Below are 72,089 nucleotides of genomic sequence, written 5' to 3' on the forward strand. Positions count from 1 at the left end.
TAAGCTGCAAAATCGGAACTCAATCAAAGACGACCGAGTAACTGTCAAAAATATGAGAAGTTTTGCACTCATTCTGAGTTGAATTATCGATTTTATTATTAACCTGATGTGAATGTCAAGTAAACGCATTGTATTGGGGTCATGGTATAGTGGGAATTTTATAGTAAGGGCGCATAGCTTTTTTGGCGCCAAAAATAACCGTTTTTGAAAGCATCAGGTTTTGTGTGCATTCCTAGGCATCAAAAATCGATATAAACTAATGAAAACTCAGCATTTTCCAAAGTTTCATGGAAATCAACCAAGTTTCAAGAAAGTTATGGACAAATTTGTCAAATATACAAAAATAGTTATGGGAACCAGGCCTTAACCGCCGACCAGTTGGCTCAGTTGGTAGAGCACCAGGCTCCTGCGGGAGGTTGCAGGTTCAAACCCCGGCCAACACTCAGGGTCTTTAAAATTAATTGAGGAGAAAAGTGCAGCCTTTGTAATGACATCTGCAAATGGTTAGACTTAGTAGTCTTCTCGGATAAGGACAATAAATCGTAGGTCCCGTCCCACAACCCCTGTTCATGATTACTTTGTGGGACGTTTAAGAACCCACACACTGTTCACAGGAGTAGGGGACTTAATTCCAGGTGTTGTGGTCTGGCCTACTATCTTTCACACTCATGCTTGGGTTGAGTGGGTGGGTGAGATCTAATATGCTGATGCCGATGGTTACATCCAATGTCACCCCATTGAATTGTAAACCGCCATGAGAATTGGTGACATGTGCGGTATATAAGAATTTCATTCATTTCACTCATTAATCTATTTGAGTCTGCCCACTTAAGAGGGAATGTCTACTAAGACCGAGCGAAATCATAAAAAAGTGGCACATGATGAAAAAATCAAAACTCTGCATATTCCGTCCAGAGATACTCCATACTAGTTTAGAAAACGTGGTGGGATTTTTTTCCTGAAATATATTTTTTAAACTGGAAAAAATAGAAAAAACAGTGACGGCCCCTCGTGGTTTGAAAAACACCCGAAATAAACATGGTTCACAACTTCTCGTAAACTTCGTTCTGTTCAATTCGCATCAAAGAAAACCCAGTTTTCTTCTTGAAAATTTGCTTTTGAAGTGTTTATTAAGTATCTGAGTCCAAAAATACTCCAGTGGATGAATTTTCCTGGTCATGAGGAGCCACAAAAAATCTCAAAAATTCGCTCCCTCCAAATTCTGAATTTGGCGCACTTTTTTAATAGAAAATTTCGCGATCCGGGTAAACACTTAAACCCTTCAAATTTAGAATTATAGATTGAGGAAGTATCGCTCTAAAACCAGGTTTCAAAAATAGCTTCGGGCTTTTTACCAGCGCCGAGCATTAGCGGTCTCAAAATCACGAAAATCGCAATATCAACGTGTAAACAAACTGCACATGACTGCAACCAAACTAAGAGAAACTATCGAAATTTCATGTAGTTTACCTCGGCATTCGGCTTTAAACCACCAGTGAAAGGTCATGTTTCGCTAACTGCAATAAGGCATTGTCTAAATAAGGTATTTGGTTGTGTTTGTATCCTTTCATTATTATATAGCCATCTTGATGTGTGAAGTCAACAAGATAAATTATCATCGCTTATAGAGCGACAATAAACTCAAATGACTTACCATTGGACCACTTCTTTTCGACTTGAAGATCGTTTAAAATGGAGCTGAGTTTGATTTTCTTTGAATTTCGAAACGATTTTTTTTTGTTTCGAGCTGTCGTTTCGAGATCCGTTCGCAGGATTTACTTGAAGCGAAAGCGCTCGTGGATAAAATCGACTGTTGATGGCATAAGTCACGCAATAAAATGTCACGCTTTTTTAATTCACGTGACGTTAGGTTTGACTATTTTGGGGGAAAAACACACGGGAAACGTGTGTCCTGACATGCTGAAAACAAAAAACAAATTAAAAACAATGAAATCTTCACCAAAGTGTCGACAGGACCGATGATTTATAGCCGAATGTTTTTATCATCTATCACCAAAAGGACTGAGCCACAAAGCAAGCCTTGCTAAAGTATGATACTCTGCATTCTAACGAGGTGAAACCTTGGGGAACACTTTTCTTGTTAGAACCACTAAGTATTAACGCCTTGGTTTTCGCCTTCGTGCAAAAGTCACTACGGTCTCATCCCTGACTGTTCTCTTGAGGATGGGACAAAACAATGTTATCAGCCAGAAAAAATCACTCCTCACTGCTGACATGCGCATCCTTGACGAAGAGAATGCAGTTTGTCGATGTATGGCTTTTTCCATCGAATTGTTACAGCTGAGAGGTCAATGCCAAAGGAAATACAAATTTCCTAATGGTAAATGAAAAATAGGGGTGGGGCGGGGGTGGGGTGAGCGCATGCTCATTTTCCCGAACAGCGGCGCGTTATCGTCTTTTGGTTCATCATCCACCAGTGCTTTCTTCGAGGCAACGTGCAAGAAGAAACCTGCTGTTAAGGTTGCTAGCGACTTCAGCACACATCAATCATTGATCTTGAACTGGATCATTTGTAACAGCAATACATTGTAATAAATTAAATAATGTTTTGTTTCACGATGTAGTCACTCAAGTTGTATATCGCGACGTTTCGACTGCTTACTGCTAGTCTTCATCAGGCAATGAGGTCGACCGGATCACACTTCAGTATTTATGTCACGAAGGTCTGATCCTGCAAGTGTCGCATACAGGGTCTGCTTTACTTCCGGTTTGCTGTCAAATAGGACTTCTGAACTACAACCGAGTCCTTCGTAACGCACTTGACTTGAGTATACATACCACATCTAGTCTGTTGCTCTCTTACTGACTATGCTGACCACCGGTAACAGCGTGGTTTGTCCCGCAAGCTTCTCCGCACAGTCGACTGAAGCTCTGTCAAAGGACTTCTCGTCTCGCGCTCTAGGGAGTGCTGGTGTCGGCCACATGACAACCGCACCTCTGCACCGGCCAATTTCCCACTGAGATGGGATAGGTTAGACTTTCTCAAAGTCCGTTTTCGAGGGAGTCCAGGCAGGCGCTCGGCTCCCGACTCCGTCGCCTTGTTGGTCACTCTTTCGGTGCATAAGAAGACGACTTGTGGCAAGTCTATAATGGTCTACACAGAAATGTAGCGGAAGAAAGAATCACACGCGCCCTAAGATAAGCTCAACTTCGGAGTAAACATCACTTATTCGAACACTGCTAGTATTGTCCCGAAACGTGTTTGTCCTGTGAAATTTCACGAGGTATGCATTAAAGGGCCTTAGCCAGCCACGCCTTTGTTTTTGTTTATATGCGAGAGTTTGGCTATTATATTTCTACTCGGAGCATGTCGAAATGAACGAAATCACTGTGAAACTACTAAAGATAATGAAACATACTTTCAGGAACACAAAGCAATAAGATTTAGCTTCACCATGCAATATCAATAATTTTGATGGCATCGAAAATGGCGGAGGCTGACTTAGCCTCCCACGCAGTCGTTTTTAGGGGACTCGTATTACCTCCTCCCCACAAACGTTTGTGGGGAAGAGGTAATACGAGTCCCCTAAAAACGACTGCACGTGAGGCTAAGGCTGACTAGGGTCCTTTAAGTTTGTTGTTGTCTTAACGGTTTTGCACTAGAGTTGCACCAAAGAAAGATTTGAACGGTTTACTAAAACACTTTTTTTCTGTTTGACCACCTTGTCAGATAATTGAAGCATCCGCAAATCTCACAAGCTGATTTCACCCGGTCACAACCGAGTGACAACCGAAATGGCCGTTAGGATAATTGAAATTATCAGAAAATTCTTTAAACGCAGCGTAAATACAAAAATCTACGAGTGTTTTATAATATAGAAATTTTGTATATTTGGTAATTGTTCCAGCAGCATCATTGTGTGTCCATCAGGTGCGTGACGATTTTTCAATCAGAACAACGGCGATGTTTAAAAGAACACAACAGATCATTGTAACTAAAATAAACGCATTAAAAAAAAAGTGCTACAGATCAGAGAAAATTAACGATTAAACAGAAAACTGAACTTTTTAAAAGATCTTGTTAACGAAGAATTGATGCACCCAACCCTTTTTCAGGTACTGTTATCATCTGTGATCACGGAACTCTTTATCTCAGTCTGTATATCTTTTATCTTGTTTATAGCTGTTATTTATGTTGACAAACCGACACATGCGAAAAGAACGAACGTCTTTCTGGCTGAGAAACTAAAAAAGTTCTCGTTAAGTCACAATTTTCTTATATCACCTTATACCGGTATCTGTTCAATTTCCTCTTGTTAAAACATCATTCAAGTAATTATCTTTGTTGAATAAACCATGACGCACACGCCATAACCGTCGTGAAATAAACAACCTGAATCGAACATCACTGTTCACGGAAAAATTCAAAAGCCGCGTTAATGCGTGAACAGTCACGTTTGCATGTTCAAATAACTTTAAAGGAACTAGTTTCAGACGCCCTGATGTTTGGATTTTTTTTTTTTTTTTCGATTTTGGCCACTATGTAAGAAACACCAATCACTCCGAAGGAAGCCGTTGCGTGACCGAAACAAGTACAGTCAAAAACAATCGAAGACGGAAGATTATAAAGTCCAGCGCTTTCTGAGATGACTGTGGAGAACTTTAAAATTAGATATTTCTGTTAATATTTTCTTTGAGCCGACAGGGTTTTGTTACCGTCAAAGTATTTTTGCCCCTTCAATTGGCATTTGCCAAGTGACGTGAATGTGATAGCAGAAGTCATTAGTCACTGAAGGAGATCAATTATCAACCCTTCGAGCTATGATGGCTTTGTATGGTACATTAAGCCAAGAAACCGATACTTAGATTACATCTTATTCAAGGTGAGCTAAATATGAGCTTTCTGTTGTTTGGTCCATCGTAATATTGAGGGAAACAAGAAAAAAATTACAAAAGTCTTCGGTGATTTTGACAGAAACATGTTTATCGCTCACAGCTGTTGACAGATAATGTCGCAATTATCGGGATTTTGAGAGCGTTAGTTCTCAGCGCTGATAGAAAGCCCGAAACTAATTTTTAAACCTGGTTTTAGAACAGCATTTCGTCAATCAAGAATTCTAAATTTCAAGTGATTCGATGTTTTACCGGGTAGGGAAACTCTCTCCTGAAAAAGTGCGCCAAATTGAGAATTTCGACTGAGCCAATTTTAGTAACTTTCGGTACCTTCCCCATGACCTTAAAAACTAAAGCAGAGATCTATTATTGGCCTCAAACGATTCGTAAACACTTCAACTGCACATTTCCAAGCATGAAATGAGGTTTTTTATCAATGCGAATTAAACAGAGTGAAGTTGAAAGAAGGTATGGGACACGTCTATTTTGGGTGCTTTTATAGACACTTGGGCCCGAACAGATTTTATTCAATTTTTCTGGGTTTAAAAAAGAATTCCGAGAAATCAAAACCACCACGTTACTAGAACTACCATAGGGTATCCTTAGTCAATTTGTGAAGGACTTTCATTTTTTATCATGTGCCACCCCTTGCTCGGTGTTAGTAGACATTCCCTCTTAAGGATCTTTGCAAGTACGTTTGTCGCCAGGTCTCCCCCTCCTCTGCACGACAGTGGCCGCTGTGTCTTAAAGGACCAGCACCCCTCACTTTGATACTGTCACTCCTTCCACTTGTATGTCCAGCTTCATGTATCCAAGGTATGGTGCCTGGCAGTCTTCCTTAAATCCTCTCCTTATCCTTGCCTGGTGTTGTGTAGTATAGTCACTGAATGTCTTCAGTTTGTTGGGACCTCTTTTCCTTTCTTTTATATTATTGCCACCTTCTGTGCTAATGCCGTAAATGTTTGTTTGTAATGTTGTTTAGTCTTTTCTGAATCCCTAATCACAGTTCCCAGTTTCTGTTCAGTTTTCAATCTCTTTGCCTGCTCTGCCTCAAGATCCTGTTCAGCGTTTCTTGTGTCTCCTTGAAGTTGTTGGTTTTCTTCAACTAATTTGGTGGTTACAAGCTCGTGGTAAAAAAATATTGAAAAAATTAGGTTTTTAATTTTCATGGAGCTGAAAGGGGAAGCGAGGGACCTCCCTCTTCTCAATTTCTTGTAGCCAAAGTGCAAAAGGGAAATATTTTTTGTGAAGACATTTGTGATCCTGCAGAACATTATAACAATATTCTCTTTTATCCCAGCTAGGATAGTCTCGACATTCTTATCATAAGCTTTCTCGACACAAGGTGTAGAGAACTGTATGTAAATAAAATCAAAATAAATATATTAAAACACAGAACCCTTAAACGATGTTTAAAAAGAAGGATTTCTCCATGCATCAGCCTTCTTCAGACAATCCACAGTAGCTTCGGGAAGGTACTTGTCTAGCTTTGATAAGCCTTTGATCACCCCTCTGGTGAGCCAGATAGCGTCCTTGAAATGGTTAACAGCCTCTGGATCCTAAAGAAAATGACACCTGACCTTTTCAATGGTACGAACAGAGGTCGTTTTCAGTTTAAAAAATGAGAAATACCAAAGAACGAATAGAGGCTTGACTGCAACTTTACAGGTTTTCAATCCTTTTTTCTTTTTTGTGAATTTTTACCTTCAGGAATAACGTCCTCATCACTTTCGCCAAGGAAGAAAGGAATTGCCTGTTTATGTGATTTGGATATGGCATGCTCATATACCTGTCTAATATCAGTGTAGCAGCCTTTGATTTCAGTTTGGCACAAGTGAAGTTATGTTCTTGGGCCAACTTTTGAAAAGGGATACAAATCTCATACTGACATTTGGAGTTTGTCACTGAGCCCGCAGAAAATTGTCAACCTTCTGATATCAGTGCAACAAAAGCTACAGCCTTGGGACCAACAGAAACTGGGAAGAAAGTTGCTACCAAAAAGCTGTGTCCGACAAGGATTGTTAACCGAGCCAATAGCATTGCAAAGGACAATGTTTTGTTTGAATGAAGATTTTGGGAACTGAAGATCAAAATGGCTGTGATGGTCTGCATACCACTTGGATAGGTAAGCAGATCTAAAAGCTTTCACATTTTTCCAGTACCCCAAAACTGTTGATGTGTTGGAATATGTTCCATCCAACTCTTGTCAGGGAAAAGATGCACACTTTAAGTCATCAACTATTAGATCTTCTGTATTAGTTTAATGATTTAGGTAAAAGCGCATTTGGAGAGGTTTATTAGAGAGGGGACCCAGTTGTGTAATTTTATGCATCACTGCTATATTCAAAGTTAGTTATTAGCAAAGTGGGAGAAGCATTTACCTTGCAATCCATGATAAACACCATATGTTCTCCGTTGTAGGGATTTCTTGTTGTAAAGTGACTGTCTGCAGATGATGGATATTTTTTGAGTCCAATTTTTGGACCCAAAATGTTTCTTGAGTCTACCAATTTATTGATCGTGGCCGACGCTACATATTTGTTATGAGTCCAATTTGTCGACCCAAAATGTTTACTGTTTTTGTGATAAGTAGAAGATGACAAATACTATTGACAGGAGATGCCCATTTTGCTGATGGATAACACTGATTGGAATCCGCGTTTCCCAGTCAAAACATTTCGATAATGTTTGACGTGACTTACAGTAAATGGTGTTAATTTCTCCCGAGCCGTCGGGTAAGTGTTTTGTTCGAGATGGAATTTTAATTACGCGGGATGCCCCTAGGGGGCATACCGTGTCTAAAAACGGGTCGATTTCTTTTTTTTTTTTTTCTTCCTCGTAGCTACAAATCGGTACATTAATTTATTCATTAAACTCACTCCTCTCCTACTCGGGGTGTATTGTTCTGATTGTCTTCAACAGAAGCAGCCCAATCAAAATCCATTCTGGTCGCTTACATCGCGAGGGAGGGGACCCACTCATCCCTACCTGTGTGACGTGAACGCATCATTTGATCTATTTATAAAAAACAGATTAAATTTGGCGCCATATTGTTAACATGTTTTGGACTCAAGTGTGCCGTTTTCAAACGAAAATTTCACCATTTTGAAGCGGCAAATCGAAAGAATAACTTCTAAGAAGCATTCGACATTTAAAACGGTGGAAATTGGTAAATTCCTGGCGAAGGAATCGTGCTTTGTTTGATATACTATTAGAAAGGTATTTTCTTGGGTGTGTTGTGAACTCGGGCAAACAGAGACGCACGAGGTCAAAGATTAAATTGAAAAATGTCTTAAAAATTTTCCTTTTCCTCGTATGTTGGGTATAGCTCGTAGTACATTGTTGTCAGACATCAACTCGACCCCAAACGTACATGTACCATGAGGTTACAAACACAACAGAAGATCTGAAAGAAAAAATAGAAGAGAAATAGACAGGATTCTCAACTTTGTAAATTGTCACCAGCAAGACCAAAAATAAGTAAAAAACACACTCAGGGCACAGGAGACCCACACAACCAGTCAACTTCAGTGTCTATGACATAAAATAACTATGAACTAATACAAGCCCCAAAAAGATAGGGGGGAGGGGGAATGGGGGATACTTAATTCACTTTCATACAGGGAGGCTTTTTTTTAAGCGACTTTCTCAATAGAAGAACACACCCAAATGAACTATCATGCAGAGGTGCATTAACATCTTGCCCAACTATTCAAAATCTTAATGAAACCCCTGATTTTACTATATATAGTCTCCCCGCCCCAATGGGCTAATATTATTATTGCCCCTGGATATTTAGCCTCCCTAGCTGTAAGTACTTCGCAACATCACAGTTCACGGAATGGATTGCGGCAGTAGATTGCGGCAATCAGTGGGTTGCGGCAGGTCATAAACTCCTATAGTTAATGGGCTCATGTTTTACAAACAAAACGTTTGTTACAAGAAGTTCTGAAGAAAAATACAAAAGCAAATGTGAACATAATTAACAAATTTGCTTCACAATCAGGGCACCCAACCCCTGGGGGGAGGGGGGGGGAAGTGAGTGGGTAATCCCTTATATTCTCAAGTGTATTAAGGCTTGACCAGGACATGAAAACGAGGCTATTTTGCTTTTCTCGCCTTTTCGCATGCAGCTTTTCGAATAACGAGATGAAACTTTACAAGAATGTAAAAGAGAGTAAAAGAAAATGCGTAGGTTGGTCTCGTTGCCATGGGAACTATCCTTCATCATTTATGTAACGTTATCTGTCATAAAAAGCGTGTTGGCTATTTTTGAAAACGGGGAACATTTAACTTGCTTTGCTGCTATCCAATTTGCTATAAAATTAAAGATATATAAATGAAATAAACAAAATCGCCTTTTAATGATGACTACACCACGTCGGAGTAAGTATTTTTTACCCGAAAGTAAGGCTATACATTCCTACAAGGATTTTGTGCTCGTTTTTGTTTTATTCCATGTGTGTTTGGGCTGTTGGCTCAGCTTAAAAGGCGACATTGCATAGAAAAATACACCTCGTTTTATAATGTGTGTGTTTCTTCGCAAATAGAGAAGCATAAATTCTCCCCAATTCAGAAAATGTTGTCGTATCGAGTGTTCTGACATTGTGCCGCCATTTTGTTTATGTTCACCGGCGGGAGACTGGCACCCAAGAGCAAAAATCCACTCTACCCTACTCTGAGGGAAAACAAACCATTGTTTTCTTGGCTCTAGTTATCCTCAACTGAATGTGCGTGGGCAAGAGTGTGTATTAGACAGACAAAGGAGATGTGCTCGACCTTGAAGAGGTTTCCCGGAAAAGGCACCGCAAAATTTGGTTCCAGAGTGCTAGCAGAAAGATTTAAATTCTATTCTGAACATTTCAAAGACTATTCACAGTTTACTCTCAGTCAATACGATTTTAACCGAGCCTGCAAAGTAATTGATGATAAGATTGCAAATTGGAGAAACAGAGGAGACAAGGGAACCTATTTATCAACGTTCTCAATGTCTAACTGGAATGAAGGCAAGCACATATCCAAGGAAATGAAAAAGGCACATTCATTATCGAATTGCAAACCTTGCTCCCTGTTAAACTCAAACCTACAAGCCACTTTCCCACTCAGCAAAATGTGCATGACAGCAAAGAAGGGTCCACTTAGTGAAATCAAAGGTGATGTCAAAAGGCACACAACTCAGCCTGTAATACTCACAACTCCAAAAGGTACAAAGATAACTAACAAACAACTCAAGATGGTTGGACAAGCAATTTATTCCACCTATGATGAAAACTGCAAAGAACATTTTGGAAAGCCTCTCAGTGAAATTCTAGTCCTTGTTCCTGAAGCAGGTCTGCAAAAAAAACTGTCACCTGTAAAAAAAAGGAAATTGAAACGAAATCAACAGAGGCAAACAAAAACTGAAATTGAAAACAAGATTAATGATAATGATACTCAGCAACACTTGAGCTCAAGACAATCATTCAGGTCTAGACAGTACCATCGATTGGCTCAGTCATTTGAAACAATAGCAGAAGCAACTGAAAGGGTCAGAACAACACCTCCCAAAATACAAGAAAGGGCTCATGTCCCTACAACAAAGAACATCACTGGAGACTTGGATCAGCTACTAACAGATGTTAAATCCTGGCCTGATGGTGCAATAAACTGGTCTGAGAAAGCAAGGATGTACCACATCAGAACAAAAGGCCAAGACTCAACACCAGCTAATGGAGTACAAATGATCAAGTCATATCTAGAGAGGAATGGAGTTGACACAACCTGCTTTGAAGCAACAGCCATTGTCAACCAAACTGACTCCCAAAGCAGAGGTATTGTAAATAACACTCAAGACTAAAATATGCAATGAATGATAATTAAAGGCAAACTTTACCTCAAGTATTGTAACTATGGCAAATTAAACAATTTACTCAGAGTGGGCTGTTAACAGTTCTTCAAATCAATATCATTCAGGAATGAAAATTACCCACATTTCATATGTATTGTGACAAAATTTCTGTAACTAAATATCCTTGAGGAGGAGACTGTCAAGTTCATCAGAATTTTATGACTTTTTAAGGTTTTCATTTTAATTTCACTCTTACAGTGACTTTGGAAACATTTTATACATTAAGGTAGCAGTCTGAAGTGAAACCACAGTCACAAAAAAAGGTGTAAACTTACAGTAATTCACATTACTGAAAAATAGGCCATTGTCACTGAAGTTGAGGCTAGGAATGATATAATTTCTCCTGTATCAAATTTATACTGTAATCCCTTATTAGCTAGCTATTGTTTAAACACAGTTGAGTGATTAGATAAATCTATACAAAATTAATATCATTTCTTTCAATTTTACAATTTGCAGGAGTTAGGGTGCGTCGAGCCATCAAAAAACAGAAGGGAGGTGCAGTTGCAGTTCCAGTGTCAAGGACCAATGCAAAGATCAGAGCAAGCATCAAGGAACAGATTGAAAACGGTTCATACAATGTTGGTATACCAGTAGTGCAAACAGAAATTTCAAAGCTGGCAATCAGTAATGAAGGCGAAGTTGTGCAAAAGAAAATTGATGTCCAGGCCAGAAAAATCCCCTTCCAGGATATCAGGAAAGAGACCTTGACCAGAAACAAAAGTTTACTGAAAATCAAGGATGATAGCTACTACAACCAGTTAACTAAAGAAGAGCTAACTGTAGAGCTTCAAAAAATCCATGAAGAAGTAAGTGATCACATTGACCAAATGAGAAACAAGCTGAAAGAATATCAGCGTCAAAGACATTGGCTTCTTTGGCATGATCACTCCACCATTGCAAATTATGGTCACATGCTCTTTTGCATAAGAGAACTTTACGATCCTGCCATTCATGTGACAAGAAAAGAAATATTGGAGAAGACAGGGAAAGATGTAGATGTACAAGCTACAGTAGAGGAGCCACAGCTGTACATTTTAGGCCAAAGCAGGTCAACAGTTGAGGACCAGATGAGATTTATCCCAACACGCCAAGAAGATCTCAGGGATTTCAAGAATCCTTCAATCACAGAAAGTGGAGTTGAAATATGGGATGTCATGCGGTTCATGAATGGGGATAACCCTGCCACTGAAATGGAAGATGGTACCCAGCATGGGGGGAACTATGGCTGTCCAGGCTGTGATGGAAACATCAATTCCAGCCATGACCTTGCATACAGCCTGCAAAGGAAGTACAAAACACTGGAAAACAAAAGGCAACTGGTTCTTTCTGGTCCTGCTGGAAAAAAGGGAAGCTTACACCCTTTTAAAGATATGAAAGTGGGTGAGCTCAAAGCTGAGCTACAGGAAAGAGGAAGTCCTGCTGAGGGTAAAAAAGATGAGTTGCAAAAGGAACTGTTCAGTATGCTTGGAGGAACAACAAGGCTTCCAGCCCTTCTACACAAAAGTGATCCTTCTGTTGAAGAACTCAACCTAAAGAAGTAAGAAGTGTTGTTCTTCGAGGCACTGCACTGTTCAATGAATCACATTAAGAATATCTTACAGGAGCTGCCACATCACATTACTGACATTGACACACTTATTAAACTAAAAGAAATTCTTTCCATCCAGTAAAGCAAAGATAAACTGAGGGGTGTAGATTACAGAAAGACCCTGATCTATGTAACTATTGCTCTTTACCCAGTCGCTAATTGCCAGATTAGATTGCTCCTTGTTACTCTCTGTGAAATGATTGAAATCTACTATGCACAAGATGAAGAAAGATCACCAAAGATGATTCTACGCCTGCATAACCTCTGCTGGAGAAATGCAATTCAATGCCGGAAAGTGTTGACCCCACCGCAGGCTATGACATACAGGAAACTGTTTGGACTGTACTTCCACAGCTGTGTCAATTGCTTCGAATAGCTTCCCACAGATCCACAAATGCAGAAATGTTTGAAAGACTGTTTGAGAAGTTGTCAGACATAACAATGAAAACTTGGAGCAAAAGGATTGAAGACCTACCAAGAAATGCAATCCTGCACTTACAAGCAGAGAAAAAAAATGCTGGCAGTGACTATATTCTCAAGGAGGAGAGAGAAATCAGTAAAATGGCAAAGTCACTTCCCAAATTAGACAACACAGTCATTCTCAAGACTGACCTAGAGAAGTATGCAGATGACTGGGCTGCTCACCTGAAGCTAATTGCTGACTTTCTAGAGCCAGGAGAGGGAGTATGGTGGAAAGAAATGGAAGACCACATTGAATTCCTTGATGGGCTAGAGGAAGCATGCTTTAGACAAGAGGGACCACAGCTGCACCACTTCCGTTCCACTTCCATCACTAAAGAGCAAGAGGTACTTGATGTCTGCTAGAAAAAATGCTTGGAAGATGAGGTGAACATTCCTGCCACAAAACTGAGAGGTGAGAATGGTCGATGGGAAAGACCCCCAACATGTTGCTTGGTTGACCAAATTGCAGATTCCAATCCTGATGAAGATGAATGTGATGAGTCTCAAATGGAAGTTTGTCTAGAACAAGACCCAGAGGAACTTTCACACTGTGATGATGAACCTGAGGATGATGATTATGAAAATGGAGAATTTAAAGGCCCAAACAACATGGAGATAGATCAAACAGAATCTGAACCACGCGAGGAAGCAGAATCAAATGTTGGTGGTGAACAACTTCATGCAGAGAGTGAAACAGAAATGAATGACGAAACACTACCACAGCAAACACAAGACAACAAAAGAAAGACAGCTGAGCAAGATCAATCTTCAAGTCAAGAACCACTAACAAAACATCAAAAATTAGATACAGTGGTATCCAAGACAGCAAAAGCTTTAGAGCAAGTTCTAGGTACTTGTGAAGAAGTCCAGAAATTTGATAAACTCAAACAGAATGTTGGCAAAAACCCCAAATCCAGATATCACATCGAACGCTTTGAGGCACATCTTGTTAAAGTACAAATTCTAACACTTAAGGCATACAAGAAATTGTTCAATGACATTCAGACCTGGAAAAAAAATTTCAAATCATCAAACCAAAGAGACTCCACAGAGGATGATATAAGGACAAACATTCTGATTGCCACAAAAAGAAAACAAGTGAAGACTGCTTCAGAGCTGCTCAAACTCTGGAAGATCACACTGCATCTTGTTTAACCATAATCATTACTAACAGTCAGCTCAAGATCTCAAATTGACAATTTTTAACAATAAATTGTGTAAACAACAATGTACAGGGGTTGTTAACATTTCATATGAAACAGCACTAAATGCAATACTGTAATTAATGGTTATAGTTTTGGTAAGAATAATATGGTAAGATACCAATCCTTAAATTAATGAAATGTACAAGGGGTAAACTTAATGTGATGTGTAAATAATATTATTTGTTGACTCTTACAGAAAAATACCCCCTTTAACATTATTTGAGAGTGCAACGAAGGAATAATGATAGTTCATACCTGGTATTTCAGCTGATGGACATTATATCCTGAAAAACCACTGATGCTGTAAAGAGTGACATTTAAAGCCTTAGTTTTAATGGACAATAAAAGTAACTTGTTTAAATTGTATTTTCACGGTTTATAACTTATTCCTAATTTCTGTTTTAAAATTACCAGTCATTTTAGGCACATTCATTTATGAATTAAGGGACTATCAACGAAAGAAAAATGAATATAACAAGGCAAATCAATTATCGATGAAAGAGCATGATCAACAATTATCTTCTCTAAACATAGCCTTTCGAAATCCAATATTTACCATATAAAAACCCTCAAGGAGAATCTACGCCTTCATCATAAATAAAAACTCTGCAGAGAACACCTAATAAATGAGCAAATCAGAATGCTTGGTAAAAAATCAGCACCTAAATATGATTCTTCTCTACGCTAAAAAAAAGGCCCTTAGTATAAATATGTATTTGATGAAACTCAAAGCGGTCGCCCGAAGTGCCTTCAACGCTTCACGACCGAACATCAGATCAGGCACGATAATTTACATTCACGAGAAGAACAGAAGAAAACGAAACCTACCTCTCGTTGAAAAGCCAGTAACCCAACATTTCTTCGCAAAAAAGCTGTAAAAAAAATTCGTATCGTCTCGCTGCTATACAAAGTTACACGTAAAACGGGATGCGACTGACAGCGAGGGGGTCGCCATCTTGGATTGCGAGTGTAAATCTGCACGCGTGAACCCGTGAGCGTCGTGGGGGGTATTTTGAGTCGACTGGTCAAGCCTTAAGTCACTTGAGTTGGCTATATAATATGCGCGGGGCAAAAGGGTATGGTTTTTCTGCTGTTTTGGTAATAAATAGGATATCGTTTTTAGCCATTTTGCTACCATTTTGGTAATAAATAAGGTATAGATTTTAGCACTCTAGTCCTTGGTTCAATGTTTTGTTTTAAAACAAGCTACTTCAGGTCATAAATAATGTAGGGAAAATCGCAGATTTTACTCATAAATAAGGTAAGGGTTTAGGGAAGAGGGGAACACACCCATACCCAATTTTTTTGGGAGTACCCCCCTGGGCATCAAGCAGATAGTTCCTGTAAATTATCTGTTCGGAAAGTTCTTAATACCCCTACATTTTTCCAAAGGGAGTTTTCACTGCTAACTTTCGTGAGATAAAAATGTTGTTTCTGGTCCCGAAAAAATGCAATGTAAGACTTTCGGAAAGGAAATAATACCGAAGGTTTTCGAGAAATATACAAAAATGCCCCCACTAATTTCGAAAATAGCATCACCGAACAGATAAAATTATTATAGCGCTGCCTAAAATGAACGATTCTCGTTTTATATAGGATATTACCCCACCCCAAGAGTATCTTGAGTGCTAGTAAAATTCCTTCTTGCGAGTTTCTAGTCTTGCTCCTATGCAATAATGCAGTTTCGATTCTCTTTGAATGTTATCAGTTGAAAGGCGTATCAAGAATTTTGATAATTATCAGGCCTCCAAGCCTACGATACAAACGATTAAAATCAAAACATCGTCACTTTATACGCCAGAAGTATCCACTTTTAGAACTTGCTGTGAGATTACCGGTAATTCGTGCTGTCATCGCTTTAGAACCCCTATGTTTTCGCTTTCCCTCCCTCATATGACCACACTCCCGCACAATTCTGTAGATTAGAGAATCTCCACAGATCGAGCTCGATTTTACAAACCAAGATTACGGAGATTGCGTACCGTTCGTGAATCCCAAGGAAAAATAGGAGTAATGTGAACAGACTACCCTGGCCTTTGTTTCCTAATTTGCACTATGCACTCTTACCTTTCAGTAAAAAAAACGTATATTTACACCCGATGCTCCCTCTTATCAGGGAGCATCCTCCTCGTGCTCTACTGGATCCCTGTAATTGATGCAGAGAAAATTCATTTCAGTAATTTGTATATCTCTTTTCGGTATCTCAGTCATGTCAATTACAAATTGTAAACAACATTTTTTAAAATTACAAAATGACTCACCCTTCTCTATCGCCCACTTCTTGAATGGGAAAGGCGAGTATCTCTTGCTCAGCAAAAAGCGTCTTGAGCAGCACTAATATAAGTGCTGCTGCAAGGAATATCATCTTTGCACAACGTGTTCTCTCGGGATTCTTCTGAAAATGTTTAACATTTGTCAACATCAATATTAAACGCGTTGTAATCCGCAGATATGTCTATCAAGTGCGCATTAAGCTACGGGTAAACTACACTTCACTTTTCTCTGTGTTCTAAATAAACGTTAACAAGAATCATCTGTTCCCGGCCTGCAATAATCTTTACAGATGTACGAAATACCAATTGGCTCATTTTGCTACCACTAAACTTACGTACATTGCTTGTTTTACTACTCCACTCAAGTACCGGCAAGTACCAGACCCCACACTCTGCGTTATGTCTTTCATGCGCGATGTATGCGATCCTATTTCGCGCATGGGTGTGTTGAAGTCAACTTTGATTGGCAAGTGGTCTTTGAACAATGAACTATTGTGACTCGAAGAAATTCTGGATGTGATGAACGCATGGAAGATTGTAATTGTCTTCAAAAAAAAACAAGAAAAGAATTTCTTCTCATCCAGCAAGATCCTAACAATACCGGATAGGTGCGCTGTGCAGTACAAACCAGCTTTGAACTCAAGCAGGTTACGCCTATGATGATTGTTTACAAATTGTTGCACCATTCCTGATGGAGGTAAGCATCGCATATCATTTCAGGACATTTGCTTGTCAAGTTGTTATTCCTCCAAAAAAAATCTGTGCCAGCAGCGTTATTACATTCCGTTTAAATGTGCAATTTTATCTGCGATTCTTTCTGTGCGCTTTATTGCAGTGAATTGTACTGTTTCTGTTGTAATTTCTGCATACATGAATTGATGCATTGCGCAAGGAGATCACTGGGGAAGATCCAGGGAAAACAGCTTAAAAGGTTTGTAAAATTGACTTGTTCGAAGAGCTTTTTGCTGCTTGAAATCTTTCTTTTCTACATGAGAACAGCAAAATCAGGAAAAGTAATTAATAACTGTCCATACAAACAACTCTCTCGTATTTTTGGTGTATGTTGCATTGTAATACGATCATTTCTACATACGTAGGCTCACAATTTGCTGCGCTATTTTCAACGTTTGAGAACGTCGCATGTTTGAGAACGTTTTACAAAGAAACCACTTAACTATCAATCTGTTACAAAAAATGTTTCACTTCATAGGCACTTTAGAGATTGTACATAGCGCTTGAATAGCCGGATTCTGTCACTGACATTATTTACACGCGTATTCTCAGACAAACATAACTTAATGAGATCAGTGCAAATACAAGAAAGAAACTAAACGCTTTCAGTTTTTCAGAAACGTTACTATCTACATATATCGGTTATCGAAAACTAAAAGGAATTAATTGTTCAATATATCTAAAACTACGGTACTTGGATTTGTAAAAAAGGCAACTATGGATCTGTGTCAATTTTTGGAGGGAAAGAAACGATAAAATTTACATTGCTTTGAAGTTATGAGTAATTGCAATAAATAAAGTTTGAAATATGAAAAAATGTACCGTTCTCGGATTCACGGCAACAGAATTATCAATTTTCAAAGTTAACAATTGTATGCGATCAAATCGTGCTCGTTAGTGGTAAACATGCAGCGAATCGAAAACTCTACCGGATGTCCCACGTTTACACTAATTTCATAAGTTGAAATGTTTCGAGCGAAAAGAAATTCTTAATTTCTACCTAAAATCTTAGTTGGCCTTTATTTTCATGCAAAAAACGTAATTTTTCTACAATCCAAACAAAAGATATGATTTTTTTAATGATTAGCTTACATCAGCATATTTTCACTCGAGCGCTAGACTCTCTAGCGGAACTCACATCAAATTAAACTCGCTTGCCTTTTTCTAGTTAACTAAGAAAGTTCCCTTAACACTTTTGGGTAATACATTTTTCTTTATCAAATGCTCCAATGCAGATTATGGTGATTTCAGTATTCAACACGATACACAAGTTCGTAGCTTTTAATCCTCTGCACTTTTTATAAGCACATGTGCGGGATTACTTCAAATGGGACAGGGACGCCCTCAAATTTACTCTAAAATTTTAGATTAGTGGCTTGCCTTTTTCGATGAAAAGAATCGTGTCAATTCAAGTAACTCGGAAAGTTCCCTCACCACTTTTCGCGCAACTGTTTTTCGTCCATCATATACTAGAATGGAGATTGCAGTATTTAAAACGTTCGTTTAAGTGCAGTATTTAAAACGATCGTAAGCTCCTCTGTTCTTTTGATAACCACGCAAAATTTAAGAGATCAGGACTGAAGCGTTCGCGATCGAGTAATGAGCGAGAGAAGTTTAGTTTCTACTTGGTATTTCGAGGGGAAAACACGGAATGCATACAACAAAAATCCTTTCCTCTTTGTGTAAATTTCCCTAAAAAGTATGATGTTGACAGATCTGTAAATACCTATACGCCAAATTTCAGAGATGGAAGCCACCATCCTCTTTTTCAAATAAAGCACACAAGCACACAAGCTGATAAAAAATGCGATGCAATGAATTACACTTTACAATGTTATGAAAATGTTATGAAATTACATAATAATGCATTGAGTTGTCCCTCCACCACAGAAGGGTTTTCATATTGACAACCACTCCTCTAAAAATTCCAGATCATTCTGATTTCTCTTTCCGTTGTTTTGCTTTATACAATTGAAATGTGTTTGGCTTAGGGAGATATTCCCATATACAAATTACAGAGGTGGTCATCGTACCTTTTATTGTGTACGAGCTGTCCAGCTTAGAGTGAATTTGTGACAAGAACTTTTATTAAAATGTCCAATAATTGGTTTCTTTGCAGGGGTATAATTTTTAAGCCAAGCCCACAAGTGAGATTGTGGTACCTTTTAGGTACAAACTTATATGGAAACATAATGTCAGTCCACTTGTTATCTACTGCCAAACCCCACACCCCTTAGAGATGCAAATATTTTTACCCAACAATTTTTAGCTCCTTCAAAACCTTTTTTATTCTAGTAAAATGCTCACTTGATATAAATTTCATCGCTCTTTTAATGAGATTCCGCAACTAATGGTACATACGTACTTTGCATAAGGTTAATTCTCACAGTAGTTTCTGTATTGTTAATCTATTGTCTGGTTATGACATTCAGCCAATGTGCTTAAGACTTCAAAAATTTTAATGCATAATAAATGAGTGCACAGAAGTTATAATTAAATTGTTATGAAGACAATCACCCTCGCTGGTTGTAATGCTATTAGAATATATACACATGTTACCTGACATCATTATGTAAATGCATTGTTAGTTGCATGAGTGAAAGCTCTCATTAATAATTAAAAGAAATTCTAGTGTCAGTTACTTTTGTATATTAAACAGGACTGGAAGCAGAAAGCAGAGTAATACAGAGAGGACTAAGGGGACATTGGATTGCTTGATATGATGGAGTATACGACATGCAGAAAGTCCTTCGCTATGAACAAATACTGTACAAAAAAACGTAAAAGGATGCAAAAAAATGTGTTTGTCAAGATTGCAACAAAACCTTTTACAACGAGTCTAAATTGAAAAGGCCACAAACAAAATTAAGCATATACAAGTGTGAAATGTGCAACAAGGTCTTTGCACAAAGACGCAATCTTGAAAGACTTAAAAAAACCACAAGTGAACTTTGCTGATAAGTTACCCTTTCTGATACTTGTACATGTTTTCGAATGATTTAACGTTATCCATTATTAAACTACATAAAGTTTGGATTTTCTTTGCTCGCTTTATTTCGAAGAGGCTCATAATGAGAAAGAAGCAATGATTCTTCAATTGCAATCCAAGCCAAACTGGTGCTTGCAAGGACTCCCATATTCCAAACTTCACCACTACACATTCCAACTGTCATGTAAACAGTATAACTGAAAAAAAAAAAAAGATGTTTGTACATATACCTAGGCTGTTAGGTGGTGTTATAAAAGTTTTACAGAGGTGAAACCAATCCTTGATTGGTTGCAGTTTTGGTACCTCTTAGGGAATTTAGCCTCGACAGATAAACAGCGGGAGGTGCTAGTGTACGTTTCACTTGCAAGGACTCCCATATTCCAAACTTCACCACTACACATTCTAACTGTCATGTAAACAGTATAACTGAAAAAAAATAAATGTTTATACATATGCCTAGGCTGTTAAGTGGTGTTATAAAAATTTTACAGAGGTGAAACCAATCCTTGATTGGTTGCAGTTTTGGTACCTCTTAGGGAATTTAGCCTCGACAGATAAACAGCGGGAGGTGCCAGTGTACGTTTAAAGGACTGCTATTAAAGAAACTATTCAACTGATTTTTATGCACTAGTCAATTGAAACACCCACCCCCCGGACCCGGGACAGATAGGGGGATAATAGGGGCATATAAGCACTTTTGATCAGAGATCTGTCCCCTGGGGGTGGTAGATAACATATGTTTTGCTTCTTTAAAGTGTCCCCACCTCGGGAAATCAGGGAGATTTGACTGTGCTTGACTCAGGTACTGAAGTTCTTCGCGAAGTGATTCGAATGCACATTGTCATTTTCGGACCATCCATATTGGCTGATTATTGGCGAAATGCTTCACAAAATTTGGTTTAAAGGCAATTCAAAAGAAAGAAGAAAATTTAGTCCAGCTCTATGCAAAACTCTGCATACAAACCCATGGTGCAGCCATGAGTACAAAAATGGCAATCGCCTACGCGGAGATTTTAAAAACGGAAATTTTAAAACCGCTCATTTGGAAACAATATATAGACGACATATTTTCCCTCTGGACTTTAAGGAGAGGAGATAATGCACTTCATTGAGCAAGCAAACAAACACTACCCCACAAATAAATTTACGGCTGAAATTTCAGAAACAGAAACATTTCTGGATACAAACATTTATAAAGGTGAAAGATTCAGAAACAATTCAGTTCTTGATGTGCGCACGCACTTCAAACCTACTGAAACATTTCAATATACGCACTTCTCTTCGTGCCACCCACCAGGGGTTAAAAAAGGCTTCATCAAAGGCGAAGCACTAAGACTTCTCAGAACAAACTCTTCTAGAAACATATTTGAAGGGTAAATTCAAAATCCTAAATCACGCCTACAGGAAAGAGGTTGTCCCGAGAACTTAACCTTAAAACAAATCCTCATGAAAGCCTAGTATTTAATAGAGCGACAATCATGGATATGGCTCAAAGAAATCTACAAAGACTTTCCCCTCATAATTATGTTACACTGAGAGGGCGGTCAGTCAAAGATATACCCGTGAGAGCTAAATTATAAAAAGGCTTAAACACGCGCTAATCCTGCCTGCATTATAGAGTGGTTCCATTTCGAATGCATGGGACTTGTGGATACACCAAGTCGAAAGCGGCTTTACACTGACTGTGCTGTTTAGCATTTTCAAACCTACCACTGTTCAGAAATGCTCTGTTGTAATGTAAAATACACATTCTTGCAAAATTTAATAATCCACAACAAGTTTTGTTAAGATGTATTAAAAGAAAGCTATTGCCTTATTAAATAATATTTTGCTCCTGATTGATCCAGGATGAACGGTTTCTGTTTTGTCTTGTTTTGTTTGGTGTGGGCTTTTTTTTAACCCCTTGCCAATTTGTTCCCAGGGGGAGGCAATTTGATCTCAAGATTTTCCACAGGGGCTGGAGGTTTTGGTATGATTTGATCAGGGCCTTATCAAATCCCCCTACCTGTCCCGGGTCCGAAGGGGTGGGGGTTTCAATTGACTAGTGCATTATGACTAAGTAACTTATTTTTGGATTTGTCTCATTCACACAGGAAATTCACAACTCATCAATACAAGTGTACTACACAAAACAGGATTTTGTTGCCTCCAAGGGGTCTAATAAGGCATGCTAAGAAAAAGGACAATAAATCTAAATTTCCACAGATAAATTTAAGGGAAAATCACCATATGTACTGATTGTAGAGTTACCTTTCATTGCTTGGTGATAACCTCCCAACTTTGGACATATTGTTGCTAAATTTCTCCACTGTAGAAAAGAGCATACTGCACTTATTTGCAACTGGAACTTTAACAAATGTACTACCATCCACCTTTTGCCCATGATCAACCGGTAGGCTTCGAGGGAGCTGCCGCCATCTTGATTTGTACAATCGAGCGCGAACTGGGGAGAGTGTATAAACTACAGAGGGGAGGAGAACGCAGTTATGGGGCGGCGGGAAAACGGACTATACTAACAACCATTCCTACTTTCCTCAGTTGTTTAGACACTATCCCCAGATAACGCTAACTTTTATAAACAAAGATGACGCAGGTTACATAGAAGCTTACCGTACCGGTTTCGAGAATCCAACTGAAAAACAGGGGGAATTTAAAACTAACTAAAGCACTCCAGGTATTATTAATTTTACTAGAAATCACTTTCTTGAAAAACCCGGTAACTTATAAGGCACGAAAAATATATTTTAATATTTTTTTGCCCAAAAGGGGGCAAAATTTGAACGATCCAATCTTCAAAAGTTCAAATGCCCGGTGTTTGCTAGGGGGGAGGAGGGAAACTTTAAACTCTCCCCTCTCCTACTCGGAATGTATTGTTCTGATTGTCTTCAACAACACCAGGCCAATCAAAATCAATTCATGTCGCTTATATCGCGAGGAAAGGGACCCACTCAACCCTACCTATGTGACGTCAATGGATCATTTGATATATTTATTAAAGACGGATTAAGTCACGCCATATTGTTTTAACATATTCTGGACTCAACTATGCCGTTTTCAAAGGGAAATTTCACCATTTTGAAACGGTAAATCGAAAGAATAACTTCTAAGAAGCACCCGACACGTAATTGGTGAGTTCTTAGTGAAGGAATCCTGCTTTGTATTTGTACAGTATTAGGCCACGACGCGAGACAGAAAAGAAGTCATTGAGAAGCTTACCGTATCGTAATGGAATTTGACAAATTTCCGCTGATAGTCTGAGTAGCGTGACACATGGAAGACAACGTAACGCGCTAGTCGTGACTCAAACTATTCCATTAGCAAGAATAGTTTTATCAATCGACGAAAACGGGCGAAAACGGGCATTCCATAATGGTACCTGTAATAATGGTGGAAATAAAGCCTAAGAACAAACACACTGCACTATTTTCAGATTTTATTAGCTCATAACCACAAATTGAGCTCAAACAATTCTTCAGAACTCGACGTAACTTAAAATAAACGATCACTCAAATGCGGAACACCTTCTCGAACTTCATTCAGTTTTTATAGAAACAATTTCAGGCAATTTTATTTCAATTCAGAATTTACAGTCAATTTCAAGAAAATAATCATAGCTTTTCTCTTCGTCGCTTTTAAATACAGAATGGTGTGTACGTTTATTTAAAAATGTTTTTATTTTCCACTCTACAGGTACTGAAGTACAATGCAACAGCAGTTACATATCAAACGATAAAATTCGATTTTAAAACTGAGTAAAGCACTCCAGGTATTATTAGTTTTACTAGGGACCAGTTTCTTGAAAGACCCGGTAACTTATCAGGCAAGATAAATATATTTTAACTTTTTTTTTTGGCAAAGGGGGGCAAAATTTCAACGATTCAATCTTCAAAAGTTCAAATGCCCGGTGTTTGCTCAGGAAGGGGGGAGGGGGGGGGGGGTGTTGAACTTTCGAGTTGATCTGCACATTACACAATTCTTACATGCTTGGCACTTAGCCAATGTTTTCATTGAGTTATAGGATTTAAAATTGACCTCTGTTAAAAACTTTTGTCACAACAACCATTTACTAAGCACGATAAGTTACCGGAAAAGAGCAGTACGGGTTCCATTTATTTTCAATGTATTTTTTTAATTGCATTTGTATTGTAATAAATTATCGAGTACAAATAAAAATATAAAATCTCAACATTAAGAACTTTTTACTGAGCGCAATTTTGGCAAGACAGGAATTGTGTTTGCTTTGTAGCATTTTTCTGTATAACGATTCCTCCTTATCACCATTCTATGATAAAAAAATGGAAAATGAGATTTAGGCATAGCACCTAGAATTTTCTTGAGACGCAAAGCCCAGATAAAAGTCTCTTCCGCAACAGGCGTGTTTAGCTGAGGATACAGTTGTTTCAATTTATTGGGATTCAAGATTTCCTTACATTTCAGATCTATGTGGTTTCTTATATGAAGCAGATCAATCACTTTGTTAACTTCTAGCTAGAGTCTGTAGTAGGATGCTTCCAGAGGCAATTTTTGCCTAGCAATCAACATTTTTCCTACATTGCAGATGTCATCGTAACTCAACGTAAATTCAGACCACTTTGTAGGTGACGTGTCCTTTAAGCGTGAGTATAAGTAATGCACTGCCATCAAAAATCCTTGACTAGGAGATTCTGAACTGTGAAAGAAAGCATTATTTAGTTAACATATGTGCTAGTGACCAAATTGTATTCCCACTCTCGACACAATAAACTAACACCCACTCCCACTAACCTCGGTTTTTTTATACATTTACCTGAGTGGCTTTCGCATTTACAAACCACGATGGCAACATTAAAATCTACCACTAGGGAGAATAAAACGAACAAAAGAGGGGGAATGTAAATATTCTAATTAGCCTGCAAATCATACAATATATACAATTCCTGGTATACAGTTCTCTATAGGTATCGAGTAAAAATTACTGCTGCAACCAATGCTACCGTGCTGGAATCATTCCTTACAAATTTGAAACCAATAGGATATATTCTGCAAACGTGAAAGTATTATCATTTTTCGAAGTAGCTAGGTTGAAAATAGTATTATAATATTCTGAAATTATGTTAATAATATCATTTCTATTTAGAATGAGTTGGCTATAGTAAATATGCAGAAATGGTTGCATATAATATTGTTGCTATTGAAGTTGCTAATTGTACAAATGAAGTGCTGCATGGGAAAAAGCACTAACTTACTCCTGATCATTTGCTAGATTCTCCTTCCAATTTGCATTGTATTCACTTATGCAATAAAAGAAGAATTTACTCTGTCGAAATCAACTTCTTCTTGTATATGGTTACTTGGGTAGATTATAGATAAGCTGCGGATAATGGACATCCGTAAAAGGTGCGTCTTCCACAACTATGATTCACAAATTCTATAAAGTGAATGCGTTCAGGATGGCAGTGGCTGGGTTACTTCGGGGAAAGCTCACTACATCAGTGCGTGCGAAATTGTGGTACTCTCTGAAGAACCTTTCCCATTCCAGTAAGTTGGCCTGTTCCAGTTAAGTATTTTTCAATTGCACTGTCAAAATTTGTTTCATATTGTTCGCGCTATTTGAAAACTAACGACGAATTTCATACAATTCGTGCACATTTTAGGCGTTGTAATGGTGTACGTAAATTATGTACACAGGCATGTATGTTCCAGTTTATAACTAAATTGTTCTGTTGCACTGAGCCGCTACATTACAATTTTTAAACTTGTGAAATTTGCATGCAGATAGTTGGCGCGATCGTCGTGACTCAAACTATTCCATTAGCAAGGATAGTTTTATCAATCGGCAAAGCATACAGTTCGAATAAATGAATCAGCCCAAGCATCACGCGTAATGCCAGTGTAGCAGGCATCTTGTTAATACAATGAAGTCAAATGCGGATGCAGAAAAATTTTAAACTTATAGATTGTTTAATTACTAACAGTTAAACTTCAGCACAATTTTGCAGAGTCATTGAGGCCTTAAATTTATTATCGGTATTCATTGTTTTATGTTGTATGCAAATGTTTCAAAGCTGAACCTATTAAAGAACATAACAATAAAGATAATCAAACTCAAGCATTCCACAGAGATTTCAACTGACACAAAACTCTCTTTTGGCAACTTGCAACTGATGTGTCACTCCCAGTAAGGAAATCCTGGAATCCTGGGATTTGGAATCCGGAATCCGAGGCTGTGTTCATCATTTGGTCCTTTTCCCTTTAAGGGAAATGGGGCCGAGGCTGTGTTACAAAGGTTAATTCCTTTGTCTCTTCGGCGACAAAACCTTATGCATTCAAAGTTTTCCCTATCTCTTACAATTCTAACACAATTTCTGCCATTTTTGGTAGCCGCTTTTAATGCTGTTATTGTATTAATGGCTAAAACAAGATCCCCCTTTGATTGATAAGCCACTCAAAAGCTTCAGTGTCTTCGTCTCCAGGAACGGTGCTCACAGATGATCAGGTTATCACTGGATTCGTCATGCTGAAAATTAATTACCCCTCTTGACAATCTCTAAGAGATTGCCTAATGGCCAATCAAGAAGGCAGAAATGCAGCTGGTAAGACTCAAGTTGTCTACAGAAGATAAAAATAAGGAGGTCCTCCATTAACATCTATTTAGTGTTTTCACTTTTGCATTGGCCTGTATGTTTATAAGCTATCGTTGTGGATGCTGTTAATAGGTGGGTTCATACTAGCTTAGTAAGTAGACCCTAAGTATGCAGGTAGTTCAAGTATACTTCAGAACACATATGTTTACTTACTCTGATAAGCGTTCATATTTCAAATTCTAAGTATATTTCAAGTGACAGAGCTGTCAATCAATTTACGTGCCAACTATGCAGCCATGTGCATGAGTGCGCCAAACATTTTAGCTTCTATCTTACATCATGCAACCTCAAAAGGTGAAAATTGCTTTCCTTGTTTGGTTAATATTTTTTTTACTGTATTGATAGCGGGCTTTGCTACTTCACCAAGCCTATCACTTTCCCTTTGTGGAGGAAGAATTTAGAATAAGACTAAGAAACCAACGTCGGGCTATGTTGATGTTTTTCAGTCAAATGAATCAACAAAACGCACAACGTAGACGAAGAAGAGCTTGGCTTTGGCCACGTTTACAAAACTGGTTCTGTAGTTTGTTGGCAAATCCAGCACTCAATTTTCTTTGGAAAGAACATTTTAGAGTGACACGCCAAACCTTTAAGCACTTACGTGATCTTGTGAGGGTGAACATACAAAAGCAGCACACAAGGTTTAGATCTCCTGTCAGCGTGGAAGAGTGTTGGTCTTGCACTGTGGCGACTGGCAACAGATAGCAGCTCTAGAAGTTGCCGATTGCAATTTTGCCTTGGAAAGTCAAAAGCAGAGTATTTGTAGCGGGAGTCCAGGCAAGCCATTTTCAATTTGAAAGACCGCTTTATAAAATTCCCTCTGACAATTCAGGAAATCTGGAATAAAATGGACGAGTTTGAAGAGTCTTATGGAATACCCCAAATAATGGGAGCAATTGATGAATGTGATATAGAATTAAATGCCCTACCAGACAATCATGAAGATTATTTTAATCGAAAGCAGCGTTACAGTGTGAATCTCCAAGTTCTTAGGCTAAATGGTCTTTTTGAACTGGCAGAAAACAAGCAAATTCTTAGCAGTCCAACATGCAATATAAATGGAACAGAAATGAGGCCCCTTCGAGCAGGTGACAGTGCCTATCCACTAATGAACTGGCAAGTGAAACCCTAACCGGACAGAGGACTCCTGAGGAGAGAAAGTTTAACGTAAAGTTCAGTGCGCTACGATCTGTAGTGGAATGAGCATTTCGCATGTTGAAAGCTTGTTGCAGAATTGCGTCGTAAAACGTTGAAAGAAAGCGATCACCCTAAAAAAGAAAGTGATTGCTACATGCCTTTTGCACAACATTATTTCAAAAGCAGAAAATAAACGATTAGATATGGACAATTATTTTGATGCTAAATCTTTAAAAATGTCTGTGCAGCCAGCAAGTATGGCGTTTGTTTGTTCCATTTGCCTGCTCCGGGCTTCACGGAACATTTCCTCAGAACGTTCAAATCTTGTGTTGTCCTGTTCCATACTCTGTTCGCACATTTCCATATAAGAACTCTGCCAGTCTTGAGTCATACTTTCCGGAACATCTCGCCGCCTTGAGTTATCGGTAAAGGAACAAAATGCGAGATTTGTGATTGTGAATTTTCTTTATACAATGAATTTTCTTTGTAGAAATGCAAGAACTGGGAACAATTTACGAAGACACTTGCATGACTGCATGGTCTAAACAGTCATCATTGTGGTCCAACACACGAAAGTAGCATCAAAACTGACTGAAGTTGGAGTTATTTTCCATTTCTATGTTGTCTACGTTGTTAATTTCCGTGAAAGCCAGGTGTCAAGCAAGCATATTGTTGGAAAATAATTTGCTTGTTGTACAAGTCTTGGGTGTTCTGATATCTCATCAAAAAATGCATTTGATTGACATTCACTTTACTGAAATTGTTTTGAAAGTGCGTAAGTGTGCCAGTAAGGATGGGTTGAAGGCGACTTTGAAGTGCACTTTGGCTCTTTTGAAAACAATACGTTGCCACGGCTACAAAGTAGGCTACTTAAGTTGACCCATTCACATCTGAAGTATGAACCCACCTATTAATTCATTACATCTTTTAAGTGGCTTATAAAACTTTGCCAAACTAAACTACACCTGTTAATATTTCCTTGTTTCGTTTTATTGACTGTCTACATACCACCAACAGTATACAAAAATCTGTTATGACCTGAGGAGGGCTTTTTTGTTTTTGTTTTAGCAGCTTTATTGGACTCATGAAAGTAAATAATAAAGAACAAAACAGAAATATAAGAACCAAAATGAGTGGTCTGAAGAGTATTGCACAAAACGCGACAAAGAGACCAGCGCAAAGTGCAACCCCTTAAATATCATTAGAACACGTAAGTCAATGTCATAACTGGAGTCCAGGTAGAGAGAGTCATCCCCCCCCTGCCGGCTCCACTCTCTATTAAACCCCACGTTTATGAGGCCTGGAATTAAATAAAATCCCCAGGAGTCTAAATAGAGCTTAAACAGTACTTTGGACATAAGGGCCAAGGGAGCTTAGGTTTAACTCGTGCTTCGTTCACATTTTCTTTTTGTCTTTTCCCGCCCAAGTTAGAGGTGGCCATTTCTGATGGTGTGAATAGTGCGTCCATGCACCCACGGACATACTGACCCCTTCTTCTGGACTCCATTTTTTTTTTGCTTCCTTGGATGTCTCTTGCGGCATATTAAAGACTAATAGGGACATGGAGGTAGTGGCTGGGATATGTCTGGATGGTGGAGTTTGAATTTCGTCTGGGCTAATTAAACTTCCCCAGTAGGTAAGCTTGCATTGGTGTGTGTGGGACATTGTTCGGTAGCAAGGACGGTGGATGATGAACTGAAAGAAGAGGCTGATGTAGATGCAACATCAAACATGTTACATAGTCATTCCTCTATTAATGAAAGTCTACTATTGTACTCGCACAGCTGATTCTCTATACTTGATAAAGAAATGGTGATGGTTCTAGAGAGAGAGAAAGGGAAAGAGTAAAAAATAAATAATTATAATCAACACTAATACAGAAAAAAAAACGTTATGAGAGTTTCAGAAAATCCTTGCCCAAATAACAAAACATTTTTAATGTAATGCATAAGTCGACGAAAACCCCGACCCTAACCTTCTTTTAATCCTGCGAGAGACCAAAACATTTACCCATTGTTTTGCTTTCAGCCAAATCTCTGTGGGGCTGGTATGTGGTTGCCAGCCACTTAGATTTTGTACAGTGCTGCAAAATCTACCCATATTTTTGTGACCTTGTCAGCAGTTTCACGCCTCAAAAAATCATGCATTTTCTCTGGAAGGTGATACAGCAGTATTTTTCTGTCATTTCCCATGAGACCTGTCCAGTCGTAAATGGAACTTTCTTTGCCATCAGTGTTCTTTTTCCTCCTTACATCAAAAGACACTCCACAAGATCTTATGCTGTTAATTAGCTTATTTAGGTATACCTGTTTGTTACTGGTGCTTCCAAAGCTTCCCTTGATATCCCACTCAATAACTTCTGTTATTTAATTCGCAGTTAACACATCAGTTATTCGTAGTAAGAGGTGAAGTTCATCAACAATTATGTGATCTAATTCAATGCCCAGAAGTGGTTCGTTACAGCGGCCATAATTATCGGCTGATGTTTGGGACATTTCTTTCATTTCCAATAAAGACCTTGAAAGTGGCTCAGAATTAAAATTAACTAAAATGTTTATCTGTTTTCCATCTATTATCCTTGTGGATTTTACACCATGCACATGCATAGTTAGTTGTTGCTCCATTTGTAATCACCACCAAGAAAAAATTCTGTTTCAATTTCAGTGTCCCTAACATTAATCTTGGCTTCAGTAATCATGCTGCTAATTTCACTGAAAATGCTTCCAAATGATTCTTTTAGAGAGCTATAATCTTTTTGTCTATTAAGGATTGCTCGAGTTATGTTCCCTTTTGCTGTCATAACTTGATCGGCTGTTTGTAAAATGGAAAATGACAATAAGACGAAGCTTGAATTTCGAGTCATGCATGCTCCATCACGATTTATCTTGATTTCAGTTTTTTCAGTTGTGGGGTTTTCTCTCAGGTACTCTTGGACATGTTCCTTGATAAGGTACAGCATTAACTTTTGCCCCAGGTGCCTTTCCTGGTAGGCTGTCAATGTGGCATAGCTTGTTCAAATTGGTTCAACATTGCTGAATTAAATAAGACTTTGGGCGCTTTGTCTCCCCAATGTTTTGAGAGTGGCACTTCTTGCATTGGATTAAGTAGATGAGGTTTTTGGAATGGCAAGATATGTAGTCAGAGCATCATGCCAGACACGGGAATGTTTGACTGTCTGCACTCCCATAATGCATCATTCACATCAGAGTATTTTGCAGGGTGGACCCTCTTTTGTTGACCAGGCTTCATGCTTGTCTCATACTGGGACAGAATCTCCGTCTTGGTACGCAGAATTTTCTGGGCCTTGCCTTTATTATAAAATAAAATTTTGTCATCAAACTAAGTTAGGAAATTGACGTAAAGGGGAAATGTGCTTCCATAAATACGTTGACTTCCTGCGCAACCAGATGTTTAATTCCTTAACTGTAACTGAAGCAAGTTCAAAATAAAGAAACTTCACGCTCATGTACAATTAGCGCACAAGTTTTTGGCAATAATAATGGTGCACAAAATCATTTTTTACAACCTCTCTTTATTAGAACGTGGAGGCTGAAAGATTTAAGAACACAGTAATGCAAAGGTAACGCAATACTCCAAGATAATTACACACTTGCTGACTCGACTAACGTTGTTTGCGGTAAAAATATAAATTCCTCTTTATGAATAAGAAGATCCTTTTACCAAACAAATATGAAAAAGAGGGAGAGCATTCTTTATTTAAGCTTTAAAATGAAATCAACACAGTAAAAAATCAGAAGTGTTGTTACTGCTTGGTGGACTCCGATAATAAAATTAATTACAACTTCGGTTGATTCCTAAGGTTGGTCTCATTAATTTACCAACATTCTGCGTTAAATACAAATACAAGTAAGTAATTAATCGCCTACTAACTTCTTGATGTCAGACGAAGGCATGGCTGGAGAGGATAAGACGCTCAGATATGCCTCCACTAGAAAACTGTTATGTTTGCAGTGAGCATTTCGTCCCAAGCTGTTTCGAGCTGGATCTCTGAGCACAATTAACTGGCGAGAAAGGCAAACGGCAATTGAGAGACGACGGTATACCGTCTGTGTTCAAATACAGCCATGATCACAAGGCGAAGAAACCGCGACTGATCTTGGGGAATTATATGATAACTTACAGTGTTCCCTCTCCTCTTTGTCTTCTCTGAATGATTGTTACAATCGGGAACACAACAGCTCACCATTTCTAGCTAACCATACACAGTTTAAAGCAAGCAAATCAATTGACACCCCAAAACACGCGTTTTAAAATTTGAATACAAGCTATTAATATAGAAGTGTGGTAGCAATATTTGTGAAGGATTTGTGAAAGTCCCGCAAAATCTCTTTGACGATTGTACGTCACAACTTACTGCTGACCAGTTAGTCACAGCTCATAATTTTCCAAGATGGCAGAAATCTATTTCATTTTTTACTCGTCTTTCCGGTGAAATATCCGAGTTGAAATAAGCCGCCAGGTAAAAAACTTGTCGAAAACTGAAGCTTGGATGAAAGGCCAAACAAAGGAAAATTGTTCATTTTTACCCCGGAGTTCCCCTTTAAGGATAAGGTGTTGCTTAAAATTGAATAGCTGTAGTATGCCCCACAAGGATACTACTTCTTCACTGAATAGAAAATAAATCTGCTCTTGTGAAGAAATCTTTTCCCACTAACAGTGGAATGATCGCATCAAAAAGATACCGTTACAGAGAAGGCCCATTTGTTTAGTCTGTTCCAATATAAATTAAAGAAATCATTTCTCACTAAGGAAAAAACGATTGCCACGAAAAGATACAGCCACAGAGAATAAGTCAAGATTGTTTAATGTTCTCCAGTATTAGATGTATCTGCCGGTTTGAAGAAGAAATCTAACTAAACGGCGATAGCGACAATATGACAGCTACAAAGAAGGTTCAAAGAAAGACCTCTTGTTAAAGGGCTTCTACATTGTAAACATTCCTACACGCAATTATCAGCGACAAGATAATGCCTGACATTAGTGGAGAAATCAAGTTTTGTTGCATTGACTGGTCATTTCTGTGACATTTATTTGGAATGAAGAACTAAAAACGGGTAAACTGAGAAGAATATAGTGAGTCTGGCAGAAAAAGATTCCAAATTGTTGTCTATTTGCAGCAGGATATGCGATTATACCACGTCTTTGTTCTCAAAAATTATCAAATAGTATTGACAGATAAACACCTGAACGTCTAAGCCATCGTCAGCCAATTAGGATATTGTTAGTCGCTAACAGAATAACAGGTTTTCTGTTAGTGCGTAACCTCAGATCTAATCACCAATATTTAAGCCATAGGACGGAAAAACATGCTAAATGAAGTGTCTACCCTCCTTTGAATGCTGCAAGTCACGACTCAGTTGCTTGCTTTTAACGGAATATATAATGAAGGGAACGTTACGATTGAAGGGCCGTCAGACAGCCGAATAAATTTGTGGGATAAACTAACTGAAGATATCAGCAGTATCCAAAAACGAACTTTATTCTGACGGTTCATTTGCTCAATTGACATTTAACTGGTTTTCGAATAGAACAAGGAGCGCCAAATGATTTTATTATACAACAGTTGTTTTTCTGAAACACGAGGGGCCGTACAAAATGTTCAAGCCAGTTCCGTTTGGCACCAAAATGCGATCACTTGCCGCAAATCGTGCTCAAATTTAATAATGGCGGGAATTATTTGTAAGTTTACTTTCAAACAATATGCTTCTGCTCCTGGCGTTTTCTAAGACTTTTAATTATATAAATTACGTTGGTCTAATCAATATCATCAAATCCATGGTTAAAATTTAAGTTTACAAGCACAGTAGAGCGTTTAACTTACCCTTGCTGCCGTTTTCCGTGCCCAGAAGCGACGAGTTCTTTCCCCATAAACTACAATGCATCTTCTGCTTTTCACTCAAAAGCAACTTTGAGAGTCGTACAATATTGTTCGCTTTCGGCGGCGCGCTCTTTCTCATGTTGTGATTGTTAATGATAAATGATTATGGGCAGTGTTGGAATGGAAGAAAGTACCTGCCGAAGCCAGGCATTGCATTAAAGTGACAAAACTTTCCCTTTACGGGCTGGGTGAAGTTGTGAATTAGGGGCTGGAGGGGGAGAAGGAGAGGCTTGCACCAGTGACACCGTGACACAAAAATACTGTCTTATCAACGTATAACTCAATTTATTTAGTTTGACGAAACAAATAACAATAATTTTATAGCTCTACGTCAACGAATTGTTTCTCACTTATTTGACAATCAAAAATTCGTGCTACAATTAAAATGAACAATGTTCAAAATGAACAATGTTTGGTAAAAAAGAAACAGAGGGCAAAGGATTCCGTAATCGACAATGTGATAACTCAGATAATTCGATTAGAAAAGAGACCACAAGCAGTGATATGATGCGCGGTGGTTTTTGAGGTCATGGCAAAGTCTTGAATACTTGACTTTTCGTTTTTATACAGTTGTTTATAAGAGAGAGTTAATGATGAGAGTTAAAATATTACATTTAGAGGTACTTCAGAGAAAAAGCTTTAAACTTAGTTTTCAGCAACTCGAAGTTTTTTACAGAGAATTTCAACCCCCCGTCGTCAGCTCCCGCAACCTCAATGTTCCGGCAGAAGATGAATTTTGATTGAACATCATTTTTATCTTGTGGCCGCGGCCAGATGAAAAAGCCCTGGTGTTCTATCAAGAAGTTGATACGAGCCTTGTTGGCTAACATCTTCTTGACTCTCCCAATGTAAAAGGCTTGTTCATATGCCATGGCAACCCACTCTTTCACTGCCAGTTTCCTTAGGTCATAATCCTACGAAAAGAAAAAGCAAACATGTCTTTTATGCATCTTTCGTGTGTGTTTCTCTTCTGATTTTCTTGTTTCAGTACATTCTTTTTGCTCTTTTCAGTACTACTGCGGACTTTTAGCAAGGTCAGGTTACCTACCCATTCGTCTTGAAAGGCTTGTGTCACATGTTCCTGTGATGGTGATGCCTGTGCTGCTTGTGTAACACGTTTTTGTGGTGCTGAAATTGAAATAGACATGACGTTAACAATCAATTAATCAATCACTTTTTTCTCACTGTGGCATGATATACCTTTTCCTGTTAAAGAGGATCTTGGCTTTGCGTGGCTGGCGAGAAATGAAAATCGCCAAAAGGGTTAAGATGAGGAGATTAATAAATACTACTCGTTGCTGGATTAATTAAAATGAGATGCTGTTCTGGATGGTTGGGACATACCTCTTTCCTATATACACTATTCAAGGTCATTTACGTCTCATTCTTGTCATTGTTTTGCACTCCATATTTTTAAATTTCTGAAAGTCAATGCACAGTTTCTATATGGTGATACCATTCAAGTTCATAACCATTTAAGGTCTAGATTGTTCTTTGATATAATTAGTCGTAAAAACCAATTTGTAAAGTTATATTGCAAACCATCCCAAATCCCAAAACCCCTTACAGCTACAGGGGCAAATAAATGTCTTATAAAGTAAACAAACACGCCTTTACTGTAGAACTTTTCTGTACTTTCGACCGTTTATTTTTCTCTTCGCTCTACAAAACAAAGCTGGGAAACCCATCACCACAGTGGATCACATTCATTGCACCGCAAAGGAGTACTGTTTCAGATTGGCGCAAAATCAGGCATATTACCTTGTTTTTTTAACCCTTCCCTGTCATCCTTGTCCTTTCCGCCACTGTTGTCGATGTCACACTGCTGCCGCCTCTTCTTTCCACACTCAGAGACTTAAAATAGTGGGGAAAAAACAATAACCACAACAGTTAAGATTTTCAGGCCATTTATGATAAATAAACAAATAAAAATTGTTATTGAGGGCTTTAACTTTCCATGGAATTATTCACCCCTTGCTGTCCAAGATTGTAGAGAATATTACATTATCAGTAAATGAAAATTTTATGCTTTCGTTTAAAAATGGAAGTTAAATGCTTGAATGATTAAATTTGCAAAATATATAATTTTTTTCACAGCATCATAGTAACTTAATGGTGGGTTTAAGATGGCCTACTTCATTGATTTCAACCTCACTCATTGCTCTTCCTCATTCAGCAAAAAATTGTGGAATAGGAAGAAATCTTGTGCAATACCTCTAAAGTAGACGACAGCTCATCAGATTCACTTGAATCCTCTGCTCGAGAGGTCTGCTTTTCCTCTGTGATGGATTTAGCCTGAACAACGAAGGCATTGAATTCTGGATGAGTTTTATTATACACTGTATCGACGTTCATAAATGTTATTTGTCAAACAGTTGGTCTGATTATAGGCAACCTTTGAAAGAGAAAAACGGCCACACTCGAACTTAATACTCAGAGGTGAATTACTTTTCGTGATCACATACTCATGTAAGCTCTCGAAAATATTCTGGGTCATTTATTCATTGCCTCTCCTTATAGTTGTTAACTGGTCATCACAGAACAACTTCTTTTACCTTAGCGAACTCTGACAGAGGGACATCGTCTTCTGATTCAGCAGCACTGGATTCGTCTGAAGCTGATGAAGCCTGTGGAAAAAAAAGGAAAAAGATATACAACTTGTGGATTAATTAAAAATTTAGTACTAAGAATTCAACCGATAATGTGAGAGGCGTAACCATTTCATATGAACAAACTGCCAGCAATTTATGAAAGTGAAAGTTTAACTTCTTTCCTACTAAACATTTAAACGTTATACATGATGCGAATTGCTTAAGGACGTATCATGGTAAGCTTTGAAACTCTCCTCTAGAAAACTCTCGCTTAATGCGTTATTTTCAGCTTGAAGGTCATCGACGTCCGCTCTAAACTGTCTGAATTCCTGAGGTCAGAAAAGACAGAGTGAAACGAATAAAGAAGATTATTATAATTTAGTTTCAACAATATTATTACTAAAAACTGTAAACAATCTACATTTCAATAATGGTAGTGGTAGTGAGGTATTAAGTATCCTTTCTTTCATCATACGCTTATGAAAATAGTTTGCCACAAGAAAGGTTCCGACAGTAAGATGACCAAACAAAGTTTATTGAAGCGAAGCGGTAGAGACTTTAACAATGCTTGGAAGTGAAGTGATGTGTAGCAAAGTGATAAGAAAGTCTTTTCCAAAAACAAGAAGTAGATAATGAGATAAAAACTATAAGTAGACTTACAAGTATAAGTAGCTAAACTTACAAACTCAAGAAACAAACGAAAAACTTCATTTATCCCATACAAAAGGCAGTAAAAACGGTAGCATGCACAAAGTTATGACTTACTTCCGTGTCTACATTGGGGATTTACACTGTTTAACTTGAGCGTTAGTCTGAACTGATTTGATCTTTACACGATGACACGTTGACTGAAACTTGGCATTTTCCTTTAACATGTTTGAGGAACGATCTGGAGAACTTTTTCTGTCTCTTGTAGAATCCTTCCATTCTCTTTTAGAAACTTTGTCAAAGCCTGAATGGTTGCGGCAGCGGTCTCCTAGTAATTCAAGAGCAGTTTTAAAACAGTGTTAGACTTTTTGTCTTAAGTAAGTGCATCTTAAAAGTTGTTTAGGGTAGGGGAATGGATTTGTGAACTCTACCTCTTGTTGAGCCTGTTGTCGCAATAGTTTAACTGCTTGCATGAGTTGGACAATCATGGGATGTATCTGGGCCTCATCTATGTCCAGTCTTGATGTGGCAATTAAATACATCATATACTCCTGGGTAGCAGTGGCTTGTTCCAAATACTCCTTGGCTTGCTTCTCATGTTTATGAGCTTCTCTCAAAGTTTGCAAGTGAGTGTCAATATTTGCATCATTAGGATCTGCCTCAGTTTTAGCAAGCTTGGCAATTAATCTTTCATCCATTTCACTACATTCATTTTCGAAAAGGTCATAGAACTTGAGAAACAAGCCAAGGCTTATGTGAAGTCATGTGGAGAACCCAAGAACACCACACTTTCACAATTTCACAGTAGAATTTATTTGGAGATTCGAATAAAGATCACACTACCCAAAGTCACAAAAATCGGTCAACTAACTGAGCAGGAATGTACACAACATCTTATCTCTCCCACAGAGCTTGCACAAACAATTATTCATTGGCTAAAATCTAAATCTACGTAATTCGATACACGGTGTTGAAAAGTAATCAGACAGTTCGTAACACAATCACTTAGTTTCCGACACACACTCCCCCATGTGATTCCTACAAAGGATCACATGCCTAAGGAAACTGATTAATAATACTAGAATGATAATGCTAACAATCTCGAACAACAACGAAATAACAAAAGGAAAAACTAGCCACACAGTTCAAGTTCAACTCTAAAGTCACGTTCAGTGTTCAATCGCTCATAGGTTGTTGTTAGAGTTCCACTTGTGCCTCGTCCTGAATGCGCAATCGAGCAGCAACTGCAGCGTCACGCCTGGGCCTTTAGGAGGGGGCCTCAGGATTTAACTTCGCTGGTTCTGCGGCCCGTCTTTCTCTGTCACAGGATAATTCAAGAGGGTAGAAGTGCTGGATTGGTCTCTCCAAGAAAGCTTTTCCGGCACGTAACCTTGCACTGCAAACAAGACCGTCACAACCGTTGAACAGCTTAACTACCACTCCCGCCGTCCACTTTCCTCGATTTCGTTCCTCTTACCGAATGAGAACAACATCTCCTTCGTTCAAGGATGTTGGCTTGCCTTCCCTGTTACAGCGATGACGCTCCCTAAGAGCAGCCAGGTACTCACGGGTCCAGCGTTTCAATAACGCATCTTTACAGGACCTCAGGTACTTAGCTCGCTTCCGCAGGTCCGCGTTTTCCTCTCGCCAATGCTGTTGCTCAGGTAGCCGGTTGGTTCGCTGGAACAGGAAAGATGCTGGAGTGAGCATCAAGAACTGGACGTCATCTTCGACGTAAGAAAGGGAACTGCGGTTAAGTTGTGTTTTGACTTCGAGGACCACCTCACACAGCTTTGGCCAAGTCAACATTCCTCCTACAATCGTCTTATAGAAAGACTGTTTGAAGAGACCAATCAGTCGCTCAAATTGGCCTCCCCACCAAGGCGCCCGACTCAGGTTGAATTTCCAGTGGATCTCTTCATCAGCGAGATAGCATTGGATCCGTTCGTTGCTCTGATCTGCTTCAGCCACCATGCTGCACCGATGAAAGTTCGTCCGTTGTCCGAGTAAATCTGTGAAGGTCGTCCTCTCCGGGCGATAAGGCACTTTAGGCTACACAGGAACGTCACTTTCTCCAGATTAGGTAGAACTTCCAGATGCAGGGCTCTGGTCAAGCTGCAGGCAAACAGAACCAAATACGCTTTGTCCTCAATACGTGCTGATATGCGGTATTTGATCAGGCCAATGAAGTCCACACCGGTGACTTTAAAAGCTGTCGACCCCTCAGTTCTTTCACGGGCAATAAACTAGGAGGTGGAGCAGCATATGCTTGTGCCTGGAAACGTTTGCACCCCCAACAGCCCTTGATGATTTTCTTCACGACTTGGCGAAGGCGTGGAACCCAATGACGCTCACGGACATCAGCCATAGTGCAAGTTACGTCTCCATGTAGAGTGCGGAGGTGTGCTCGCTGGACTAACTTCTCGGTAAACCGACAGTTGTCCGGTAGGTAGATAGGATAGTGTCCTTGGATACGTCCTCGACACTCCAGGATGCCCTCCCCATTGCACTGAATATTCAGCTGCAGTTTATCACCGTCAAACTTGGGTGAGTTCATGGCTCTAGACTGCACTCAACGAATCCACCAGCTGGTACGAGACTCTTGCTCTGCTGCAGAATTAGGCCCGACAAACTTTGGAGTACCACTGTGGCAATTTCGCACAAACCTCACAATCCATGCAGAAACGCGAAGGGTTCTGCGAAGGTCACGCCATTCTAGTAGCTGACACCGGGTTAAGTGGCCATGCGTCCCGATCCTGCAGCTATTCCGGTCCGTTCCACCACAGTCCTGATCCAATTACATCTTCCCCATGACTCTCGATGTCCGCTGGATTTTGGTCGGTCGGCATGTGTCTCCACTCATCAACCTCATGCTCTCTGATTTTCCGGTTACGGTTCGTGACGAACTGGCGATATTCTCCGTCTCCTTGAACCCAGTAGAGCGCAACGATACTGTCGAGCTAGCAATGAACCGATGTCACAGGAAACCCAGTTAAAGCGCAATGTACATTGTTGACCAGGTTTACAGTCATGTGTCCTGCTACCAGCTCCAGCCTTGGAATCGTCAGTCTTTGCTTAGCCAGACGCGCCTTCGCTGTCACCAGACCTTGTGTCGTTCCAGAAGTCTGTTGTACTACTGCATAACCAGCGGCGGCCACACCACCCCCACTAGGGTCTCCGAATCCGTGAAGCTCCACAGCTTCAATGGTCTCTCGTTGTGGTGCGAGGGTTCTTCTGGTCGATGCGTTTGAGGGTAGAGTGCCTTCCCATTTCCTTCACTTCGCTGCAGGGTCATTGGGCAGAGAGGCATCCCACGCTTGCTTCAGCTCGCAGGCATCCCGATAGAGAAACTTTTCTTGCAGAGTCATGGGAGAAACTAGACCCAGAGGGTCGTAGATTCGAGTTAGCTTCCCCAAAATTCCTCTTTTTGTCGATTCTGCGTTCGCTATAGGAAATGTCACGCTCAGGGTGTCTTCAACCTTATCCCAGCCCAGTCCAAGTAGTTCGCTCCCCTCCCCTGAGGCAGAGCCCAGCTGAAGCTTGGCATATGTGTCCTTGATGTCAGTAGACTGCTCTTGAGGTTCGAGATCTAACTCAGGTGCATTAGAGTGGTTCTCGTGAAGCTGTAGATCGCGCCCGTTGTCAGCAGGTAGTTCTTCAGCATCGAACTCCAGTTCGGGTGTGTTAGAGTGCCTTTTGTAAAGCTAAAAGCCGCCATCTGAGAAGATTGATTTTGCGTCGCTCTTTAGCTCCTTGGCTTTAGGCAGAGTAGGTCCCCCAGAAATTAGGTGGTCTACATATAGACTTCGTAGAATCTCAGCTACTATGTCAGGAAGGGGATCATTCCAGCTCTCCAGGTGTTGCTCGACCACTCCCCCTAGCAGGAAAGGAGAGGGCGCTAAGCCAAACAGCGCCCTGGTAAACCTCAGTATTTGGACCTCACCTGAGTCTAAGTCCTTAAGCCAGAAGAAACGAAGTGCATCTCGTTTTTCCTCTCTAATCCTCACTTGTAGAAAAGCCTTTCGCATGTCACCAGTTAGAGCCACTGAGTGGAAACGGCCGCAAACTAAGACGTCCCAGAGTTTGTTCTGGAGGGCTGGTCCGGGTTCCAGGCAGTAGTTTAGAGAAGGTGACCTCTTTTCACCACGCGCAGAAGAGTCATATACCACACGGAGCTTAGTGGTCTCGGCGCTTTCCTTGATGACTGCAGGATGAGGCATGTAATACTCTCTCCCCGCTGGTTGGGAAGGAGCTAGCTCAACCACGCCCTCCTTCAGTTGATCTTTGATAATTTGGTCATACTCTTAAAGCTTTTCCACATGACGTAGTTTTGTGACTTGGGTGCGTAGACGTCGCAGACTGCCCTCCCGGTTGTAGTGTAGAGGGGGGTGATCTCCTTTCCATGGCAACCCAGTCTCATACCATCCTTCTTCCGGGTTGCATGACAGCTGCTCTCAGAACTCTTTTACACTTCTTTTTGATCGCTAGCGAGTGTGTCTGCCAAACCAAGGACATCCAGGGAGCAAAGCTTTTCATAGTCTTGGATTGCATCAACAACAAGAAATCCAGCGGACACGTCTGTTTCAACCCCAGGAGCCATAACGGACCATCCAAAATTAGTGAGCTCTGCTACCGGCTCCTGGCGATGCCCAACACGCAGAGACATGCTTGTACGGATCTGGGCGGACTCGTTTGCTCCCAAGATTATGTGTACAGGTAGATGTTCTTCCGCAGATTGGTCGTCTAACCAGACTCCATGTAAGTGCCAGTGCCCCTCGATGCCTTCGGCACACCGTGGATTATCCATCAACAGCAGCTCTTTGTTTGTTGATTTGCGTGACGCGCATTCAACTCAAAATCACGCTTGACTGACCAGAAGCGGAGGTCATATTCCAGAAGCTTTGTTGTTGTCACAACCAACAACGTGGCTACACGTCACGTTCCACTCTTGACCGCACGTGCGTGTGTGAGCTCTATTGACGTGGACGACACGTAGGAGTGACTTGCCCTGCTGTCGAGAAGCGCTCTGAATTTCTGACCACCAACCTCAAAAATAACCACCGGATGCACAACAGACGATCCAACAATGTTCGTTGTCAGACTTGGCTCGGATGACTCAACACACAACGATGTGTGGTGCCTTTTACGGCAGACACGGCATGACACTTTGCTAGGAGAGCTTATAGCTTTGTGTAGTCCCGCCGCACAGTTAAAACAAAGTTTGTTATTGGCAAGAAACGCTTTGCGCTTATCAGGCGTTGCCACTTTATCGCATTCAGATGAGCGATGACGTTCGTCATCACAATAGACACAGATGCTAACATACTGATCTTGCGAGTGAAAGACACGCTCGCTTGTGGCAGATGAGCGTTTCGATGATCCGGATTTGCCGCTGGATTCAGCAATGGGATTCGTGGTTGTCCACTTGCGTAGAGCCTCCAGTAATTTCGCGAAGGTCCACGATCTCCAATCGCCAATCACATGAGTGGCGAGTTCACTGCAGAGAGGATCCAATTTCTTAATGATCACATAGTACGCAACTCCTTGTACTGATTCTGATTTTGCTGAAAATTGACTTTTGAATCGCACCCAATTAATTGCAGTCCCATTGAATGGCGTTATTGTCAGCTTGGGAAGCTTTACTGCCGCAGTCTTAGCGGATATCTTGTTTTGCTTGATGACCGCTTCTAGTTTCTGATCTAGCAGCTGTTTCTCTAGCACCATTTCGCCGAGTTGTTTCTTTAGCGACATGATAAGAATATCTCGTTAAACGGTGAGTCCCGTCGGAGGTGCCAGTAGTGTGGAGAACCCAAGAACACCACACTTTCACAATTTCACAGTAGAATTATTCGGAGATTCAAATAAAGATCACACTTCCCAAAGTCACAAAAATTGGTCAACTAACTGAGCAGGAATGTACACAACATCTTATCTCTTTGACAGGGCTTGCACAAACAATTATTCATTGGCTAAAATCTAAATCTACGTAATTCAATACACGGTGTTGAAAAGTAATCAGACAGTTCGTAACACAATCACGTAGTTTCCGACCCCGGGAAAACAAATCTGTAAAAGATCAAAACAAATTTAATGACCAGTCTTAATTGAGTAGACAAATTGTAGAGATTTACGCTAGAAAGGAAATGCTTACTTGATTAATTGGGATGTTGAAGAGTGGAGCATGGATGACATTGTTGTATTCTTTGGCCTTTTTCAAGTCCCCTCCAGCAGCTTCAAACTCTGCTAGTTTGCTGCGCAGATGCTCCAAGGACCTAATCCCTTCTGGTCCTTTGGTAAATGCATCTTAACTGCAATCACAGTACACCAAAGGCAGTGATGCCGACCTATAAGTAATCGCACAATTGAGAAGGAAGTTAAGTAGCGCATTGTTGCACCTAAGAGTGCTTATTAGAGAGGTCATTTGGCTGAATTTTTGAAGGCTCACCACTTGCTCCTGAGATGCCCATGACTTTACAGAGGAACTTGTAGTCGCCAAGTATTTGAACAACTAAGAAATTGAATGTAGAATTCTTACTGCCACTTGTTTTGCCACAAGATCATCAAGCTGTTGTTTGTAGGGCGAGGTTACTGTCAACATGTTGTTTCTATTATCTTTGGCCTCAAACAAAGAGAAAACAACGGTGTTTTTTTCGCTGGAGTTTGGCCTTTCAACATTAGCAAGCTGAAAGGTAAACTTCATGGATCCCTGGCCATGGTCTCCGCCAATCTTTACATACAGTTCATCCTGTGGGATATTTATTTCATGCCAGGTTCATTTCCCTACCCTATTAAAGAAAAGAAACAAGAATTAGACTAATTTGGGAGTAATCCATAAAGTAACCTTAAATAGTATAACAGCAAAAGAAAACTAATGGTAGTTACTCTGAATTGCTGTCAATGAAGCTGATTATTTTTTCCTTGAGATCACCATCATAGGCAGAGGGGGTTTGCGTCATTGTGGTGACCAACTTGTTTTCTCGTCTCTCTGTGTGCTCCAGTGGAAGCAGCTCAGATTCCAAGTTGTCACCAATTTGTTCTTTTTATTGTTTCCTTTGTTTGTTTGTTTTTTTCACTGTCAATTTTAACCCACCTCTTGAACCAACTAGTGAGAAAAGGGGAAATAATTTTGAAATTAAGAAAAAACTGAAGGGATTTTTTAAATTATTTGCTGCCTTGTATAAAGAGTTACCTTCTTAGTTTGTTCAGTCGTAACCATGGCAGACCAATATCTGTCTTCATTGTAAGGGCCTCTCCTTCAGGAACGTTAAAGGCCAAGTCCTTTCCAAGTACCTCATTCAGCAGCTGGCGACACTCTTGCTTCTGGGCCTTCAGCTGCTGAATGCGGTGGATGGTGGACTTACAGCTGTGCCCAGACTTACCCGCTTACAACTGTGCCCAGGGTCTGCAAGGTCTTGGTCCGGTTTCTAATTTGTTGTGGGGTCACCACATCACTGGGCTTTTAAGGGTTGTGGCACTGCAACTGTAAGTCTAATGGGCTTGAAAAAATTATGGATATAACATGGATCATAACTTTGCATGAAAAAGATGTTTGAATTAATTACCAGAACAAACTTTTTCAACATTGTTAATTAAAAAGTACCTTTCCGCGTGTTTTAAATAAAGCTGTTTTGCCATCAGTCTTGAGCTTGGACTTCACAATCAAAGTCCCCATCTTTTCCGCCTCTTCCCTTGGCGAAGGTCCTCCATAGCTTCCTCCAAGGTGACTGCCATGGGTGGATCTCTTGCAGGTCCAGGAATAGGGTTGAGGAGTTTGGCTTCCACAACAGGGTTTTGTCTAGGTTGGTCAGGCTTGTCGACTGATTTTGCGCAGAAGTGGTTATTTTGGCCTTCATAGGAGAACTCGCCACCACAATCAGTACTTTAGGACCTTTGGGCGGCCCCTTCCTACCCCACCTTTCATTTTCTCCTTCGCAAAACTAAATGTCACACAGTTTTCATCAGTGTGAATGTGCCAAAACACTGGCCCTTCTACATGGGTCGGGGAGAGGTAGCAAAGATTACAGAAATGAGTTGGGTGTATTTCGGGGTCGTCATTTGAAACATTAAGTCTGAACTTCTTTTTCAAAAATTCTTTGTTTTCATCACAAGGATGGCTTCTTTCATGTGTATCACTGAACTTTTTCAAAAATTGGGCACATATGCGGCAAAGTTTTCTCAACATCTCGTGTTGCTCTTGCCCTAGGGTAAAGGTGGCCATATTGAAGTCAATGACAGTTGCAACTAAGCAATGTTAAAATTGGTTGTTATTTGCGTGTACGAATTGTAAACAATGCAATTGTTATAGTTACCTTGCTTTGTGTCCTGAGAAGAGCAGACTTTCCATCAGCTGACCATTTCATCTTTGATTTAATCAGCACGGTCCCCAGTTTTTCAACCTCTGGGGACACTTTTCCCTTCCTTAACTGCTCAAAAGCATCCTGTAGTGTTGGAGCTGCATTCTGAGCAGGGGGAACTGCAGTGGAAGCTGCAGGCTGAAGTGGGGGAGCTGCAGCAGGTGCAAGTACAGGTCATGCAATGACAGGGGGTGTAGAGAGGCAAATGTGGTGACCCGAATCGTCATAATTTACTTGACAATTGCACTTATTGCATTCGACTTTCAACTCTCCTATTGAACGTAGGAGTAGTCTTGTTGCTGGTTTAATTTGAAGATCATTAAGATCTGTTTTGCACACTGGGCATGCAGCCAATTGGCTTGCCTCGAGAGCTCTGGAGAAGCAAGCAGTGCAAAAGTAGTGTTCACATGATGTTTCTCAGGGCATGTCTAGCATGTCCTTACAAATACGGCAGTAAAGATCAGCCTGAACAGTTTCTTTAAAATGAAAATTAGCCTCAAAATCTGCTGCCCTGTAAGTGCCTACGGATTTACTGATCTCCAATAATTTTGTTTTCAGACCTTCCAGATTTGACAGGGTCTTCTCGGCTGTTTGTCCCGATTTCTCGTTCTCAGATTTACGACCCCTTTCTGCTTTCCGAGGTCTTCCACCCTTGCTTATTTTTTCGACAATGGAGATGCAGGTTTTACAATTCTCGTCGGTGTGAATCTCCCAGTAAACTGGAACACGAGCGTTCACTGAAGACAAGCAAGCGTTACAAAATCGTGGAGGATGGATTGATATGTCATCCTTTTGCACATTCAACTGGTATTTTTGTGCTAGAAACTCTGCACTTTCAATACAGCTGTATCTTGATTCGTATCTCTCTTTTTGTTTTTTTAATCTTCCTCCACAGATACGACAGGGACGACCAGTCAGATCTTCTATAACATCTGTCATTGAATGTATGGCGGACTACAAATAACTTGCGTATTAATTTTGGCCTGCACTCGATCAGACAAAGTTCTAGTAAAACAGCGATTGTACTTTTGAGAGCACATATGCTGGAGGAGTACAGATATACGGGTAGTTACGTTTTAAAACTTCAACTTCACGCTGAAACTGAGATCAAAGTTCCTTTATTTCAACACACACCTTTCCGCCATTGCAAAAGCATTTGGACTTGTGCGGTTTTTCAAAACCGTGATATGACACGCAACATCCAAATTATATCTCTTTATTATTATGATTTATACATAAACTATTCAAGATATGCTTATTGCGCATACATTTTTTTCAACACCCTCTACCACGTATCACGTTTTACAAATGCATTTTAATATCCTTCTTACACAGCTCTTTGCGAGTTGGGTATTAACCGGGATATTAACTGTGACATATGACCCGTAGTTAATAAAGTGCGGTTACCAACTAAATTTCCGCTCAAAAGCTATTTGAAAGCGACGTGTACTACTGTCAATCAATCAATCAATCTTTATTCCTCCTAAGATAAAAAGACATATCTTAAGTTACATTTATTGTTAGAAGTAAACATACAGTATATAGATAATAGAAAGATTAAAAATTGTATCTAAAAATAACCCTATTTACGAAAGCATTTTTAAATCTGTCAGTCTTAATCTCCGGGCGATGTGCTGTTTTGTTTCTAAGTTGATACTTAGTTTCTTTCTTGTTCGGGATAATGTGACTAAGCGGGCAATTGGGATCCACTGAGCAAACCTTGAAAAGTTTCTTATCTGCCTTTACTAAAAGCTCTCGAATATCCATTCTTTTAGATATATATTTCCTTTTGAAGCATCTATCCAGGACGTTTTGTATGACTGTAAGATCTTAGTCTACAGCGCCATAAACAGACCATAAGTGAAATTCGGTTAAACTAAGGCGCTAAATAGGCGGTCTACTTCAACTTGACTAAAACCTTCCTTCCTTCCGTAATGATCTAATACAAATAGACACTTATTTGCCATAATCAGCTTAGCACGTACATGTTCGCTATATTTACAATTCTCCTGAAATGTAACACCTAAAATGGGGAGCTCCGTGCATTCAGTAATGTCAGTGTCTTGTATTCTTCAAATTGCCGAAGTCTTACAACTACAGTGTAATTATCCCAGGCTCTCCAAAGTGTCTTCTAGTTAGCAGCAATTTTGTCAAGATTTAGCGATCTGGCATCGGTATTCCACCTGGTAAAGAGGACTTTTGCTGCCTTTGTGCATTTCCAACAGGTGCTGTATTAGTTGTTGCCGTATTTGTGGCTGTAGTTGTGGCTTTGCCGCTGCTTGACATCTTGAATTTTTGCCTCAATTTATTTCTGACACCATGGTTGAGTCTTAAATCAATAGCTAACAGGTTGTTCAGCAGACAAGTGAATACTAACAACTAAGTTTGTGTTCAGGTTACCAAACTGCTAACAATGCACATGTAACTATGGAAATTAGTATGCAAACAATTAGAACTATGTCACATCTACATATCATAACAGCGGTTTATCAGCGGAAACGAAGGTGTAGTTAGTGAGACTGTCCAAAAAGTGTGGGCAAGTAGCCCAATTTTTACTGCATCGATAAAAGCTGTAAGGGAGTTGTGGGTGAGGATTAGTCCAGTTAGAAGAAAGTTAAGCTCTAATTAAAACCAATAAGTTACGTAGGTTGGGAGATCGTCTAAAGGCCACAACAGGTAAATGGGAAAAACCTGAATTGATGTTTCATTGGTATATAGAGAATAGCTAGAGAGGTTAATAACAGAAGATTATTATCTAGTTGAATGTTAGCGGGTTGGGGTTTTTGGCGAGAGCGTTAACATTTGGGTGTGACATTAGAAGATTGAGTTGAGTTAGAGATGTCATGTGTAATGTTAGAAGACGTGTCGTTATTATGTGTAATGCTGTTGACCTGTGGGTTAACAAGGCTGTTATTAGTATTTATGTTGTCAATAATATGGTGGATGGGAGCAGTCTTTCTGGTACGTCGGTTGGCAAGAAGAGACTCAAGGGATAAGGCCATAGAATCCAGTTTAGCTGAGTACAACTAAAATTTCTCCCCTGTATAGGAATTGCATAACAGTTCCATGTGGTGTGAAAGTTCTTTTGAAAGCGTCTTGATCTTGTGTTTGCATTTGGTGATTAATAGCATCAGGTGTGAAATGTATCTCCTTTGCGATAATAGTTCATGTATAGAGGCAGTAGCTGTGGGTAAAGTGATGCTGGAATGTAGTTGTTTTCTTTGTAAAAGGAATAGTTCAGAAGGTGATGTTTATGTCGTGTTAGCATTGTAAAAGCTGACCAGTAATTAAAACCGAAAAAAAAAGGGCTAAAGTTTGAATCTAAGGTAACTGTATTTTTATTGGTCAGTATAAACTTTCAGTCCTCTAGACCCCATAATGCTCAAGGTTTTTTAAGAGAATTTCATGGTTTACTGTATCAAAAGCCTTGGATAGGTCAAGAAAAAATGGCAACAGTGTATTCTCTGGTGTCAATAGCGGATGAAATTTTGTCATATAACTGGATAAGTGCTAGAGAGGTCGAGTGTTTTTTCCAAAATCTGAACTGATTTTAAGACAGGATGCTAAGCTTATTTAAAAAGGTAGAAGGCGATTGAATATCACCCGTCCAAACAACTTGGAAATAGGTTGTTATGTCAACATGACCTTTTATTTTAGGTTATGTAACCTTTTGATTTTGGTTAAAACAACCATATTTTGTGGTTGTCAAACCATTTAAAATTGTTATAGTAACCTCAGTTTTTTGGTTCTGTCAATGAATCTGAGGTAACCAATTAAAAATGGTCAAACAGTGGTCAAATTAACCATTTTATTTCTTACAAGTTACAAATAGGTTATTTTAATGGATAAGAATAGATTCCAGTGACTACAAAATAAAGCTCAATTTACCCTTTTTAATGGTTATTTTAACAATTCTGTCCACCCAAGAAAATGCAAAAGAATTGGGACATACAGTTCTTACAATAATCTTTAGTGGTTATTTTGAAAAAAAAAAATATTTGCTTCAAAACTCTAACAACTAGAAAAAACTATTCTTCAAAATTAAAGTAAAAAAAGGGAGTTTGCAATGGTTGTAAATTAAATACAAATTTTTGAAAAATCCAAGCCTGTGGCGCTTGCAAATCCAGGCAACATGTGCTCCAGTAACAGAAGCACATTCTTGTCACTGCCAGCATCACCCTTTGGAAATTCCATGTTCAAACAATAGAAGCTCCCCAAAAGGTTAACAACTGCAGTGAGAATGTCAGGTGGCCTGAATTTATAAACTACCATTCCTTCTGAGGCCAGGAAGAGTTTATTTAATGACTGCAAAATCCCCGGTGCTGATAAGCCTTGGGAATGTTGATGACACAACAAGTTCTTCTACAACTTGATCAATTTTCTTCCTCTGTTAAATTGGAAAAAGGCGAATTAGCTTCCATTCTTTATACAGAGAAAGATAATGAAAGGTAGTTGCCATTTTCTAGAAGAATTCCGACTTAGTTTGAATAATAATAATAATAATAATAATAATAATAATAATAATCAGAATCAAAATCATTCTTATAGGCTCACATATACTTTCAGCAGGAAGTGATTTGTCTTGACATGTGTTTAGAAAATGGGGGCAGGCTTCAATGCCTTCGTTGTGAGGAATATTGGTATATAATGAGGAAACATCCAGGGTGACAAGGAGGGCGTTGTCCGGAAGAGTTCTTGAACCACATAAATCCCCGGGGCTGATAAGCCTCAGGAATGCTGACAACACAATGAGTTCTTCTAGAACTTGATCAATATTTTCACGCTGTAAAAATTAAAAAAAGGTGAATTAACTTCCATTCTTTATACAGAGAAAGATAATTGGCATTTTCTATAACAATGCCGACTTTGTTTGAATAATAATAATAATAAAATATGATAATCTACCACAGTGAAATCTCTTTAGCTGAACACCATGTTGACGAGCTTTATAGCTGACCTTCTTATAAGGGTGTCTGCTTAAAGACAGTACGCTGTACTCCCAACTGGAGATAAACCTGCAACGTTCTGCACGCTGGTTGGATCATCTAATCACTGGACTATATTCAAGTTAATTTCCCAACTTGCATTAACAAACCAGGCAGTTTACGAGCAAAGGTGAAGGTGGAGGTGACCAACTAAACTCTGGACACCTTATTTCTTATGTGTACAAGCATACCGATATTGTTCTTAAATTTGGTGTTTAACTGTTCTATTCACACTGATACCTTGGCTCTGATCCAAAAGGACTGGGAGCTTGATTGTGCGCCTTTTCGTTTCTCAGTAGAAAAAAAAGGAAGTACTGCCATCATACAATGGTTTTGAAATCAGACAAAAGAACAACAATTAAAATAATTAAAAGCCATTTGTTATACAATTAGAATGATTTTCAGTGGAGTGTTGTAAAACCAAAACCAAAGTAATTACTCTGACCAATCACGACAGACATAAATAACTTTATAAACTAATCAGAATTCGTAGCAAATACATGTAACAGGCACCAAAAAGCAGGAAAACGTTTGCGGCCATGTCACTTCTCACTGGTTGAGAAAGTGGCGGGAGCTTTATCAACCAATCAAAGAGCATAGTAAAGCAATACTAAAATAAACACAAATTGAACACTGAATTGAAATTGAAAACCGCTCTAAAGCAACAAAAAGAGAGTATGCACTGTGCTATGTTTGTTGCCCACAGCCTTTTAAGAGTTACAATAATGGCACATCATATGCTAAAACCAACCAAAATTGGTTATTCAAATAGTACAATCTAGACATCTGGACAATACATGTACTGTAAGTGTTTGTACTTCATATTAATTTGTAGTGATTTACTAGTAAGCAGCACACCGCCACTGGTCTTGCTACAGGGTTCCGTTCCTCCAACTGTTTTAGCATCATTGTTATAGTTTGTCAAGGAATTAACAACTATAATATCCAAATGCACTAAATTACTTTCTATTTAACCCTTTAGACCCCAATATCAACATGCAAGTCCTCCTGAATGCCTATGTTTTCTTATGGCACTAGTTGGAAGAAATTTTTTTTCTACATCAAGGCATTTTATCTTAAACGATCAGTTTCTTTAATAAGTTAATTTGAGCCAGCAGTTTTAGCAATAAGTGATATTTTAAGGATAAATTAGATGCTTGGCATCATTGGGGCTTAAAGGTTTACCATTACATATGGTGTATCTTATGTTCAAGTCAGGGTATAAACAGTAAAAAACCCAACGAAATTCCAGACATGGCAAGACTTATTAAGTCCTTTGTCACAGGAAGTGCAATGTTTAATTTTGGGATGTATGTATTTGGAGTTAAATTTAAATTTAAAGTAGCTCTGTTAAGCTGTTGTCTAAAAGGACATTTTAGAAAAGTAATTATTTCACTACCTTCTTCATTGAGAAACTCCACCCTTGTTGGTATATTTTCCAAGAGCAGACAGCAACTTCTTCCTCCAGCCTCCAAAAAATCTTTCCTTGACAACCTTGTTAATCTCAGGCTCATCAAGAATTCTTCCGAGCTCTGCTCTAATCTAAAATAGAGAGGTCTTATCAGAAATTGAATATTGTATTCACATGTTTACCAAACCACCCTCTCTATATGGTAACATACATCCATAGTAACCATTGACACAGGACGTTAAGCGTTTGCATTTTATGTCTCTGTACAGTTAGCAACCAGAACTGTCAAAATCAATACAAGTACAAAATGTGCATACATTTATTTGAATCAATTCATTCCTTGCATTTTAGATAAGAATAGTACATTCTTGCTCTATAAAAACACTTAAATTATATGATTGTATGAAATAAACAACTTTACAAGTTAGGATGTAAATATTGGCATAATGTTACTTTTGCAGCAGCACCAATGTCTGGCGTCTGGGTAGACTTCTCACTTCAATGATAATTGGGAATCTTGTACCATCAGAAGATGAAAGGTGGCAGTTATTCAATATCCTCCTTGACATCAATGACATCGTGTTTTCACCTGTTGTAAACGAGGACAGCATTGGGGTGCTTGAAGGTTTAATTGAGGAGGATTATGCCACATTTATTGGCTTGCATCCCGGGAGATCAGTTATTCCATTGATGCATAACGTGATTCATTTCCCATCACAAATGCTTAGGTCAGACTCTTATAAGCAGCAATTTCAAAGCTATCCAAATATTGCTCGGGGAGGAGGGTACTTGGTGCATGCAGGCTTAATGTACTGCACGTGAGGTGTATCATCTCACACACTTCCAACATGGAGATGTAGCCTAAAAATGGCTTAGTTGAGTACAACAAAAATTCATCCGGTGTATAGGAATTGTATAAGAGTTCCATGTGGTGGGAAAGTTCTTTTAAAAGCGTCTTGACCTTGTGTTTGCATTCAGAGATTAATAGCTTCAGGTGGCGGTAAGCAGCGGAGTGTTAAATGTATCTCCATCATCAATAGTAGTTTAAGTATAGTGGCGGAATCAGTGGGCATAGTGATGCTGGAATGTAGTTGTTTTCTTTGTAAAAGGAATGGTTCAGGAGGTGATGTTTATGTTGTGTTAGCTTGAGGTAAATTCTTTTCGTGGCATTGGAAAGGCCTGTATATGCGTATGGTGTGGGTGGGTCTGAGGCTGCTGTTGTACATTGTCTGGGCGTAATAACAGGATAAGGTCCGACGTAGGTTCAATATCCATGCACGTTGTAAATGAGGAAGCAAGGGCCAGTGGAACAAATGACAAGAAAAGAGAAGAACGTGTGTACGACGACCACTTGACAGCTCAAGTTGACTTGGAAAGGGTATTGGTAGATGCCATAACATGAGTAGAATGGAAAGACCCAATACAAATTATCCATGAGACGATGTCAATGTCCATGATTAAAAGAAGAAATAGCAGGTAAAATCGGATCTGTCTGAAGATCTACAGTTGAAATCCAAAGTGAGTAATGTCTAAGTAACAACTGTGGATGATAATCCTGCTGGTATAAGTCAGTCACCATCCAATAGATAAATAAGAGAACCAAACTTTTATCATAGTAATAATCATCATGCAATGTGTGCTTCAACGAAACAAGCTGATTGGCCAAGTTACCTAGATAAAAAAAACACGACTTGTACTTGTGACCTGTGAGATATATGACCTGTAAAAACAGCACTCAGAAAGCACCGTTTTCAACTTGTATTACAGGAACATTACTTGCGTGTAGTGGACAGTGTGTATGACTTAAGTTTAGGCCGTAGCATTTCATCCGCATCAACACTGACTTTTGCCGTCCTAATCTTCAGGTCTCTCTCTACTTTAGCATTCACGAATTCGTTGATGCATGCATTCACCAACTTTTGCACCAATGCTTTTTTAAAGTCCACTGGCAACCTCAGAATTTGAGGCACCCTCGACCGAAGAAGGGGATGCGGTAAGCAATCTAAAATCTATTTCTAGTTCTTCATTATTACGTACAGAGGACTGGCGCATCTCGTTAAATTTCGTTGGATACCTTTGTAGGTTTGCATCACAAGGAAACTCTCAAACATTTTCATCTACATTTCTAAGAAAGGGAATAACTTCAGTCCTAAGGAAAACCAGGTTTCCTTTGTCAAAGTTTTGCAGACTAACTGAAATGGACGATTTTTCTTTCATTGTCAAGTCCTGAAGCAAATCATGCTTGAGCTCCATGTTTCCTCTTCTCCTGTGCGACACTTTTCCACCTTTCTTTTGTTGTTAAGTTTATCTTTGCAGTTTAGTCATCCTGTGAAGTGCCGCTCCACTATACCTGTAGAGAGTGTCCTCAGATTCTGGACATAGTTTTGATTTGATTCTATCTGAAGTCGAAGCATTTGTTTTTCTTCTCTCCACATGTGCATGCATGCAGGGATAAACCATTTCGTGTATAAGGCTAATAACCCATGGACCACTTCGCAGTTAAACTGTTGTCCTTCTACAAATCTCTACACGATCGAGCGTCTTGCGAACCCCTTCCAGGTCGAAAATTGTTAAGCATCTTCATCCAAGCCACTGAAAATGCAGCTTTCCTATTCGGCTTATCGGGTAACATGGAACATTCACGAGCAAGTGTTGACAACTTGCGGCAAAATTCAGCAATTAGAAGCTGATAATGAGGCTTTTCTGCTTGGCTGAGTACGTGCTTTGTGAAGAGTTCCCTCTCGGGAAATGCTTTCGCTCGTGAGATTCCACAACTTTTTGCCGAATTTCAGCTGCCACTTGAGCAGCATACTCAGCTGAAAATATCCAAGAGGCTAGCTCTTCTTTGTCGTCATTTTTTAAATGGGTATCTTTTCTGGTTCGCTTTTTCTTTGTAGTTACTCTCACGGCCACAGTCAAAGTAACAGGCTGGGTTTTCTTCCTTTTAGAACCCAATGCACGCAAAACAGTGCTCTTCTCTTCGATTTCTGAGTGAACTTCAGTTGTACTTGTTTCTGAACTGGCACTATGGGAAGGACTTTCAAACTCTGACTCATTTGAATCTACATTTGAACAGCTTAAACTACTAGAGGATTCCTCGCGTCTGTCCACCATTTGGTTTTCTTTTGTAAGCCGGCAGAACTTCCGGTGATGCAATGCGTTATTTGGATTGGTCATCGAGGTCCTGCGGGAATCTAATATTCGGGGAAAATTTGAATCTAAAAAGTAAATTGGTCTGTGAAAACGTCGTGACAGGAATATAGGGCCGCTGCACGCTCCAGGTAATGGGCTCCTGTATATGTTGGATCAATTTTTGATCTGATCAGCTTTACAAATACAAATGATCAGAGAAGCAGAAACCGATACAATGTAGAATTACTTCTCAACGTGTTAGATACCATAAAGGTTTGAATAACATTGGTGACATTTCTTGTTACATATTTGAGCAAATAATTACACTTGCCGTATTTGTTGTTTTTATTCAATATATTTTGTACATGGCCATTTTCAATTCTTTTTATTTTTTTACAATGGTGTCCTTTAAGATCGAGCTAAATGGCTATTCTCTGGTGCATATTTTTCACATATGTTTAAAGTTGTGTAGACTCAAAGAGAGGCATTAAAAGAATTTCGTTTGTATGGTCAACAAAGGTTGAGAAGTGTTTATTCACTTCACCCCTCTGAGTGAGACTGGTTACTTACTCTACATTCCAGTGGTAAAGTGCTACCTGAACAGCCTAACCCATAACATTACACAAATAACAAAAAAGGTTATTTAGGTGAATGCCTTTATTACATTACATCCAGCGAACTCTATACAGTACAATTACAAACAATAAGAATATTTTATAATACATCAGTACAAAGCTTACAACTTGACACTACATTACCTGGATCACATTAACTATGCCTGGATATGGTACATACCTGTTGTAAATTACTTGAATTTTATTGTATCACAGTGAAATACTACCACTGACGGCCTTTTCACCCTCATTAGTGCCTATGCCCCAACACTTCACTCTTCCCAGGACGCCAAGGATCATTTCTATGACCAAGATCCTCTGCTGTTGCTCGGCATCCCCAGGTAGAAATCTTGGTAAGATCTTGTAAGATCTTGCAAGATCTTGAAAGAATCTTAAGATTAAGATCCCTTTAAGATTCCAGATCTTAGAAAGATCTTGTCAAATTTCTTAATAAAATCTGAACCAATGATGAGCATTTTAAGATCTCACAAGATCTTACAAGATCTTTTTAAGCTTAGTTAAGAATCTTGTAAGAATCTTAATAATATGTTATTAACAAAATCAGTAAGATTTTAAAATGTTCTTAACAAGATCTTACCACTATCTTAGCAGAAACTATGTAAGATCGTAATAAGATCTTAATGAACTACTATCAGGCTCTTATATCAAGATCTTAAAAACAAGAATCTTAACAAGATCTTAGTTAATGCTAACATGATAATTAACATGTAATAAATTGAGGGCTTAAAATGAAGATCCCTTAAGATCTTTTAACAGTGTTTTAAAGAACCTTTAAGAGGATCTTACATATTGTTGAGCACTATTACATCTTAAGCATTGAAATCTCTTTACAGTGGCCAATTTTTACCTTCAGTTACTTGAAAAGAACTTTAACAAATTTTTTCTTTCTCATTTTATTTAAGAAGTTAAGTTAATACGCAAGCGTATACGCAAGCGTATTTAACTTCTTAAATAAAATGAGAAAGAAAAAATTTGTTAAAGTTCTTTTCATAAATCTTTTTTCAGTTATGAAAAAATCATATTGAATATGAATTACCTGGTATAAATTGTATGCTAATTAATTTAATTGCTAAAATACATGTAAACTTCTCATTCAGAGTTCTAAAAGGCTGCAAACAATAATATTTAATTCTGTTCGCCAGGATTAAAATGTTAAAATGATTAATGAAAACTCCAACTGCAAACATCAATGGTAGATTTACACATTTGTCTTAAAAGCTACCTGGTCAAAGCCCGTGTAAAATATTTGTTAGGATCCCCAGGTGGGATTTTGGAACGGGATCCCAAGTGGGATCCCAGGTGGGATAGGAAGAATCCCAGGTGGGATTTAAATCCCAGATGGGATCCCCAGGTGGGATTTTGGAACGGGATCCCAAGTGGGATCCCAGGTGGGATTTAAATCTCCAAACATTTTCTATATATGTTTGGTTCACAGGGGGATCCCAAGTGGGATTAAAATCCCAGCTGGGATCCCGAGTGGGATCCCAAAGCAAGCCCTTGCCAGAATTTCAAAGGTGGGATCCCAGGTTAAATCCCGGGTGGTTTTCGCCGTTACAAGTTACTCAGTCAGATCTGCAACAGTGTCCTCTGTAAGAGACCGGGGACCTGAATTAATTGCCAAGTGAAGTTCCTGCAAGTATTTTAAAAGATCTTGGTCAGATTACGCAAACCAGTCAAATGATCATTCAGATGAGATATCTCAGACATTTATTGCAAAGATCACAATAAATATTTAACAATTTACAAACTTCAACCAAATGTTGACATTATATCCACACAAAGTTAACTAAATTATTTTATATTGCATCGTAATGGATACATAAAGTGTATATGACACGGAATCTTTTATAAGCTTATTAGGAAGAGCTTTCAGAATGATGAAGAATGGCATTTATTTTATTGCGATAGCATTCTTGGTTGCCGAGTTATTCAAGATTTAGGCTTATGAAAATTAGACAACTTGTGACGTCACAAGACTGACACAAAATGAAAAGAAATCACAAAATTTGGAATATCTACGCAAATACTACATCTACAGGGTTGAAATTTTGCAGGGTTGATGTGCTGACAGAACTACACATTGTGATAGTGGCTATGATGCCACTATAGCAACGTACTCGTTACCAGACCTCTACCTTCCCAAAATGACAAATGCCTTATTTATTGCTCCACAGTCAAACAGAATTTCTTATACTTGTGCTGCGTAATGTCCATACTCCCTCACACCCACTGAATAAACATCAAGAGCAAAAAGCGCTTCTTGAGAAGGGAAACTCTGATTTTATCCTTTGGATGGTGAGGGCCTGGAGCCCATTGTGTTGCCATGGAAATGTCATAGTGGATCATATCATGAAACTTTGTGATGAGTATAACAACTCTACAAAGTTTCAGTTCTATACAGAAAAAGGCTTAAGAGATATTCCATTTTTTGTGATTTCCCTTCATTTTGTCAGTCTTGTGATGTCACAAGCTGTCTAATTTGCATAAGCCTAAATCTTGAATAACTCGGCAACCAAGAATGCTATCGCAATAAAATAAATGCCATTCTTCATCATTTTGAAAGCTCCTAATAAGCTAATAAAAGATTTCGTGTCATATACACTTTAAAAAACTTTAATAACACTCAGCATGCATTTGAATCTAATTGGTTAAATATTGCAGAAAGCCAATACATGGCTGTAAATCACAAAATTTACACACTCATGAGTAAAACTTAAATACTGATGTATTAGAATGTATAATAGAGCCAAAAATTTTCCCAAAAGTTAATGCTCACTTTACTTGTAAAGTACGATTAACTACGAAGATGTCAACCCTGTTGCCTTTAACTATGGCTTAAACCCTTGTGAAAATTTTTCCGAGATCTTGGTGCGTTTTTGGCCGCCGAGATTTTCATCTCGCCGCGATCTCGGCCACCGAGATTTTTATCTCGCCATGATCTCGGCCGAGAAACCTCTCCACTATTAAATCTCGGCGCGTTTTTGGCTGCTGAGATTTTCATCTCGCCGAGATTAGTGGAGAGATCTCGGCGGCCAAAAATGCGCCAAGATTTCGCCAAATCTCGGCGGCCTAAAACGCATTGAGATTAGTGGCGAGATCTCGGCGAGATGAAAATCACGGCAGCCAAAAACATGCCAAGATCTCGGCAGCCAAAAACGCAGAGAGATTAGTGGCGAGATCTCGGTGAGATGAGAATTTCGGCGGCCAAAAACGCCGCGAGGAATCCCTGCCGGGATCTTGGCAAGCGAGCATCCGCAGCGGTGTACTGAAAATTTTATCGTCAGACGTAAAAGTAAAGTTAAGATTTGAAATTTACGCTAGCTTTTTGGTTTGAAGTTCTTAATCAGCGGAATAACATTGGAAGGATACTCATAACCAAACTACGTTCTCTAGACTCCCCTAAGCATTTTTTACGAAAAAGTGAATATATAACTTCTGTAAGTAAACAACCACTTACTTTCTACCGTATCATTTGAATCATTACGGCTGGGAAATCTGAACAAAAGAGCGAAACTAAGCGGTAAGCTTAGGATGTAAATGAATTATGCCAACTAACTGCTTCAAATTGAAAATGAATATAGAAGTTGTGAATCACCAACAATTTATTTCAAAAATTTTACCTTCGAGGTTTCGAGTTAAAAAGATAAAATCGTTTGTGTAGCTAATTACGCTTTGTGAAAGCTTCTATCGATTTCTAAACAAACTCTTTTACTCAAAGTGTTTCTTTAAGCTACTAAGTAAGATGAAATACGGATAAATAATATAAGAAACTAATTATAACCTCTTTCTCAATCAAGACATACAAGGCTGTGGAAGAAAGCCATTAAAATCTCAATTCTCGTGCAAACTTGATGGTCACTTCCACTGAGTTGATTCTTACCACGCTTATAGCTTAACCAGCTTGGACATCCCTTTAGCAAATTTTAAGTCCTCCTTCTCCAGGACCTGAATTATCCAGGACATTCCGTAAAAAATGTGCGGTGACTGAGTTCATAAGGTGCAGTTCAGTTCAGTTCAGTTCGGGACCCGTAGTTTGTTAATCAGCATCATTTTAGTTGACCAGTGCCGATCATATCCCTTGTGTGCTGTTCTCCGGTTGACCACAGGTTCTTTTATCATGATTTCCAGCCATAAACGAATGGTTAACTTGTCATGAAGCTTAACTTTTCATAATTTCTGCGGTTTAAGAGCAGGATTAATTTTTGTGGCCTCGCAAACCACAAATTTCAGTCAAACTTTTTTTTAGCTTATGCGAGCATCGCCGGGTGGCGTGATTGAATTAACCAATCACATCGCCCAATTCACGTTGTGAGGGATTTTCGCGCCATTTGTCAAGTGGCAAGCCACGGAGACAGCAATTTGAATACGAGGATTGAGACGGATTGTGAGAGAAAAGAGCACAGTAAAAAAATGTCGACAACTGAAGACAGTGTAAATAATGAAAAGGGAAAGAACGCGTTTTCAAAACTTGTGCTACCTGTACCGAAAAATCGTTCGCGGCAGGCATTACAACATGACTGAAACGGCCTTTTGAGGGACAAAAATCGCGTAGAAAGGTGAGTTAAAGATTTAGACAATAAAACGATAATATTATCAGGTCAATGAATTCATTTTAAATTGATAGTAAATAAATATGTTATCGAGCATCCGATATGAGCAGCGTTCCTCTCACTTTTATCTTAAGACGCGCACTTAATATATTAATCTGCCGAAGCGCCATCTCGGCCAACAATTTAAATCAATTAGTTGAAGCTCATCGATTTCCAGTTATAGCATGAAAAAAATGAAGGCCATTATTTTTACCGAGGGATTAAGCTGAAGTTTTAACTCATTCAACCTCATAACTTAATTCTTACCACTGAAGAGTTCACATGTCTTCGTTTCGAATCTGGTGAAGATCACGGTGTCTTGTCGAGATCGTGGTTGTCTCGGCAAGATTTTGGACTTCAATCTTGTAAAACACATATCAAGAGTACTGTGTTCCAACACATTCACTGTGATTAAATTGGAACAGCTAAATCAGATTTGCATCAAACTAGAAATGTCTGGAACAAGTGATGTTTACATAAGCAGATTCCCTAACATGGTGGAAAGGAATTAATACTTAGAAGTTCACCATACAAATACTGGAATTTTGGAATGTGCCATTTTTGTGCTGATGAATTCCTTTAAGAATTAAACATTTTTTTTTGTTTAATTCTTGAAGCATATGGTTAATGTAAAAGTTTTGTCATATAATTTTGATCTTTTGGTTGAAAGGAATTAATCATCTGTAAACGCTTACAAAAATTACTATGTGTAATTCTTCGTGTGATGTTTGATTTGTTAATGAGATAATCGCAGGGGAAAGTTGAAAATGACACTTCCTTACATGAAAAAATAATCTTTCTAATTAGGGATCAGTGTACAGTGTTGATTTATTGATCTGAACTGTTGTAAATTACGCTGGATAACAGTTCAGCCTGTCCCACAAGGAATTCCTGGCAGTATTCTAGGTTGAATGCTTCTTATCCCTTCCTTGGATCTTGCCCAACCCACCCATGATAATGACAACCACACTAATGGAATCCCATATAGGAGCCCCCTTTTTCCCACCTGGGATCCCACCATTCCTGCCTGGGATCCCAACTATCCTGCCTGGGATTCCACATACCCACCTGGGATCCCAACTACCCCAGCTGGGATCCCAACTTTCCCGCCTGGGATCCCACCTACCCTAGTTGGGATCCCAGCTATCCCAGCCGGGATGCCAACTACCTCAGCAGGGATCCCAACTCTACTGCATGGGATCCCGAGAACCCCACCTGGGATCCCACCTACCCTAGTTGGGATCCCGGCTATCCCAGTCAGGATCCCAACTATCCCACCAGGGATCCCGCCAATCCCACCTGGGATCCCGGATATAATTTTTCATTTTCTATACATCTGTCCAGAGATACTTTTTTTGGCAGTAAATAAATGTTTGTGGTCCCTCTAGGCTAAAATGAAGATTTCAATAGATAGCACCCTTATGATTGAAAACCAATGTATTCTTCATTTGATTAAGTCTCTCTTTAAGCTAACGCTGGACAAAATAAGTAAATAAGCTCCAAAGAAAGGAAAAAATTATACAGGAACCCTGAAATCTTTCTGGCTATGTTCAAAATTAAGTTGTATTTGAAAAGACCTTTCAAATTCCAAAAATAATGGTCACTTGTGGTGAACATCGAATATAATATATACATTTTAATACCATAAAAACTCTATTTTAAGCTACCCTGTTTGATGGTTTCAGATTTCAAAATAGTGTCTTTCTGTCTTTTCTCCCTGGGACGTGAAGAGGAGAGACCCTGGGAACGAGGTTGATACAAGGAAGAACAAGGCAATTTGCTAGGAGAATTAAGCAGTCAATCAGATATCACTGAAGGCTTTTTTCCATGCACCCTTTCAATTAACAATATTACTACTAACACAGGGTCATTTTTGGACAGTTTAGGGTCATTTTTGCACAGTTTAAAACTATGCAGAGAAAGCAGAACTTAGCAAGTGCTCATTTCTATCGATTAATGTTTTTTTATGTAAAAATTGTAGCATGTTTCTATTGCACTTTTATTATTCTTTACTTTTTTTGCTCTAGTTAGTTGCACATGGCAATGACCAACTCGAGAGCCTAAGCTAAGCACTAAATTTCTCTTAGAACAGCATCCTGTGGTGCAGAAAGCTCTTGGCATACATTCAAACCAGCAAGGTTGTACTTCAGCAGCAAAGCGTATGCTACATTTTGATGACAAATATAGCATACAACTTTTCCAAAGACTTCTTTTCCATGCAAATGGAACTGCGTGAGATAACTGCAGGAATTGCCCTTCTGGGATACATGGTACTATGGAAGGTGACATGATCTTTTGTCATCTTGTATGAGATCAGGTGCTCTGTATCAGCTCCACAACCAAATTTTTCACAAATGATATTTTGAAAATGAGCATCAAGTTTCTTGTAATGTATAGGTTCGTGAAGCAGCATACCTCCATCTGTTTTTCTGGTATTTTGTTTTTCATGCACCAGATGTCGTGCAAATGTAGCAGCTGCATTGTTATCCTTGCACTTTTCAGCGACATGTACCTTGTAGGTCTGGCTAATTCCCAGTTTCTCCATCATTTGTTTTGCGATCCCCCTTGTCCCAGAGTACAGATTCTTAAGATGTGCTATGAAAACTTCAAAGACAAAAGCGGATGTGAAAGAGAGAGAACCATGGTCAAGAACTTGAGATGGAAAATGAAGTAGAGCATGGCTATTGTAAGTACACTCTGGTGGGCCATACAGACCTGGTAGGAGTCGCACAAAGTTATCCAACAAAACCTGAGATGTATGAACACATGCTTTGGATAAAGGAACAGAATGCAAATACTGTAAAGCGGTCAAAAGAAGAGCAAAGTGATAGAAATGATCCACAGAGAACTTATCACAAAGAACAGCCTGTCGAGTGCAAGGTAACCCAACAAAGAGGACAAATAAACGAGATTCTGAAGCTTTCCAGTGTTTGAGTTCACCAAAGCTACAAGGCTTTCTGGTGCAGTCATGGGGTACTTTAATGGACAAGAAGTCCTCATTTAATACTTCTGCAAATGCCACAAGGCTGTATGTTTCTGTAGAAAAACTTGGATTCATCCATCTGTTGAAGAGCTGTCGCTTGAGAATACCCTCACACACACAGTACATCCAGTCAATTGGAAGATTATTAGGAATGTCAACAAGTTTTCCAAAGACATGTCCTCCCTTTTTACCAAACACCGTAGTACCTGTTCTCTCAGCTACATTCCCAAACCTTCTCGATTCTTCTGTTTTCCTTAGAGACAGTATCAGAGATGGTGTATTCATACAACCTTGCTTTCATCTCTTTATCGTATCTGCCTGGATGTTTACATGTACTGCATCCAAATTGGCCATTATACTGTTTCAATTTAAATAGAATGGGTTTGGCTGGTAGGTCTGGTACAACTGACTGAATACGACATACAGAAGGTATTGGTTGACCAGTGTCATCCTCAAATTCAGTACCGTTTGCCAGGTCAGACAGCTCATGAACAAACGTTTTTAAGAACAATGGAATATTTGGTTTGCATTTGCCATACCATAGACCAGTCAACATAATGTTATCAAACGTGTATCTTTTTTGAGGGGGTAATTCCACAAGAAAGGACATCAAGGGCCAAATACTAAAGCTCTTGGATTTTATTAAAGGAGCACCATCACTACTTATGACTGTCGAGAAGACGCCGACTCCAAAATAAATTGGAATGTAGGAGTGGTTTTGTTTGTTTGTTTGTTTTAGAAAATTGTGGAGAAGCACGCATGATTTGTTGCAAATATCATTATATTTGATCAATACTTACGTAGAGGATTGAGTCGAGCTGGCAGATGGCCAACTATTGTCAAATGGACCTGATACTGGAAAAAAGGGAAAAAAAGATTAAATAGAACATTTCTAAAAGAGAAAAACAAAACAAAACAAACACACACAAAGTTAGCAGAAAGATCGAACAAAGCATAAAGATCTCGCAGATTATTCTTTTATACCGGACATCAGTCCGAGCAAATATCGTGAGCATCTAAAAACCATGCTTCATGGCATGCAGTACATATTTGATATCCCCAGCAGTTGGAAGACAAAACAGGACATAACATTGAACACTGAAACTGAAGAAGTAGAAAAACAGGGAAATGACCTAAGACTATCTGATGCTGTAAGTACCTTGCATAGTGAGCCAAGCATGCTTGAGGATCTGCTTCAATGTTGGGCGGTTTATTGGCATAGTGTTCAACATTGAACGTATCTGGTCTTTTGCTTCTGTTAAAAGAAATGACAAAAGATAGCTAAATTATGTCTGATCTAATTCTTCATTAGGACAATTATGATAATTTCACAATGCCGATATGAATGAACAATGTTGGTTCATTAAAAGCTTTGGGCTCCATTTCAGTTACGAGAACTAGATTCTCAAATTAACTGAGGGGCGAGAACTTCATGTAAAATTTCAAATCTAGATTCGTGGACCATTTGACATCCTTTCTCCTTTTTTATCATTCTCATTATTATCGTAGGCTGTTACAAGTTCAACAGTCCGTGTAATCCCCGTGATGCTTAATCCTTCCTTCCCTTTTCCCACTTCTCTTTCAATACCTGTAGTTTGGTTTAGTGCTAATACCTTCTGAAAGATACTCAGGAACCTAGACTCTCTTGTAAGGGCCAGCTCAGGTCTATTAAAGGCACTATATGGAGACACCATTTCCAAAAAAAATCTTTCCTTGTGCCCAGACAGTGCTTTGACAGCCGTCATACCTTCCGGACCTGAGAAACTCAGGTGACGCATATGCTCTTGTGCCTGAGGAATAAAAGTATTTTAATCAGCGAAATTATGAGTGTTAAAAGGAAGACCAAGGTAGTCATCATAAGAATCGCCCCACAACCCCAACCTCCCCCTTCTCCTCACTAAGAGGAGACAAACTTCGACGGTGATTCACATTTGTCCCCTATGGCTTTACAATGTAGCGCAATGGCAGATCAAGGGAATGGGGCATCTTACTCCGCCCCGGCATAGAGTCTGGGCGGGATTTCTGGTACAGGACTTAGCCTTTTAAGGCTGATGTAATTGTTTTGTTCTTATTTTCTTTCTTGGAGAGATTATCCAACGTATTGTTTTTCAGCTTTTCTCGGAAAGATGCTAACATCTGCATAATACAGCCCACAGGCAACCCAAGCCTTATAATAAAAAATACCAATCCGTGTAATCCGTGTCTTCTCCTCGCTGTTTTACTTATCATTCCGGCTCGTCTGCGAAACCTTTGCAACAGTGTGAATTCATAAATTCCTGTGCGATCACCAACATATTTCGCACATTGTTGGTCTTTCCATAATGAAAACATGAAAATCACCGGATGTAAAACATTCATACATCTTTATCATGTGGCGGTGTTGCACCTTGTGCAAAAAATAAGCCTCGGATGGAATTCGTTGGCCATTAAACTGTAACGAAGAAAAAGGCCGCAAGTACAAGTCAGAGGCATCGTTGTCAACCTTGAATGAGATTATAACGTGTGCGTTTCGTGGACTGACAGAGAAAAACTCGGACGTGAAGCATACATTTTCGTTAAATACATTACATTTGTTAAGTACACAGCAAAAAGAGCACTCATTAAAATGAATAAAAACTTACTCAATGTTTGAGTAATTAAAGCATATTACTTGTCATTTTGAGTTAAATTACTCGAAAATTGAGTTACATTTTTCAGAGGGGAGAGGAACAGGCAGTTAAATTTTTTTCCCTATAATCTCCCTCCGTAATTTTTTCGGCCGTTTCTCCCCCTTCCCTGCTTTTTCACCTTTCTCTCTGATAAGTCTTTTAAGAGGCTTATTTTATTTGCTACTTCACCGCAGTGCCTAGTTTCCACATGTCTTTAAAGAAGGAAAACATACGAAACACGTTTGTCATGTCCTTATATCTCGTCCTTCCCATGCTACCTTTCGGTTTTGCCACGTAAGTTTGAAGCTTTGATGTTTACAACATTTATTTTGACTACGGTGTAAAGATGGTAAAATAATGATTACATGCCAAACAAGGCTCCTATTGGTTGAGATAGGAAGAACATGACCTTCAAAGCTAATTTGCCTTCAAGAGTACGTCTTTCAAAGATCTCCCTTTTCTATATGAAAGTAGGGAAGGGTCTTTGTAGATCTCTCTTAGCAGAGGCTGATTGCCTATCAAGTGCCATTTACTCATCTAAATGGTTTTTAGATTAGGCACAGAAGGGCGATATTCTGTAACAAACGGCAAAATGTTTTTGCGCCTTTTTTGTCTGTTTTGTAGGGCCGACATCCTTTCGGTGAAAATTGACTTCTGATATAGTTTTATCTGTAAGGTTATCGGGGTAATCTCTGTTTGAATAGATTAATACTTTCTTCAAATCTTTTTTTTTTTTTGAAGAGTTTGTCCTAAGAAGTCTTTAGGCTTCGCCTTTCACAAGGCCTGCACTGGAAAGTTTCTGTTGGTTTGAAATGTGCGCGCACGTAAAATATAAAATATAAATAAAATAGATTCTTATTTTAAATCTTTCGCCCTAGGGTACACTTGTGTAAAGGAAAGTGATTTGGGTGTTTTAAATTCTTTCCACATGTTCGTTTAGTTTCGGTTCATGGCCTGCAGAGAGTGCCTTACTCGTAGTTTTTTTTTTTTTTTACATCAGTGCCTTTTCGCGATTCAAGTCGTTGAATTCTGCGAAGTTTGATTGCAGTAATGTCCTCTGGAAGCACTGATGTGAATGTAGTGAGTAGTCCTTCATTCATAATATTATTTTCCTCTATGGTATCTATGAAGCAATACTGCAGTTTTGATTCTGTCAGTGAATCTCATCAGTTGCTACTGTGTCAAAGTTTTGAGGAATGATTGTGAAGGATGGCCTTATTCCATAGAAATTGAGGCATGCAGCTGTTTAAGTACTTGTTCGGCGGATCGAGAATTAAGGATTTCTATTCATTAATGAGAATTAGTCAAGGGTGTGGTTGTATTTTCGATCCTGAGTAAAGTTGTGTTTCTTGAGAAGGTCTTAGAACGTTTTATCCAGCAAGTGAAATTTCTATTTCTGCAGCATGGGCCTCTGGTTCGTTAGCAACTGAATATTCTTCATTCTGTAAAACACCATGGCCTTGACCTTGATCGTGACCTCGACAATAGCAATTTAATTTGAACTGTAAGTTTAAATGATCTAAAATCAATTTATGCATCGGGTGTAATTCACTGAACTTGTAGACTTTATTTCACATTGCTGGGTGTTAATTCTTCTGGTGTTTCAGCGTTAGGTCAATAAGGTCAAACCATGCAGCGTTAATTTAGCCTTATACCAATAGTAAAAAAAAACAAGGAAGGAGACTTTCGTACTTCAATTTTAAAACACTCTTCAGTAATACCATAAACGGCTTTCACATAAAAATAGCATTCACTCACCTTGATACTCAAAAACTCTGAAAACTTCAGATTCGCTAAAACCGACACCAAACAAAAGAATTCACAATAGCCCGGAAATCAGACAGATCAGTGCGTCACTGCTTGGCCAAGACTGGGTACGGTGTACAAATGATGACCTCACCAGAGTCACAAGGGGAGGGCAAGAAATTGTTGAGACTACCATGCGAGAACTCTTACATACACTTTAACTTGCAGTTGAGTAAGTGACTCAGTAAGGTCCTTGAATAAAGAGCTACCAAGGCCTTAAACATTCATGCCACTTTTTTAAAGAAGATTTTCCGTCCTCCCTTTTTATGCTGGTTCTCCCGTCTTCCTATTTTTTGCTTCCTTTCTCCCTCCTCCCTATCTTTTTTGGCCGTCTCTCCCTCCTCCCTAAAACATTCCTCTCCCCTCTTTTCACCCAATGTAGTGAGTTGAAGCAACTCATTATTTCAAGGTAAATTGAGTATGATTAATAGTAAGTCAAACGTGTGAGAACACAAAAAAATGAGTAAATGTTTTAACGCAAGATAGTGCATAAAAGAACGCTTGATTGAGTATGAGTCAAACAAGTGAGTAGAAATACTCAAGCGGTGAAGAAGAGTATAATCCTCTTAACGAATTGTGCTCATTAGGATACATATTTCAGTAAAAAAATACAATTAGTTTATTATATAATGACTCCTAAACCAGTGCAAGTTTAATGTTCCAAAGTTTCATTCTTTTACGTGCATTGTTAAATTTAAATGGCCGATTATGTACAAGTGAAATAACACTAGATTATTTACATTTTCTTCGTAACCATTTTGAACTACATGTATATTGAAATAAATATGATGGTATATTTCCAGCCTAGTAAATGAATGAGAATGATGTATTATTCCAGAAAGTGACACAGGCATACTCGGAAAAAAGAAATCCGAGTGAGAGAAGAGTTGAGAGAGAGAGAGAGAGTTGAGAAGCACAAAAAAGGCTGGAGTGTTGTACAAAATTCCATGCAGCCAATGCGAAAAGATATATATGGGTGAAACAGGGAGACAGCTGTGAACCAGGATCACAGAACACAGAAAGGAAGCAGAAAAGATCTCTAACAGAAATTGCACAAGAACCACACGCAGAGCTTCTAGCAATGAACACCATAAATCAGCCATAACAGACCACGTTTGTCAGACTAATCATATTATGAATTGGGAAGCAAGTGAAATAGTTGAGCAGGAAAGCGACAAGTTTAAGCGATGGATTAAGGAAAGCATATGTATAAGATCGAACACTCCTACTATGAACAGTGACGACGGAGCCTATCAGCTTTCTCCCATATGGACACAAGTGATCTCCACTCCCAAACCAGGGGGGAGGGGGTGTCTACAGAGTGACTTTGCGCATTTATCGCAATAATTAACACCTTCAGAAGCCTATTTAAGGCTTCTGACACTTTTCATGTTTTTCAAGTTTTGATAAAGATGGCTGACAGTCATCGAAACTGTCATTATTAATAAGACGTTAATATAAGACTGGCTATGTTGTAAGAACATTTAAATCAACTGAAGTGAAGAGACAAGAGCCACCAAACTGTTCGCTGCAGCGAAACTGGATTGGAATCACCAAATTCTCCTGTCTCAAAGAGAGCATCTTCTTCATCGTCTTCGAGTACCATGGCAGCTTGTGGTTTGTTACCTTTACCGGGTTCATGAAAAAGCGACTTGCGTTTCGCAGAGAGAACTTTCCTCGACTTTTCAAAATCCTTGTCCTTCAATATGTTAACTGAAGAACCTTTCTCACTTAAATATCTTTGGATACTTCGTTGAAAACCAGATATGGTATCTGGTTCGTATTCTTCTCCATTTTTCTTACCGATATTCATGAAAAACTTGCACAAGAGGTGGTCAAGTTCGGACGCAGGTAAGCTTTCGACATTCCATCTCATGCCAATTTTTTCCATGTAGCGGGAGAGAGTGTTCATGTCCGTCATAGTCTTCTTTGTAGTGTTGGCACTTTTCTGCTTCTTAATAAAACCTATTTTTCTGGCTCTCGCTTATGCGGTTTGCCTCGATGCTCGTCTCATCCAACACTTGGCGAGTGTTCGAATTCTTCGTCGTCTTCCATGTGGTCAGTGAGACTTAATCTTAGGAACAGTTACTTTTTAAAATTATATTTTGCTTTTACCAACGATTTTAACACATTTGGTTTTACTTTTTGTTTTTTGTGCGGTTTTGAATTTCCCGGGAGAGAAAAAAAATACACAAACGGACCGTTTCCATGGTAATGGTCCGTACTGTAAAATCCGGACCAAAAACTAGCCAATGGGACCGCACCATTTGACCTAAGAATTGCTTGCCATATAATAAAGAATTATCTGAAATAAAAATAAAAAAAATTCAAACAATGATGCTTAGTATGTTCAAAAAAAGTCATTCTATTTACATTGTCAGCATGAATTCCTCTGTTATTAAGGGATCTAACTCTTGCAACTCATGTTTAATGCCACAGTGTGCAGCAGTTCACTTCACGCCTAAGAAAATAAGTGTATCAAAAGTGCACATGATCAATAATCCTAATGCATGAACTACCTGTACTGCTCATAATACCTAGGTAAAACTCACATACTGTACATATCAAAATGAAAGATTGAGTCCTTCAGAAATGAATTATATAAATTGTGGAAGATACCTATTGTCATGTGGGTATAAGGGTAGTAATAATAGTGTCGGTTTAGTAATGAAAGGCGAAGATAAACGGTACAGACAAGAATCAGAACTCAAACAACAATCAGAAAATGTATTCAATATGGCGACCGCATTACAAAGGTTCTTGCCATGTGACTTGCGCGCGCATACATTGTTAACAAAGATCGCATGACAGATTAGGCAACAATAACCAAACAAAAAATAAGATTAAAGTTCAAGACAAGTCAAGTCTATTCAACATCCTCCGGGGGCGCGCAGATGCATCTCGCCCAATTTGAGATTCTCCTCATAGCCTCAGTAGTTGCAGCTCGTCTCGGTCTAGTGGGCGGAACTGCGGCAGGTTGCTGTTCAGGACAGTCATGCGACGCAACACTAGGGACAGTGGTAGTTGTGGTGATTTCAAGTGGGTACAGTTTACTCACTGGTCGGTTGGTGTACGCGGTACTTGTGCAAATGTGCGCTGCCCGGACAAGGCCATCATTTCCCCTAATCAGATTCTCTATAACAGCTAGCTTCCAGGTTGACCTAGGACCCTCGTTATGGACCAACACAACGTCTCCTGACTTGATCGACTGCTCATTGGTCCCAGTTGTTCTGTGGAATTCACGAAGAGAGGTAAGGTACTCGTGTCTCCATCTGCTCCAGAAACGTTCGAGGATACGGGCTTGTGTTGTTACACGTTGCCTCGTGTCAGATGCACTTCCATAGTTGGGATCAGATGGATCATCGTCAGCAACAGGGTAGGGCAATGAGGTAATTCTTCTCCTGTGTAGAAGATGTGAGGGTGTTAATGGTTCTTCGTCTGCAGAATCGCTGGATACATAGGTGATAGGGCGATCATTTAGAATGGCTTTCACTTCAACGGTGAGTGTTTGGAGCTCTGTTAGTGTGACAGATGTCTTGCCAAGTGTCTTCTTTATGGCTCTCTTTGTCAGTCCGATGAGTCGTTCCCAGAAGCCTCCGTACCAGGGGGCACGTTTAGGGATAAACTTCCACTCAACACCTTGTCGGCTGAACAGTTCCTTTAGTGAAGGAGATTGGAATAGCTCATTGAGTGTTTCTGCAGAAGCGAGGTAGGTAGAGGCATTGTCAGATATCAGTTGATGTGGAAGAGATCTGCGACTTGAGAATCGCCGGAAGGCTTGAAGAAAACTTTTCTCTGAGAGGTCACTGACTACTTCCAAATGTACTGCCCTGGTGAGAGCGCAGGTGAAGAGCCAGATGTAGCTCTTGGTAACGCCATTTTCTGATCGCACATAAAGGGGTCCCATGAAGTCTACTCCAGTTACTGAAAACGGTGTCGCTTCTTGGACTCTCAGTTTGGGTAAGGGCGCAGGATCCGGAGCTCTGAAGGCTGTTCCTTCCACCTTGCGACAAGTCACACAGTGGCGAAGAAGCTTCCTTACATACTGGCGTGCTGCAGTTATCCAGAAGTTTTGGCGTAGCGACGTCACTACCGCGTTGACACCAGAGTGGAGTTGCTTCCTGTTGGCTTCGTATACGACCAGTGCTGTGAAAGGGTGGTTGGGCGGAAGCAGGTAGGGAAATTTTGCTGAATCCGTAAGCGGAGCATTATGTATCCTCCCCCCACAATGAAGAAAGCAGTCAGCGTTGAGGAACAAGCGAAGCTGTCTCACTAAGGTTAGACGAGTACTTGAATTGGACCGTAGATTAGCAATCTCATCTGCATAAATTAGCGCTTGAGAGTTCTGGATCCATTTGCATTGGGCTGTTTTCCTCTCTTGGACAGATGGTGGACCCACTGTTTTTGCTGCAGGGTTTTGCAAGTTCTTCACAAACCGTAGAACGTATGCTGTCACAGCGAGCAAGCTGGAGAGAGTGCTAAATCTGGACACATCAATGAGATTGTGGATGCCTGGCTGCTTCTCCACTAGATCTGTCTGAGTAGTACCATCGGTCATGGTTACTGTATTGTTGACTGCGGTGTCAGTGTCTTCCACATGAGTGATATTGGAGAGTTGCAGATGAAGAGTCGTTGAGTAATTCCAAGATGGCCAT

At 39.3% G+C, this 72,089-nt stretch overlaps 4 protein-coding genes, 1 long non-coding RNA gene and 3 pseudogenes across 8 annotated transcripts in view; 3 read left to right on the plus strand and 5 right to left on the minus strand.

Moving 5' to 3' along the window:
* Positions 1-10,082: 10,082 nt before the first annotated feature.
* On the minus strand, positions 10,083-15,041 carry LOC146452334 (uncharacterized). Its single transcript, XR_014859787.1, has 3 exons — positions 14,828-15,041; positions 14,255-14,300; positions 10,083-10,205 (listed from the first exon to the last, which is right to left on the minus strand). It is a non-coding gene; the product is annotated as an uncharacterized LOC146452334 (long non-coding RNA).
* Positions 10,520-12,285, plus strand: LOC146452335 (uncharacterized). The gene is made up of 2 exons (XM_085098029.1): positions 10,520-10,664; positions 11,201-12,285. Exons 1-2 carry the CDS (start codon positions 10,520-10,522, stop codon positions 12,283-12,285), a joined length of 1,230 nt encoding a protein of 409 aa, XP_084954155.1.
* On the plus strand, positions 12,529-13,949 carry LOC146452336 (uncharacterized; annotated as a pseudogene).
* A 12,004-nt stretch (positions 15,042-27,045) lies between the features above and the next one.
* Positions 27,046-28,332, plus strand: LOC146452337 (uncharacterized; annotated as a pseudogene).
* A 4,207-nt stretch (positions 28,333-32,539) lies between these two features.
* On the minus strand, positions 32,540-36,954 carry LOC146452338 (uncharacterized). Its single transcript, XM_085098030.1, has 6 exons — positions 36,943-36,954; positions 36,208-36,279; positions 35,899-35,947; positions 35,414-35,506; positions 34,701-34,780; positions 32,540-34,566 (listed from the first exon to the last, which is right to left on the minus strand). Exons 1-6 carry the CDS (start codon positions 36,952-36,954, stop codon positions 34,267-34,269), a joined length of 606 nt encoding a protein of 201 aa, XP_084954156.1. The 3' UTR covers positions 32,540-34,266.
* LOC146452339 (uncharacterized) lies at positions 34,939-39,610 on the minus strand. 4 transcript variants are annotated; one of them, XM_085098026.1, is made up of 4 exons: positions 36,450-39,610; positions 36,208-36,279; positions 35,867-35,947; positions 34,939-35,506 (listed from the first exon to the last, which is right to left on the minus strand). In XM_085098026.1, exon 1 carries the CDS (start codon positions 38,863-38,865, stop codon positions 38,365-38,367), a length of 501 nt encoding a protein of 166 aa, XP_084954152.1. In that variant the 5' UTR covers positions 38,866-39,610; the 3' UTR covers positions 34,939-35,506; positions 35,867-35,947; positions 36,208-36,279; positions 36,450-38,364. The 4 variants fall into 4 exon arrangements, with proteins under 4 accessions (XP_084954152.1, XP_084954153.1, XP_084954151.1 ...); XM_085098027.1 differs by having other exon boundaries at positions 35,867-37,219; positions 37,323-39,610; XM_085098025.1 differs by having other exon boundaries at positions 34,939-35,314; positions 35,414-35,506; positions 35,867-39,610.
* A 7,097-nt stretch (positions 39,611-46,707) lies between these two features.
* On the minus strand, positions 46,708-47,531 carry LOC146452340 (uncharacterized; annotated as a pseudogene).
* Positions 47,532-69,809: 22,278 nt separating this feature from the next.
* LOC146452341 (uncharacterized) overlaps positions 69,810-72,089 on the minus strand; it is a 12,183-nt gene continuing 9,903 nt past the window's right edge. The window contains exon 3 of the mRNA XM_085098032.1: positions 69,810-69,895. The gene's annotated coding sequence lies outside the window, so the exon portion shown is untranslated. The remainder of the gene's footprint in view (positions 69,896-72,089) is intronic.

This window comes from Pavona decussata, unplaced genomic scaffold, assembly GCF_977016875.1.
Source record: "Pavona decussata unplaced genomic scaffold, jaPavDecu1.1 SCAFFOLD_371, whole genome shotgun sequence".
Lineage (NCBI taxonomy): Eukaryota > Metazoa > Cnidaria > Anthozoa > Scleractinia > Agariciidae > Pavona > Pavona decussata.

Excerpts from the sequence above, each read along its gene's own strand:
- LOC146452338 (XM_085098030.1), bottom strand. Across the intron at positions 35,507-35,898 it reads CTCTCGAGCAGAGGATTCAA|TCTCTGAGTGTGGAAAGAAG; the intron begins GTGAATCTGATG and ends CACTATTTTAAG. Across the intron at positions 34,567-34,700 it reads AAGCCTTTCAAGACGAATGG|GATTATGACCTAAGGAAACT; the intron begins GTAGGTAACCTG and ends TTCTTTTCGTAG.
- LOC146452335 (XM_085098029.1), top strand. The coding sequence starts at position 10,520 with ATGTACCACATCAGAACAAAAGGCCAAGACTCAACACCAGCTAATGGA. Across the intron at positions 10,665-11,200 it reads AACTGACTCCCAAAGCAGAG|GAGTTAGGGTGCGTCGAGCC; the intron begins GTATTGTAAATA and ends TACAATTTGCAG.
- LOC146452339 (XM_085098026.1), bottom strand. The coding sequence starts at position 38,865 with ATGGTGGCTGAAGCAGATCAGAGCAACGAACGGATCCAATGCTATCTC.